Consider the following 72,089-nt stretch of genomic DNA (forward strand, 5'->3'; position numbering starts at 1 on the left):
GGGTGGCAGGTTTCAGAAATGTCTCCCATCATGCTGCTTGGTTGGACCTGCAATAATTAAACCCTTTCTTTGATGCAATACCTGCTGTTCTCAGTGCATTGGCTTTTCTGGGCAGCAGGCAGGATTAACCTGTCGGGCTGCTACAAATTAGACATAAGTTTTGAGAGCCAAGCATAGAATTCTGTGGTTTAAATGTTGAAATTTGTTCTCCAATGTGGCAGCTTGTATCAAAAGGCATAATTACAACAAATTTAATTTAAATTTGGCTTCATTAGCAATTCTAGAATCAGACAATACTTAATTCCACAAAATAGAATATGTGTTCCAGTGAGCTGAACAGAAGAATTTTCGATTTAATAGACAATGATGGGCTGAAGAAAACAGAAGCAAAGAGTCATGAGTCTATTAGTTACTTTTCAAAGTTACTTTTCCTTCTAAGGCAGTGCCAGGGAGAAAAACAAGCAAACAAATAAAAAATAGCTGATTAATTAACATCATGTTACCTCAGGCTACTTTTATTTGTGTATGGGTTAATGTAGAGAGTTCCTGCTCACTGAAAATTTAAACTGGCCTGTTTGGGAAATAACTGTGATCTCTTTATTCTGAATTCTGAGATGATCTGATGACAATATAGTTTAGGTTTGGTGATATGGAACTTTAGCATGGGTTACTCTATTTTGATTTTTAGTGTGGTCTGTTGGGGCTTAATGAAAAACAATGACCTCCCATAATTTTTACAATTCCCCACTTTGGTTAGGCTGTCCCCTAAGTGAGATTGTCACCAAAACCTTGGGTATCAGTGCTACTCTCAGTTAGCATCATTTCAGGTTTCTAGTCTCAGAATGACATTTAACCATTCTGACATCATCATCATTATCATACATTTATTTGAGTTTTTGTTGTTTTAGCTGGAGAAAGACCATTTGACAGATGGCCATATGGAAATATTTAAAATGTTTTGAGAGAACACAGCACACCAGCAAGACTACTATTCTGACTATCAGGATGATAATATGAAGAGTTTGGAGTATACTCCTTAGCCAGGATTCCCATGATCAAACTAACTAAAATCTAACAGCTAGGCAAAGAGCCTATCCATTTTAACCAAGTGAATGGATCTACAAACCAACATATTTATCTATGTGCGTCAAGAAGTATCATCAACTGCACATATTCCTCCCTCTTTAATTAGTAGGTAATCTAGCATCCCAAGACTGGGTCAACTTAATGCAGGTAATGCAAGTTATCCTCTGAAGCTTTTGTAAAAACTTAACTACAGTACTATCCTGCCAAGCGCAAGAGGTAGGCACAAGTAAGGAAAAAGAAAGAGGGGTAAGAATCTTATTATGGTAGGGAGTTTTATTCTGAGAATCTTGGAAATAGCTTTTCACAGCATGAAGTTGGCAACTTCTTGTCCTAGTTTGCAGTTATAATGTCTCTAGTTGTGGCATGGGGTGTTCTGGTAAACTCTTTATGTAGCTCACACATCAGTACTGAGACTTGTCCCTTGAAATTTACATTGAGTTGTTCAGCTTTGGCTTATAGCGCTTCAAGAACAGAGGAGAGCTGGAGAGCTGTAGCTAGATATTAAAAAAAAACTAGAATTCAGAATCTGGTCCAGTCTGTAGGCAGACAATAAAAAGTCAAAAACAATGAACAGGGCTACAATTTAATAACAGCCACACTATAGTTTTCTTTTGAAATTAAATTTTTCTCTCTATAGTAACCCCCATTTCTATCAAAAAAAATTATAGTAAGACCAATTAGACTGATATTTTTATAAATGTAGTAAGTATAAACATATAGGCTTCTTTTAAATTTGCTCTGCTGGAAATTTTATCAAGGAATCCCAAATCAGACTTTTGAAAATATCTCCTAATGCTAGGAAGGCAAAGCAAGGCAGACATTAAATTTTGCCTGCTCTATTTAATATCTTGAGGTTCCTAGACCTGCCAAAAAGTGACAACTTTTTAATTACCCACTATAAAGCTGAGAAACATTGAAACCAGACATTCTATGAACATTTTCAAATATGACATTCCAGTCAAAGCCTTGGTAATATAACCACTGTTCCTAAAATGTATCTTGTTAAAGAGAACAGATTATTATTGAATTTATGCAAATAACTATATTGCTATAAAAAGTAAAAATACTCAAATTCTGGAGGGATCAGAGAGACAGGAAAAGCAAATGTTCTTATTTTTGTTTAGAAATGTGTGCTTTACCAAATTTTTGTAAGCTATATATAGCTTAAAGGAAAAAAATGTTTTCTTAAATCTGGAAATCAAAACATTGAGAAAACCAGCAATGTCTCAAGTAAAGTTTGAAATAAAGTTTCAAATGTTTCAAATAAAGTGGTGAAATAAAGAAATGTTTCAAATAAAGTTGTAAAGAATCTCATAATTATTTTTCCATAGTTCATTCAGTCTCAAGTAAGTAATTCTTGCTCTCATCTTGGTTAGCAGTTTTACAAACACATCAGTTTCTTATGAGTTTTGGAAATTTAGTCCAATGTTATGAACTCAAAGTTATTAGAAACCTGTCCTTGTCAGAGTTATTTTATTCTTTCCATGAACCTCCCTGAAGACATAACACTTTAGGCTTATAAATTTCTTGCCAGAAGCCTTCAGAAAGGCATCAGAATAAAGCAACTAACTAGAGAACAAGACCTAAAATGGCCATGGTTAAATATTGTTATAGAACTAAGCTGAGGTCCACTCACCTGGTGCAATAAGACCAGATACCCACACCAAGGTTTTGCAGAGGTAGAAAGGAAGGCATTTATTTGTGGGGCAGCAAGCGAGGAAGACCAGGAAGCTAATGCTCAAATCCTGACCTCCCTGATTTACAGGTAAGGATTTTAAAGACAGGGGTAAATTTTGGGAAAGCAGAAGTTACAGACAAAATTATGTCAATACATGGAGTGTATACATTGGCTTTGGCTAAAAATGGGTGGATACCTTGAAGTGATGGCGGACAGGTCATAAGTAGATTCAAAGATTTTCTGATTAGCAATTGGTTAAGAAACGGAAAGTTTCTTTAAAAAATTAGAATCTGCGGAAAACAATGTTGTGTCTGGCTTGTGGGTGTGACTCCCCCGTCGTCCCTCAGGAAGAAATATAGGACAAAGAATGGTGGTCAGAGTTCAGCCTTCACATGTCCTTCATCTGAGATCTTTGTGCCAGCAGATCCTTTCAGGAGGGGTCTGGATTTCTGAATCAATTCAGGGTCGTATTTTTGGATGCTATCTTTGCCTCTACGGCGAACCAAACATCTCCTAACTCTAACTTCCTTGACTATTGTTTTAGGCTACTATTATCTTCTTGCTTATGGAGTTGTTAGTTTACTTCTCAGGGATAGCTAAGTACCTGGAATTTCCCTTGAAGGAACTGAAGAGTTTTATTCATTGTTATGCTTGGGGACTTGCAGGTCTCTAAGAGTGAGTCCCTGATCTGTCACAAGAGCTGACAAGTTCATAATAATGATTCAACTGACAAAGAAATTTGTTGATTTTTGGTGGCCTCCAATGGTTTTACATAATAGCCATTATTATTACTGATAATGTATACTAAGACATATTAGATTTTTAGGAATCTTATAAAATTTTGGAACACATGTTAACAACATACTAATACAAATATAATTAACAGAAGATTAAATATTTTTTATTTGACAATACTTCCCATAAAATTTATCATGTTAAATAAGGGTAATATTTCTTTTCTGGACTTCCAAGAACTTATCTTCGATGTTCAAAGGTTAGTTTCAGGTACAAAAGACTTAATTTTGATTTTGAGAAGTTTGTCAAGAATGGAAGATTTAAAACACCTGATCAAAATAGAATCACAGGTCACAATGACATAAAACTGAAGTGTCAAAAGGTTTCAAAAGCAAAAAGCACAATAAATTATCTTGACAAAACATGGAATCTCTGTTTTGTAGGCCAGTTACCTAAAAAGTAAATAAAATGTTGTCACGATTTTATATTGAAGAGCGGATTAAGGCTCTCAAAAAACCTGGTTGTTCCAACACAGGGGTCCAAACTCTAACCTTACATCAGTGTATTTATGAAATTAATGTTCACTTTTTAGAAAAACTTACAAATATTTCTCTTCAAATTTTAGTCTACTTGATCACACATAAATTTTTTTCAGGTGATATATTTTTCATAAACATTCAGTTTTGTCTTTTCTTTTCTTTTTTTTTTTTTTTTAATATTGGCATTCTGGGTTAGGATAAAAAATTACTTTCCTTTTCCCCTTACTATTTTGACCACACAATGTTCTACCTCACGCAAAAATAAAACAAAAATAAATTTAAAAATTGCTCTTTTTTATTTTTTATTCCCCCAAATACAGCCTCATACTTATAATTTCTTATTTTTTACATCTCTTCTACTTACTGTTTCCTTTCTGTCTTGTTTCTGTTACCTTCACAATCTGTATTTTGAAACAACCTTTAAATAACCTTCAAATTAGATGAAATTACTGTTTTTTAAAGAAGATAGCCTGATATCTTTTTATAATTTTTCTCGTCAAAAACACATCTTACTTTCCTTGTATACTTTACATGCAGAATTGTTTTCCTTAGAAAGTTGCATTTTGAGGATCATTTAGTTTGGCAGGTAGTCTTTTCACCTTTGCCTGTTTCATAATTATATTACCATCTTCAGAAAAGAGCCCTTTAAGGAACAGGGCAAAAAATAATTTGTAAAAACTTATGAGAACTTCCCCTGGGAGGCTATTGGTCTTAATAATTAACACGGACATTATTATCAGAGGGTGAACAGCCAGTTTTTAGGTGTCTTCAAATCTTTGGGGAAATCCCTTTCTCAATGTCCTGGTTATTTCCACAAACAGCAACCAATTTTTGGAAACTGCTGTTTCAGGGGTCACTTATTAGAGAACTGTCCTGGAGTAAGCCTAAAGGTCATTCTAGGTGTTTGGTAGCCATGGAGCTGAAACACTTTGGGAATGATTTTCAAAAGGTCATTTGCAATCTTTTGGGCTCCTCTTGGAAATAAAAGTAGACCAGGTGAAGCTTGTTGAATTGTTGATACCATTCTCAGGGGAATATCATTCTGCCTCTTTTATCCATTTATCCCCAGGTCCTACCAACATGTGTATTACTTAGTAGAAGTCAGGTATTCTGAGGTCATAAGTCATAATTAAAAAATAAATTCTAAGGCTCTCAAGCAACTGAACAGATTCCCTTTTGGTCAACAGGACCCCAAGGAAACCCTGGAAGCTGAGTTCCTGTCCATGACAGGCTCAGAGGTATGACATGCCTTGTTAAAACCCCTCCCTCACTAACCACCATTAGCCTTTCTTCCTAAAGAGATAAACAGAAACCATTCCTTTCAAAAGACTTCGGTGCTGACTTCAGCCAATAGCCTGACTGTGGCCCCTCCCTTTAGTCATTCACAACAACTGAGTAGCATATCTTCCTGATAAGAGACAACCAACCACTAAGTGGTTCTGGCCAGTCTATGGAGACTGCTCAGTGAGGGTTTTTGTATTCTCTGCTTTACTTTTTGACATCAGAGCGTGTCCAGACTGAACCAGGAGTTGAGCTGCTTATTCTCACAGCCCAATAACAAGATGCAGATGAACTGGGAAAGAAGAGAGTTTATTTATGTAATCAGGTACAGGGAGAAGGCTGGGAAAATATTGCCAGACCAACTCAAATTTGCAAAGTTTTCCAGAGCTTATACATGTTCTAAACTATATATCTATGTGTAAGTGTGGATTCATCTAATGACGTAAATGATTAACTTCTAATCTATAGCTAAGGCCTGAGACCTGAAGACTTTCTTCTGGAGCCTCAGTAAATTTACCTAATCTAGATGGGTCCAGCTGCTAGCGGTGATTACCCTTATCTTGTCTCCTGCTAAGTCATGAAACTTTGAGGAGTTTCTTCAGACCCCTAGTAAAACATGTCTGTGGACATCTGGGGAGTACCTCAATGGTTTATGGTGCTTACTGATATAGTTAGGATCTGTTCCGGATATGATAGTTACTGACAATTACTGATAGAAGAGTATTAAAATCTCCAACTCTAATATCAGTTTTTCCATTTCTCCTTACAATTCTATTACTTTTTGTCTCACTTGTTTAGCTGCTCAACTTTTAAGTACATACATATGAATATTTGCTGAGTATTGGAGTACCCTTCTATTATGTAATTCTATCCCTTGTCCCTGACAGTGAAGAGACATTTAGGCATTCTTCATTTTCCCCAATATTATGAAAATTACAGAATTAGAGTTCCTTCAAGATGCTCTTTGGAATTTTAACTAATGTTGATAACTCAGGGATCCACTCTGCCATGAGGGAACTTGAACTGTTTCAGATCAGAATTAATGTTGTTTGTCATACAGTCATATTAAATAAGAGAAAGAAGAACCCAAGGGTGTGGAACAGTTTTCAGTGGGTGAATAAATTGCTCAGCAAGTGTAACTGAGATGTAGACTAAAATGATCATTGCAACCTTGATGTAATCACACTATTGATAAGATAATTAAACAATAACTTTGAAAGGAGATATAAACTATCTGAAAGAACTCTTCTCATCTACTCCATATTTACACAATTATTGAGTTGATGTTTATGGGCAAGTATTCTGGTATTACATAGGAATACCTTGTACTCTCATAAAGGTTTTACATCATGTGATGCAGAGACCATAAAATTTGAAAGAAATATTAATTAAAAACCAATGCTAAGTTTATTATAAGTTACAAAATGGTTCATGACCTTAAGCATATTATTTGTTACTCAAAGAGTCAAACGTGCAACAAATAATGTTAACACCATGATAGATGCCACAATGAAATTATAAACTTATTTTTACTTCCAGAAAAGAGTAATAAGGAACCTCTCCCTGTGGACATTAGGCCAGGTTTTACAATAGGAGAGATAAATGAGCTGATTCTTGAATGTCCAAATGAGAAATAACATTTTAAGTACAAAGAAAATAGCAACAATCATTTGTATATGACTCATAGGCTTTTTAATCAATCAATTGAATTTGAGAATGTGTAGGGTTTCTCAAACCAAAGTTATTTTTGATTATTTTTTGAGGATAGGAATTCCATATGCCCTGAGTTTATATGCACATTATACTAACACGTGAATGTTAGCCAATTTAAAATTATCTGTTTTATAGGTGCTATACATACCATGGGTTGGTTGTTTACCTATACTTTAATATTCACTTGTGGTTACTGATATTCAAAGCACATGGTTAAATAAATATATATACACATATGTTTAACAATATATTACTATATTAATATATTTAATTTATATTTTAATTATATGTACTAATATTAATTATTCAGTATAATACTGATATGTTATTGTAATTATAAATATATAAAAATGTATACATGTACAATATATTCAGAGAATATTTTCTGTTTGTAAATCGTCATCTTTTAGTAAGAGGTGTGGTTTTGGCTTACATTTGGATGAAAAACAATTTTCTTTTTGTTGATAGTCTTCATAAATAATTTTGACTCTAAAAGAATTGGAAAATATTTTGAACACCATTAAAATGGTCTAATTTTTTCTTTTTTAAAGGCATATCACTTTTATCTAGTGCAGATTTGTTAGCAAATGTCTTAATCTTGACGTGCTTTATTCTAAGAGTCGGCAAACTTCTCTTGACTATTTGAGTCATTGAAGAATGTATAAACTCTGTAGAAATCACTAAACTCTGTTTCTGTAGCACAAAAATAGCCATAGATAATACACAAATGAGTGGGCTGGCTGTGTCCCAATGAAACTTTATTTACTACAATAGATGACTGCAGGCAGGCTATAGTTTGCCAATCTTTGCTTTAGTCTATTTAATTTTTTTCCTCCCTAAATGTGACAGATGCTAATGTATAATGTAGAAAAAAATGTGAAGCTCAATCAATCCTTCAGGCAAGGAACATTATTAAAAATATTTGAAACTGTATAAGAGAAATATCATGATGTGTTTGAATGTGCATTCAGGATGATGTATTCTAGACTTTAAGCACTGAAAAAGCTGAAAATATATATTTTGTAATTCTAAGTGTGTGAAGGTATTACACAGGAATGTAAGATACTTTCAACTAAAGTCATAAAATAATGTCATTTACCAAATATAACATTTAGAAGAAATATTAATTGAAAATCAATGCTAAGTTTATTACAAACAAAGTTCATCCAAAACCTATAACTTTCCCTTTTAACTTACTTTATCAGAACCTTACTTTGAATATTTGACTATATATATTATTTGAGGATGCTGAAAGAGGGAAAAAAAAGAGAAATAGGAAAAAGAAATTACTTTAGCTTCAATAACAGTAGCTCACATCAATTCTAAGAAATTGTTACATCAACTTTTCTGGCAAGACTCCACTGGTGGTGTTTATTTTTCATTAAATTCTGATTCTTGACAGAAGAGCTTACTGGCAGTAAAAGTAAAAAAATAGTAAAATGTAATACAAAAAAAAAATAACCTTGAGTCATCCTAGGAAGAACCATTTCTGTTAGAAAGATTAAAAATATACTTTCAAATCTTTTTTCTAGTATTAAATAGTTGCTATCTAACAATGATTTTGAAAATCATATAGAATGCAAAAATTTTGAATGTGAGTCAACATTGTTAATGCTTAGGTCACTGCCACATTAGTTTTAAATTACTAAAATTTGAACCAAGATGACAATAATAATGATAAAATATTTGAAGGTGAAAACAAAAGAAAAAGTAACCAACAATGCAATATTTACTCTAATAATAGGTGAATATGATAGAAATTAAGTTGATTATGAATATTTCCATGTCAACTCTACATCTGTATAGGCAGATGTTGATAAAGACAGATGGTATGGTGAGTTAAAATTGCTAATGTAAAATATGTGATATGGAGTGAAGTAGTCGAAAGAATTCATCTGGGCCAGATCAAGATAATAATAACACATATATTACAGACTGTCAGGAATAAGTGTCATTTATTTCTTTCTTTTCTAAAATAAGGCATACTTACAAACATCCTTTTTGTGTTGAGCTGTCTTCCCCAAGAAATAGTTGATGTCAGTTTCAAGTAAACCATTCACACTGCAATCAAAGCCTATAATATCTGAGAGGTTTTCTTATGTACTGTGAAGTAGATGAAGAATCAAAATATCAGGGAAGGAAGAGAGGAATGAGAAAGTTTAAAAAAAAGGAGAGAAAAATATAATTAAAAAGAAAGAAAGGAAGCTCTGCCCTATGCTTTTGGTTTTTTCCCCCTTAGAAGCTGGAGAACTAAATACAGAAATTTCTAAAAGTAGTAGGAAATATATTTGATGATTGTGGTTGGATATTATATTTTAAGATTTTTTTGGCCATATTCAGATGCTATGTTGAGAGGCATAGCAATGACACTTGTGAAGACTTTATATATATGTAGTTTTTCACACCTATCAGGAGATTGCCCATCTATTTCAGGAACAAGACATGAAACAGTCTTCACTTAGCCTAAGTAAGATTATATCCGTGCAGATTATCTTCTTAATATGGCAAAAGTAATGAACTGAAATGTTGTTAGGAATTCAGGCAATTATTTTCCATGGGATAAGGGTGTCTGGTACTCTTCTATTTAGACTGAAAACTTTTTGTTCTCATACAGGCTAAGAGAAAAACATGACAATGCATTCTGGCATTAGAGAATCTTTTGTTCCATGATGGATGTGCTCCTTCTAGGAGGGGGAGGACGCTACTGGACCTCACTGATTAAGTCGATGTAATGGTGGCATGAACTGTCATCCACAGAGATTTTCAATTGAATGTTACTCCACCAATTACTTCCTCACAGCCTAACGGAGTGCCCATGACATTAGAGACTAATAAATTGTCCAGAGCCAATTAAAAAAAGATACTTTCCCTCTAAGCTATTTAGCTACAATAATCTCTCTTACTAGATTAGGTTCTATAAATCTGACAAGTATGATGAAAGTTTATTTGTAAAATTCTTCAATTGAATTTTTGAAACTACATAGGCTTCTGGGTTTCCACCCTGGGTCCAATGTCAGGAAGGACACTTATTAATGTCATTGAAAGACATTCTAAGTAGATATTGCAACAGAAATATGGAAGGATTCAAACGTTTTGAGTAAAAATAAACTAATTGTGAAGAAAAATGCACCCATTCATTTATCAATCATGTATTGATAACTCAAACTTCTTATGGACCTGCTTAGTACATGATACAACAGTATAAACTCTGAAGTTATATATTGTCCTCTGCCCTATACCTCCCACCTCTTTCAACTCATCTCAAATTGTTGCGTTTTGCAAAACTAACTTTTTTACCTAGAGAAATATTTTCTACTTTAGTAAGCAGATTTGAATCGTAATGCAGTCTCTGAATGTACATCAGCCTCTGCTTCTGTTAGTTTTTTTGCCAAGCTAATGAATAACAGATTTTAATGTTTTTTTTTTTTTTTTTTTTTTTTACCCCCATTAAAATCTCCTTTGGATTTTGGCATCCAACACATAAGAAGTAATATTTTTGTGACTTTTATCATGGGAGTTATGTAATGAATATAGCCAGTTTTCTTGCTTGAGAAGTAGCGTGTCATACTGCTTAAAAGCCTGGTGCCCGAGTTTGAATCTCATTTTCGCTATTCACTAGTCATATGATCTTGGGCAAGTCATTTGCTATTCTATGTTTCTGTGCCCTTCTAATAATATTACTATAAGTTTTAAATATAAATTATATTAAAAATTTAGAAACGTGACAAGCACATTATTAGCATTCGATGTATACACTTACATCAAATACCAAAAAACCCCACCTCTTTTGAAACAAAGTAAATCTAAATTTAATCATTATTTCATTTAAAAAGCATTTGGTATACCCAGCCAAAGGTTAGTATTACAGATATATAGATGAATAAAAAATGCAAATGCTTGCCACGAATTTAGGGATGGCTCAGAAGACAGACGCATATATGTAATGAAATAAGTCAATCACAAAAAATATTAATGGGTACTAACATTATAAGGTTAAAACAAATCCAGAATTGTATTGTTTACTCCTTGGAAATTTTAGATTAAAAATACAGCTCTCTATAATCTATATCTCTTTCTGTAGATTCTATTGCTCAGGTCACTGATACCTTTGCCTGAGTGGATCTAACTAAAGAAAACACATGGAGAAAGCATTTATTAACTTTGCCTAGGGAGCAAGTTTCAGTGTAGGGCACTGTGTTCTCTTCAGCTCCTTAATGATGGAGCATCAGTTCAAGCCCTTTTTGGGATACATGGTTTTATTTCGGCATTGAGAAATTCTTTCTCATTTTTGTCTTGTACAAAAATAAAATCAAATTGGCAGTATTTCAGGAGCTTTAATGGACTTTTGATATCAGCCAAAATGAGTATTTGACTTAACTGCATATCCATAAACAATTAAAAATTGCATGAACTATATGAAGAACTAATTTTCAGGTATTAGACTATAGCTAACACAAGGTTGTGATTCTTGAGAGATGGGAAAAACAGCAGAAGAGATCCATAGTCTCTCTCTTTATTGTTTGTTTTTGCCTTCGGACACTTTATAAACAACTGTAATTTCACTGGGCAGAGGAGAATGAGATGACAGTTTTGGGCTTCTGAGGTAGCAGCCTTGTAATGCTTTTAAGGTAACAGAGAGGAGAGAATTGAATAAAGAAAGCACTCTAAAAATCTACATAGGGATCCTCTTTAGTCTTTAACCACATATGTATGTGTGCTCAGAGCCATGAGACCTGGACGAAATCAGGTGCTGGAGAAGGAGAGAGGTTTGTGAGCTGGCAATGGAGTCTAGAGTTCACATGGTATAGGGAGAAATGAAAGAGTAGCCAAAGTCAACAGACTTTGACAAAGAACATATCAGGCATTTAATCAAGACCTCCCTGCATCCTCCCTTCCAAGAAAAAAAGCTACACTTTAGGAATGGGACTACTCTAGAACTACCATAATCCAACCTAAAAACAAGCCCTGACAGGATAAAGCTGATCCTTCAGAAAGCTGACTGCCATCAAGACAAACTGAACACTCAAAAAATCAACAAAAACACATCAAAACATTAAAAAATAATATTCACAGTGCCTAGTATACAGAAAGTGTTACTAAACATGGGGATCAGCAGGAAAAGGTGACTGATAACCAAAGTAATAAGCAATAAATAGAAGCAGAGGCAGAGATGACAAGGACATTGGATTTAGAGAATAAGGAGTTCAAAGCAGCTATGAAACACTAAAAATGTGTTCAATCATCTAAAGGAAAAATATAAAAAACATAATGGGAGAACAATTAGGGTCACAATAGACAGATGGAAAACATGAGAATGAACCTAGTGTAAATGCAAAATCTGGAAAGTGCAAAATCTAACATGATAAATGTAGGGATGGGATTAACAGTCATTGATTATTAATAATTTAAACACTGTAGCAGAGGAAGTCAATGAACTTAAAGGAAAGGCAATATGCATTCTCCAAACTGAAGTTAAAAAAGAACATTAAAATACTGAAAATAAGGCAGAGTGACTAGTGACCTGTGGGGTGATATTTGGAGGTCTGATTTAAGGGCCCATCTCTAAAATGTTATGTCTATGTTAGCTTAATGATAATGATTGTCATAAATAACCTGCTATCTCTGGGTTATTATAAAGTGCCTTGTTCTAAATATGAAAATATAACAAAAAATTACCTTCGTTTCAAGTGATTTGGAAAGCAATTTCAAAAATTCTACCTAGTTTTGAGGCAAAAGGAAGAATTCACTATAGTCATTGGGTAAATAGTTATTTAGGAAGATGAATTATACTGTGCTAGGGTTTTCAAACCAGGAATATGTCATTTCATAAGAACTTATCTCTTGTATAGCTCAACCTATAAATTAATTATTTTTCTACAGAGCAGATGGTAATTCTGCCTCTACATATAAGTTTAGTCTACTCAAGATTTCTTTTTTATGTTTTAAAAATTCAGTTAGTGAATTTAAATTTTTCCATTGCCTATTTAAACAATAAAATACATACAATAATAAATACACAATAAAAATACATTGAATACATAGATAACTCTAGTAATCCCATTACATTTTGGAAGCATCTCTATTTTCTTACATTTTAAAACAAATTATATTTTTTGAAACATCTATCATTTTTGTCAGCTGTCTAAACATTACTGTTTTAAATTTTATAGACTTAAAAAATTTTTTCCTTTACAATTTATTTTGCTTAGCTAAAGGTCATCCGAGAAATGTTATGGTTTTTACGTATTGCCCTTCAACATATATTGATATAATTTGATATTTGATGACTTGATTGAAAATTTGTAACCGGTATAATGCTGAAATTCTAAACATCTCAAGGAAAGGGAGCAACTCTCATTTTTTAAGGCCTATGCCGTGTCAGACACTGTATTCACCCTGGAAGACTGATATTACCAGTATTTTGTGCAAGAGAAATTTCAGGCTAGAATAGATTAACAGAGTCAAGTAACTAATAAGTGACAAAATTAGAATATAAACTCTAAGGATCATACTGTTACCTCTGGGATTCTTTTTCAATAGGGAAGAGGAAAGCCATAGGTGACTTTGCCTCAGGTTTTATGTTGCAGTTACTAAATCATGTTATTTTTGTTACATTCAATAAAACCTTTTTATTGGTTTCTTTTTGTCTACATCATTACCTGGGAGATTGATGTGACTTTTTTTTTTTTCCTCAAACTAATATTTAGATAAATATAAACACTTTACTGCATTTTTTGTTATTCACCTTCTCTACAATGGCTTTTAAAATCTCTAAGCTCAAAGTCATACAGGGCACAGAACCATATAACACTAGATAGTTGCAAACACAGATTTAGTTCAAGCTGATCAAGTCAGTGTTAATTTAGAATTGATATTTAGGTCCAGAATTGTAAAGTTATGTTTGCAAAGTGACAAAGAGTATTTTAGATTAAAGCTACATAAATTATTCAGAAAATTTTCCTGCATATTTCTGTCCCTTTTTTCTTCTTTTTCTTATAATATCTCATGACTCAAACTAAACTTCAAAGGTGTATTTAACAATAATTGTTCTCTATTTGTAGCAATATTAAAAGACGTTATGTGAGAAATAAGTTTAAAGGTAAAAAATTGGGGGTAAATGCTAGCTTTAACAAAATAGAATAGATTTTCTTACTTAGGGACACCACAAGTCTGAAAATATTTCTGTGCATAGTGATTCTCTGAACCATATACAGAAAACAGGTTTCCTAATTTTATTTGATAAATCACTCCTCATAGCAGTTGGTCCTTCAAACTATTATTTCAGGCAACAAATTTGGAAACTGTTTTCTGAATGGATCTGTTGATTTTAACCTCAAAGTCAAGGTCAATTTTCCTTTTAGGAAAGACACTTAAACCATCAGAGAAATTCTATATATTATTTTTATTTTACATACATTATTTGTATTTAATCTGCCCATTTGATTATATAGTATTAGTTTCAATTTTATGGATGTGACATCGGAATAACAAACACTTGTAGTTGCTGAAGGTAAGTTTTTGATGTGGCGAAATGCCTCACTGCCCTTTCCCTGCCATCCCAAAGATAGCATGGACAAGTTCTAAAGCAAAACTAGGTGAAAAGGTATTCAAGCTAAGCCAGAGTCTGAGTTGTGGGTATAAACTATTGACAGCTTCAATACCTGTGTGATACCAGCTTCTGCTGAGAAAAACTTCAGAGAAACAGTGAAATATTTACTGCAACACAGCAAGAGGTCCCAGTAGCAATACATGAGTTTCAGTTCATCCATATCCTTGGCAACACTTAGTAAAATTAGTCCTTTTAATTTTAGACATTGCAGAATATATAATACCTCTTTGTGATTTCAATTTGTATCTCCCTAATTACAATGATGCTCAGAATCTTTTCTTGTACTCTTTCATGTTTCATGCTTTTCATGTTTCATTGCCATTTATGGATCTTCTTTGGTAAAGTGTCTGTTTAAACATTTGGTACATTTTTAAATTAATTTGCTTGTTTTCTTATTATTGAGCCTTGAAAGTTGTTATAATCTGAATACAAACTTATTCTTGGACATATGATTTGTAATTATTTTCTCGCAGTGTGTGGCCTATATTTTCATTCTCTTACAGTGACTCTCAAGGAGCAGAAGATCTTAGTTCAGATAAATCTCAATTTGTATATGTTATTGTCTTGTGGATTGCACTCACAATTTTTGCTTTTCATGTGGAGTGTTTTGACCTTTTGCATTTAGCATAATTATTGATATTACATTATAACAAATCCTTAGCTTTTAAAGTCTAATTGATTCTCCCTTTTTTCTCACTCTTTTGAATATTTATTTATGATCCCATTTTATCTTCTATGTTGGCTTTTAGCTATGTGTGTGTGTGAAAAACGTTTTTATTTTGTCTTTGCTTTTGAAAGATATTTTCAGGGATTATGATATTCTGGTTCAACAGATTTCTCAAGACAAACCTTACAAGGTCTTTAAAAATAAGCCTGCTGTCATTATTTTTACCCCCATATACATTATATCTTTTTATTTCCTGGCAGCTTTTAAGATTTGTTTTTCTTTATGACTCATTTTAGCAATTTTTATAAGGTAGCTTGGTATATTCTTTTTTGTGCTTATTGTATTGATGTTTATTGAGTTTTGTGGGTTTGGCAGTTAATGATTATTGTCAAATTTATTTTTAAAATTCAACTATTATTTCTCCATACTTATTGTGTACTACCCCACATTCTCCCTTCTCCTGTAGGGTCTTTGATTATATATATTATTAATCTGCTTAAAGTTTCACATGGCTCGCTGATGGTTCTCTCATTTTCTTTAGTTTCTTTTCTTTTTTTTCTCTGTGTTTCATTGTGAATAGTTTCTTTGGCTGTGACTTCAAGTTCACTTATCTCTTCTCCAATGTTTAATATCCTGTTAATGTTTCATCACATAAATTGTATTTTCATCTCTAGAAATTTGATTTGAGTCTTTCTAAAATTATCCCATTTCTATTTAGCATGTTTTATCTTCCCTGTACTTTCTCAGACACAGGAGAAATAACAGAGTTATAATAAATTTTTAATGTCCTTGTCTGCTAATTCAATCAGGTGTGTTATTTTACCATATTTCCCTGGATTAAATGTTACTTTCATTATAAATCACATTTTCCTGCTTCTTTGCATTACTGGTAGTTTTTGACTAGATGCTAGTCATTGTATATTTCACCTTATTTGTTTAAATAAAAAAAATATTTCTATTCATATTCTTGAGTTTTGTTCTGGTACACAGTTAAGTTACTTGGAAACAGTTTTTTCCTTTTGAGTCTTGTTTTTTGGTTTTGTTGGGGGACAGAGTAACTTGTAGTCTAGGGGAATTTTTTTTTTTTTTCACTAAATAAGATATAAGAGGCTGAAGAGTCATTCCAATGTTCCATGTGTTAAGAGATTTTCTACCTTGGTTGGTGGTGTAAATCCCCAGCCCTGTGTGAGTTCCCAGCAATTAATCTCTCTGCCTTTTTTGTAGATTCATTTACTGTCTCATTTTCTCATTTAGTTTCCTCATGTATATTTGCTAATCAGTACTCATCTAACTATCATAAGATGCACATTCTGTAGATCTCTGGAATTTTCTTTTTCTATAACTTCTGTTTTTTTTTTTGTTTTTTTTTTTTCCCCCAACATTCTGCCTAGTGAACTGTAGCTACCTTGGTTTCTCTGGACACCCAGGTTTGTTCTCCACAACCAGACACACCCTAGGCAGTAAGTTGGGAGAACTGTTTGGCTCACTTTCTTTGTTTCCCTTCTCTTGGTTATCACTGCCCTCCATTGCCTATTGTTAAAATCCTTAAAGTTATTGTTTTACCATGTTTAGTTCAGGTTTCCAGCCAAGGACTATTCCAGGTTCTATTACTTTGTCTTAGCTGGAAATGGAAGTTCTATCAATGTGTATTTGTTTTTTCACAGAAGTTGTTCTGTGTGTTTTGATGGAAGAAAATTTAGAGATATGGGAACTATTTTACGAACATACTCTTCCCAGAATTTACTCTTATATCTCCCTTTTCTACACAAAGGTAGAAAAGCCTTTGCGTACACTTGTAATCTGTGTACTAGGTTCTTATTTCAGTAAACCATCACAAAGTTCAAAGTTTGACTTACTTTTCTCTTCCATAATTACTTGTAGGATGTCTAGATCTTTACATGGCCCCTCCTGAATTCCTCCCAAGTCTTATCCTTAAATTTTCCCTATGCCTAACTTACGGGGTTATTCCTGATGATGGAGAATTTGCAATTACAAAACCTGGGATTCAGAAAAACGCTATTTATTCAGGAATTAGCAAGAACTTGACACCGTTTTCCACACTTTCCACATTGAAACATACTCTCTGAGTAAATTTTCTTTTTTCATATTTTACTGCTTTTTGCATTATTATTGGCTTGATAACCCTTAAATGCACTGACATATGTAATAGCAAACAACATTTTATGGTCCGTCTCTCTCACTTTTGCTTTTAATTAGGAATGCTATGTGAGCTTTATATATATGAGTATATATAATCTACATATGTAGATTATTTACATGTATATAATATGCATGTAATTTACATAATATATAATGTAAATTATATATATATAAAGCCCATGTGGCATTCTTAATTATAAGCATACATAGATACATGTAATCTACACATATATATTTTTAAAATTTTATGCATATATATATATAACACACACATATATATCTACACACAAAATTTAAAAAATTAGAATCAGTGAATTTTTGTTTTCTACCCATCGGGGAAATATCTTCTGAAAAGCAACAGAGCAACAGCAGTTTTGAATGAATAAGGTAAAAACTAATGACTTCATATGGTCAGGGTGAGTTTCCAAAATAGTTCACCTTCTCTACTGCACAGTTAATTTCAAAGCCATCTCAATTTAGAAATTTATGAGAAGAGTTTCTAAATCAGATTAGCAAAGTCTTGTCACAACTAAAATTGCTAAATGAGGAAAGTATTTGCAGTAGAGACTGTGCTTTTCTGCTGTGGTGACTAAAATTAGCTTCACTTCATAAAATAGCATACTAGAGATTATTACATGCATAATGTGTCCAAAAGCATTTAGATAACTAAAATAAGCTAAATATGGAAACTCTTTTATATTACTCCCCTTATATGAGCTTATGTTCTTATTTAAACAGACTAGCAACACAATAATCTTTATATGCAGGGCATACACATTTAAACAATTTAAATTATGTGTTCTTTTATATTTAACAAAAGCTGTTTATATAAATGCCTAATTTTCTATATTTCTTAAGAACCAGAGTTCAGTTCTCACATTCTAGTAAGCCACTACAAGTTATTTAAACAAATGAATACATAACATACTATCATAATAAAACAGCTAATTAAGAAGAAAAATCTTAGCTTAAATTAATTTGAGGCACATTAAAATTTTTCATGTTCAGTCTGAAAGTGTTTTTTACCTTGGGTTCATACTCCACTTATAAATGCTGGGGCATATACAAACACACATATGCACACATTTACACACACATAAACTCCTAAAATAGGAAGCGAAAATCATAAGTTAAAGTGGCTAGACAGGAACATGTAAAGAGCAACATGATGAATTTAATAATTATGAAGAATGGAAGCCATTAAAAAGCTACCTACAGGGCAGTAACTGCATTAAATCACAGTTTTGGGGAATGTTTACCAATTTGGAATTTACTCAATCACTTCTTGCTAAGGTACATAGTAATTTCATTTCCCTTGATCTGTATAATCCTCCAAAATAGAAAATATAAAGAAGGAAACAATTAAAACCTAAATAATATAACCACATTAAAGGGCCAACAGATCTATATCCACTCTTCATGTTGTATTTAGGCATACATAAGTCATAATGAGTCTTTCGGCCATTCAGTATGTGCTAGTCCCTACACCAAGCACTTTGAATATAGCAATTGTTAAAGAGAAAACTTTTGCTTTTTTGGACCATCCCATCTAACGGAAGTAAGAAGACAGTGAATAAGTAAACATGTAAATTAAAATGATATTTTTAGATATAATATGTGCTACAATTGGATATGGGCAATTAACAACAACTTCAAACCCGAATTATTTTTTGAATATATAAATTATGTAAGTCTTTATATTCTTATAATGGTTCTTTGATTATATCCTGAATGATTCAGCTCTTCATGACAAATTCTTGTTATTGAAAAATTTTCAGTATAAGTTATTAACATGCTATTTTCAATTGAATTAAATGTAAAATAAATGTATATACCCCTTTACCTCACAATATTTTTTACTGTGAAAGGAAAATAAACTATGACAGACGGGTTAAACATTTCTCATTATTTTTTTTTTCTAAAGGCACAGAAAGGATAGTTGGATAAAATGTAGTATCTTTCAGATAGCGAGGGTCCCTCTCTATGGACTGACTTGCAATTTTTGTAAGTATTAATATGGCTATATATGAGTGTATGTGGAAGCCACTGAATCACCTTTTTGTTTATGTTGAATATTTAGGTTACTCTTAAGCCCTTCGTTTTAATGATTCACACCTTTGGTTATAGGGCTGGGAATGGGATTTGGTTTCACTGACCATTGGGTTTGAAGGCCCCTTTTTCCACTCTACTAGGCATTATAAATTATGCTTTTGGGAATCACTTAATTTACGTATTTAGTATGTGGTATTAATGAGGTGAAATCATGGGATTAACACTATTTTATTCAGTTATATTTGCTTAAGAAAAATAAAATAACTTGGCCATATTCTCTGGATTTCCTTATCCAGAGCATGTTCTCAGAATGCTGGTGTTCGCATGTTCTCAGAATGCTGGTGTTCGCATGTTCTCAGTCATAGGTGGGAATTGAACAATGAGATCACTTGGACACAGGAAGGGGAACATCACACACCGGGGCCTATTGTGGGGAGGGGGGAGTGGGGAGGGATAGCATTAAGAGATATACCTAACATAAATGACGACTTCATGGGTGCAGCACACCAACATGGCACACGTATACATATGTAACAAACCTGCATGTTGTGTACATGTACCCTAGAACTTAAAGTATAAAAAAAAAGAATATGCAGGTGTTAACTAACCTCAAGGGAGGAATGCATAATGCAAATATATGATACTGGACAGACTACTGTAAGTGTATGTCCTTCCACCATTGGCTACAGTGTGAAATCCTACAAGAGTTATTTCATAGAGTTTCTGAAAAGAATACCTTTCATTTTGCCAATGCAGGGAGAATAAGTTTCCTTTTAAGCATTAAGGAGTTAACATTCTATCTAGGAATTTCCTCTTCCTTTTAGGTAGAAAAATTATGCTAGACCACCTAGAAAAATGTGACCCTAGAACACTTTCTCATATCAGTAGCAACCTACTGATATTGGTCTTCCATACTCAGAAAAAAACCAGTATTCCTACTGGCTACTGAAATATACCTGCAGACAATCAGCTTTTAATCTTTGTTCCTTTACATTTTTTATTTCCTTTTCCCCTCAACTACTGAGTACATAGTTATATATGTGAAAATGCTTGTAAGCATGTATATACACATATATTTTTCTCTTTATATACATCTTTGATTTGTGGTCTCTATTATGGAAGCCTGCTTCTTGTAGTTTTTCAAACATTAAAATAGTTATTTTTCTTATTTCTCTTGGGTTTTTAAAAATTAATAGTCAAGTTAATTTAGGGAGCATTTATATGGAATATCTCAAAAGTATAAATTTTAAAATTAATTTGTTTCAAACTGACTTTACTTTTAGAAAGTTTTAGCAACACTGATCAAAAGGTACAGAGTTTCTCATATTACCCCTGCCCACACATATGTATAAGCTACACCATTGTCAACATCCCCAATCAGAGTGGTACATTTGCCATAATTTATAAACCTACATCGGCACATCATTACCACCCAAAGTCCATAGTTTACATTGAGGTTCACTCTTGGTGTTGTACATTCAATGGATTTAGACAAATATATAATAACATCTATCCACCATTATAGTGTCATACAGAATAGTTTCACTGCCCTAAAACTCATCTGTGCTCTTTTTACCATCTGCATAGTTTTTGCCTTTTCCAGATGTCATATAGCTGGAATCATACGGTATTTAGTCTTTTAAGATTGGCTTCTTTCATATAATAAAGTGCAGTTAAGTTTCCTCTATGCTTAATAGCTCATTTCTTTTTTGCCTGGAACAATATTCCAGTACCTGGTTGTATTACAGTTTACTTACTCATTCAGCTACTAAAGGACATCTTGGTTGCTTCCAAGGCTTGCCAATTATCAGTAAAACTGTTGAACACATCTGCGTTTTGATTTTTTCATGTACATAAGTCTTAAGTTCATTTGGGCAAATACCAAGGAGTGATATTATTGAATCATATGGTAAGAATATGTTTTATTTTATACAAAACTACTAAATTACTAAATGTTACACACATAAAAAATGTCTATAACATTTTTCATTTCCACCAGCAATAAATGAGAGTTCCTGTTGCTCCCCATTCTCATCAGCATTTGATCTTTTCAGTGTTCTGGATTTGGGGCATTCTAATGGGTATGTAGTGATGTCTCATTGCTGTTTTAATTTACAGTTCCCTAAGGATATGTAAGATGAAGCAACTTTTCACATGCTTATTTGCCACCTGTATATATTCTTTTAAAAAATTGTCAAATAATTCCTGTATTTTTGAGATGTTTAAAATAGACATATAATTGTACATATTCATGGAGTACACATTGATGTTTCTATATATACATAATGTACAGTGATCAGATAGGGTAATTAGCATAGCCATCATCTCAAACATTTATCATTTCTTTGTGCTGGGAACATTGAATATCCTCCTAGTAGTTATGTTAAATAATATCTCTATTACTGTTAACTATAGTCGTCTTACAGCGTGAACTAACACTTGAACTTATTCTTACTATCTAGTTGTAATTTTGTATTATTTAGCAAATCTCTCCCTGTCTATTCTTTCCTTCAATGGATCTTATAGCTTCTGTTCTACTTTCAATGAGATTGAGATTTTTGAGCTTCCACATATGAGTGAGAATATGCAGTGTTTAACTTTTTGTTTCTGGCTTATTACACCTAACATGTCTTCCTGTTCTTTCCAGGTTGCTGCAATGACAAGACTTGATTCTCTTTTATAGCTGAATAGCATCCCATTGTATATATATATACCACATTTTCTTTATCCATTCATCCGCTGTTCAGCACCTTGGCTGTTTCCACATCTTGGTATGGTGAATGGTGTTGCAATAAACATGGGGCCACTAGTCCTATTGCCTCACTGGTTCTCACCAGAACTAATCTTATTGCTCATTTATTTCTAGTATTTCTGGGTTTTATGGGGTTGTAGACAGTGATCCCCTGAGTGGCAATGGTGGCCAACGTGCATTAACTCCTGTTCCAAGTTTTTGATAGGCAAGGGAAAGCTACTCCTAAAAGAAAAGGTGGCTTCCTAGGAAGTTGGGAGTGGTCACAGGATGGGACTCCTTCCCATTCATAACCACAGACAAAGATGACCCCAGTTGGGGCACAAATTGAGGCCCTATGGGGGTGTAATGTCTATTATTTCCTGCCAGATTGGGTCTATAGAGATACTTTTTCCTTGTCCCAATGGAGGTAGTTGAACAGCTCTTGTTTTCCAGAAGGGGGCAGTACTCCTACCTTCCCAGATCAGGCACCATGTAAGGTTTCCTCACTTACAAGTGGGATTTCATTTACCTCACTGTGGCCTTGGGAACTTGGCTACTAGAGTTTGATTAGAGCATTGTAAGGAAACTTCTACTTTTGTGTCATTAGCACAACAATGGATGAAAAACGGGGGAGAATACCTAACAAGTAAGGGTCGGGATACTAAGGGATCACTATGGCTAATTGAGAGGTCCATAGAGTTGGCTGTGAGATTTTCCAGATGTGCCGGAAAATGAAACTCTATCCTGGGGATATTGATGACAACTCCAGCAACCATTAAGATGATTTCCTGCTGCTACAATTTTTGAAATATTTACTATAGAGTTTTGTTTCCATTCACACTGGATTAGGTTAATTGGGAAAGTAAACAGAATTAACAGAGGCAGCCTGGTGGGTTTGGGGTTCTACTGCTCCACTGCTGTCTTTTGTAGCTTCCTTCTAACGTCAGGAGCAGATTGAATAATAAATGCATGCCCAGGAGAACTTGGCCTTACAGGGAGTCAGGGTCTGCATTAGTATGTTTCCCGAGGGCCTCATCCGGGTAGCCCTGAAATAGAGTGGGGTTTTCATCTTCTCCCCAGATTACTTCTCTAATCTTGCTATAATTAACTGGCTTAACCATGCACTTTTTTATACCTTCTATTAAATAAGTTAGCATGTGATCTGTGAGTTCGAGGTCCTGGGAACTTCTCTAGTAGTTCCACTGAGGGTCCAGATCTGAAACTCCCCCTACACAATAAATGGCCTTGGTAACAAGCAGCACTCCAACTGCATATTCATGGGCAATATCTAGAATCTTTTCTTTCTCCTCTATGGTATAGCAAGTGAATAATAATATTTGCATGTCATGCCAAGTTAAATCAAAGGATATGGTCAACTTAACAAATTCCTCTATAAACTTCCCTGGATTCTCTGAAAACTAGCTAAATTTATCCTCACATAAAGCTAAATTGTACATAAAAAAGTGAGATATACTCTGATTGTTCCCCTATCTCTGTCTGTTTCTCACAATGGGCACAGATTTAATTTCGGGAGCTGATATGGTGCCGCATTCCTGGTGGTATTGGTTAGGCTTATTTCTGTAGGCTGCAGGGGTATAGACTAGGCTTAGTTGGATAAGGGAGGGGGGTGCCTGATGACCTTGGAATGAAATCCTGCACTAGAGAACTGGCAGCACTCTCCCTCAGAATTCAGGAACTGCAGAGGCTTCAAGCGGGGCATGAAACTCCTAGCAGGTGCAGCTAAAAGGGGGTCATCTAAGATAACTAGTGCTGCTTTTTGGTCCCTGAAAGTGACATGGGCTAGACACATTTTGCAGCATTCTCTTAGATTCACATCCTGGTAGAGGCCATAAAAGCTGCACATAAGAAACTTCTCCTCATTTTCCTTCCTTCTTTTTTACAGAATAAATCTAGTTGTTAAATAGTATTATAATGTAAAGAACCATGTCTAGGTCAAATCTCTTGGTTCCCCAATTTGTATTGAACCTAAATGGTATTGCAATAGAAAATTATTTTTTTCTCTTTAAATTATCTAACTTGAATTTGCTCCCACTGCCTACATGACACCCCAGCGGCCAGTCCTCTGGGATACTGTCATGTTCACTTTCCAGAAAGGATTCTTATAGAATTTTTTTTTTTTCAGTTTGCCCTAAGTCTAGTGAAAGCTTAGTTACTTTTACTTTCAAATTCCCACATACTGCAGAGAAGATGTAGGTAGAGGTAGTAAAGCTTTACAAAAGTGGATTATGAGATACGAGTGGTGGGCAGTAGAATGCTTTGGGTCTGAATTCCAAAGAGATTGAAGTAAACATTTTAGTTTGAACAAAGAGGGATTAAAAAAAAAAAAAGGTAATTGTAGAAAGGAGGAAGGGTAAGGGTAAATAGTGTTGCTGAAAGGGAGACCTTAGAGGCCCCAAGCCAACAGGTAATCCACCCAGTAAGAGAGACATCGAAGAAAATATTCAAGCATCCACTTGTCTGCAACTGTGGGTAGCTACCCATCAGGTCAGGGGGCCAGGAACCCCCATTCCCTTCACCCAACAGTCCAAGATGGGCTTAAGCAAAGCAGTTTATTGGACAGAAAGGAAGAGAGCACACAGAGAGGGGTCCACAACTGGCTCTTACAGAAAACGATAATTTCCAACTTCAGGGCAGAAAAAAGAGACCAAGAGACCAAGATTTCCCCATGAGTGGGGCTATCACCCACAATCCTAGAGGGAATGTCAATGCTAAAAACCCCTGAGCATCTAGGGGGTGGCCAACTGTGACCTCCAAAAGCCAAGTTGGAAGCACAGAACAACATGACTATGGTGGTCCTGAGTCAACACAATGGGGGATCTGTCACAACCAAGTGTCATGATTTAAATAATTGCCCAAATACAGTTAGCAAGGAGCCAAAGCAAAAATCAAAAACAACTATAAATGAAACATTCATTTCAGAGTGGAAAATAAATGACTGGCAGAAAAAAACATAGGACAATACAGGGGAAAGGACTAAGAGAAAGGGTGACAAGAACATAGTTGGCCAGGCAAGTTTCTTTCATGGCACCAAAATGACAGGGGACTTTGAACTGACCACCTAGCCAGAGGACTTATTTCCTGGTTCACCCAATATTAAAAGGGACCAGAGAGGATGCTCACCCATGTACAGGAGCCAAAATGGTCCCAACTGATCTCTAGCATGGGGTGAGCTGGGTGAAGTCATCCAGGTTACTCTGGCTTGGGTAGGACTTGGCTGCCACAGATGAAGTGTGTGCGGATTTGTGACCTGCCATTTGGAGTGGTGGGTCCCACATGAGGCAGCAGCTCTGCAGTTGTTCACCCATCCACTCAGCTTCACTGCCTCCACCTGTCAAGAAAGATGATGGCTCTGAAAAGAATCTTTAACTACTGTTACAGCTCTGCGATGTTAGCAGCTCTTTAGTGTTACAGACTTAGTGTTGCAGCTCTACAGTTTTGATCACCAATGGCCTTGCTGCTTCACCACTTCTCACCATCTCACTTCTTCACTGCCATCTCTTTCACAATCATTGCCTCTCTGCTTTTTGCCATCTAGCTGCCTCTCCAATCAGTGACTTCTCTTGTCCCACATTGGGCACTAGATAATGCAGTGCAGGTTCTTGGCTTTGCTCAGGAAAAAATTTAAGAACAAGCTGGCAGTGGAAGAAAGGAGCTTCACTGAAGTGGCAATGTTACAGATCAGTGATGGCTCCTTGCAGAGCAGCACTAGCCCATAGGCAGTGCAACAACAGTAGTAACATATGGGCTGTTGACTATAGTATCTTGTTCGTTGTTGACTAAAAGTGAGTATTTATAATCACTTTTAATTACATGCAAATTAATGGGGGATTATTCAGAAATCTCTAGAAAACTGGTGGCAACTTCTGAGCGTTGCTATGGAAAGGGCCAGCAACTTTCTTGTGTTGCCATGGAATTTGTAAACTGTCATAGTGCTGGTGTAAGTGTCTTATGCTGAGTGCAGGGAGGGCAACTAGAGGTTGCTTTTGGAGCCACTTGCTAGTCCTGGATATTTTTTCATCTGGTTCTAGAAGCAAGCCTTATAGGTCTCTTACCTCAAAATGATACCTCATTGTGGTTTTGATTTGCATTTCTCTAATGATTTATGTTGTTATTTTTTAAATACATTTGATGGTAAATTCTGTTTTTTGAGAGACATCTGTTCAAATCATTTGCACATCTTTTAATCACATTGTTTGTGTTTTTGCTGCTGAGATGTTTAAGCTCCTCGTATATTCTGCATATTAATCCCATAGGATGAGAAGTTTGCAAATAATTATTATTTTCATTCTGTAGGTTGCCTTTTCACTCTACTGATTGTTTTCTCTGCTGTGCAGAAGATTTCTGGTTTGATATAATCTCATTTGTTAATTTTTACTGCGGTTACCTGTGCTTTTAAGGTTTTTAAAACAAAACCTTTTTCCACACCAATATTCTGAAGAATTTCCCCTATGTTTCTTTTAGTTGTTTTAAAGTCTGAGGTCTTACATTTAGGTCTTTGATAGAGCTTGAGCTGATTTTCGTATAGGGTGAAGGGTGGGGATCTAGTTTCATTCTTCTGCATATGGCTATCTAGTCTCTTGTATATATTCTTTGGTGAGATGTCTGTTAAGTTCTTTGGCCCAGTTTTAAATCAGGCTTTTTTATTGTTTACTTTTAAGAGTTATTTATATATTTTATACATTTTACCTTTTTATTAAATAAGGTAATGCAGGTAAAAGGAGTTTGTAGTTTGCAGAATGCTATATGAATGTAAGAATAAAAAATAGAAAATTGAATTAACGCCAAAGGCAATTAAGAGGCTATTACATTCTTCATAAAAGAGTTCTTAGCATTATAAGACATCATTTATTATAAGATTCTTATAAATGGTGATCACCTAGATAGTTCTGGGAAAATGATTATATTTTCCATGTTTAATTTATTCCTTTTGAAGAGATACATTATAACATAAAATTATGCAGAAACATTTTTAACTAATCAAACATGGCTAAGATATTTTTCTTCATATCATCTGAACAGAATTTTTGCTATATGTTTTAAAATGTTTTATAATAAAACTACTTTTATAATCTATTAACTTGAATTTTCTGATTAAGGAAACTGGTTAGTTCTAAAGATATTAGTACATATATTATAAAAGATGGCCTTGTTTTTACACAATCTATTTAGTTAGGTCACAGTTTCAGTGTCAAGAAGTTTGATCGTTTTCCCCCCGATATTTTAATGATCTACCCTTACATAGTGAACCAGACTAAATTTTCAGTTGATCTAGTTCTGTCATAACTTTGCCAAAATCACCGACTCAGCCATTTTTCACTTCAGTGCTTTTGGTCACATATTCACAGTTTTAGAGTGCTTCAATTTTTCCAACCGTTAGGTTATAGAGAAGGCCTATTACTGTCTCTAGTCATAACCTAATTCTTCCTGTTCATGACAGGGTCTGTTACCTGTTTTAGACCCTGTCTTTTCATCTGTTCATGTAGGTGTTTCTTATTTGGGAGCTATTTCTGACACTTCTTTTTCCTTTAGGGTATAGTTTTTTAACGAAAGTGATGATTTTTCAAACTTGCCTAAGTGATGCTTGTCGTGTACATGCATAGTGCCATCCAGTTTGTGGTTTACGACATTTCTAGGGAAAAAATGTGATTTGTACAATTCATAAGTTAGCATCTTTCCAGTGCTTTGTACTGGTGGTACAACATAAACTTTAGAGATGATAAAGACTATGGGGAAGGAAATTAATTTCTATTGAGGATCAAATAATATGCTAGGTGTTATGTAAAGCATTTACAAACATTATCACAGGTAAATTCTGAGCTAGAACCTTCAGACGGTAATATTTTCCCATTTAATAAGTGAGGAAACAAAGGCTGTAATTTTTCATGGCTGTATAGCTAATAAATGCTGGAGCTCATATTAACCCCAGGTTTATCAAACTCCCCTCTAACAAATTCTATTACTTTTCTTCATCATAGAAAAATCCAATCATTTTCTAACAGCTTTCCTTGTAATTAACCTACAAATACACTGGATGTATTTGAAGTGTACAATTTGATAAGATTTATAATAGGAATAAAACTATGAAATCACTAACAAAGTCAAGAAAATGAACATATCCATCTCCCCTAAAATTTCCTCATGTCTCTTCTTAGTTCTTCCCTCCATATCTCCTTCCAAACTTCAGATAACTTGTTTTCTATTACTATGTATCCATTTGTATTTTCAATAACTTTATGTAAATGAAATTTAAAAGTATGTGCTATTTTTATACAACTTATTTTATATAGCATAATTCTTTTAAGATTCATTTCATTCATATTGATGTAGATACCAACAATTCATTTCATTACAAAAATATACAACAGATCATTATAAATTCACCTGTTAATGGATATATCCATTGTTTTCAGGTATTGGGTGTTACTAAGAGAACTGCTTAGTGAGAAGCAATTGCTATGAGCAATCATGTAACAAGTGTTTGTAAGCATGTGTGCCTTCATTGGTCAGGTAAAAATACCTGGAAATAATGTTGCTAAATAATATGATAGATGTATGCTAACTTTTATAATTATAAAACATTTCTGAAATGGTTGTATATTTGACATTTCTACTTGAAATGTTTGAGAGTTCCAGTCATTCCTCATCCTTGCCAACACTTCATATGGTTCGTTTCTTTAATTTTATCCAGTCGAATGTGAGTAGTACTAATTTTTTGTAGCATTAATTTTTGTTTCCCTAATGATTAATGATTTGAAAATCTTTTTATATGCTTTTAAAAATTCCTATATCTTTTTGGTCAAGTATCTATTCAAATCAATTTCCCATTTATTTATTGGATTGTTTTCTTACTGATTTTGAGGGTTGTCTATAAGTTTTAGATATAAGTCCAATACAAGATGTATGATCTGAAAATATTTTCTCCCTATCTATGGCTTCACTTGTCATTTTTTATCAGTGTTTTTGATGAGAAGAAATTTTTCATTTTGATTAAATCCAGTTTATTGTTTGATCTATTGTCTATCTTTACATTAATACCAAATTATAGTAACAAAATACCTCTGATTATAGTAATGAAATGTGAAATGCCATGTGAAATTAAGTGAATCTTGGTGAAGCATATTTAAGGAACTAATGTAAGTTTATAATGCTCACAAATGAAGCAGATTTAATTCTTAGGTATTATAAAGAGGTATCAGAGGCATAATTATTAAATAGTCCTAATTTCTACTTCAAATGGGAAGAAAAATAAATGAATTCCCTAGTTTTTAATACTTTTAAGTCAAACACTTGGGTGCACATTTTCTTTATGTTGCATATGACCAGAGCCATGTGATTACAATTAAGAATAAAATAAGTCATATGGTTAAATCTCTTCATTTCACGATGAAAGTAGCCTCTTTAATATTACTTTAATGAAGATTATATTAAGAGTAAATTATTCCAGTGTAGTTGAGTAGCTATTATCATTCACTGCTTTTAGTAATTACCTATAACATAAATGTTCTCTAATAAAGTATTTCACACACCAATGTCTGCCATATTATTTTAGGGCCATAGTAATCTAAAATAATTTTTTATGAGAAGCAGAATTTCAGAAGAGAAAATCAAACTAAAATCTTACTGGATCTTCCAGTGGTACATTTTTCACAAATTTAGATTTATTTTTTTCCTTCAACAACATATACAGAGACTATGAACATTATTTTCTCTTTTCAAATATCTGCTCAATATTTTCTTGAGAGTGCCTGTATGTTTATTTTATATTTATTGCTTATAATTCACATACCAATTTTACTGCTATCCTTTCAAGGCTAAACAGGAAGCATGAACAACCATAGATAAGGTCTTGATTCAAACTAAAGGCCTAGATTAGCTACTATGAATGCAATTCCAAACTTTGCTCAAATGCCTGGAAACACACAGGTCAAGTTGTAGACATTTCTTCTGACTACTTTCTCATCTCCCCACTGAAGAAGAACTGCTTCATAGGAAAAATTGATTTTTTAATATTGACACTGCAGCTTACCTTAATATTCGTCCCTGGAATTATAAGAACTTGTGAGCTTTTACATGAGGACTCCTATAACTCTGAAATTAAACCTGCTAATACACAGAAATAAGCTCTAGTTGCCAGCCTTCAATTTTGTTTACCATTTGACACAAATCTGGTGACTATAGCAACATCTTGGCAAGGCCATACATATGGCAGAGCGCCTGTACTACTGATTATAATTTTCTGTTGATTGACTTTGAATTGGGAAGGCTGGTGACTCTAGGTCAAATTTAAGAGAAAAAAAATGCTTAGGAGAAAAATTTTAGCATCATTTGAGCTAAGCAATGGAACAATTACAACCATAAGCATACCCATTTTTACCAACTTTATTATCCACATCTATAAATTCATAATAATTATGCTCATATAGTAGCTCATGTAATACATCCTTCATTATATGTGCTCACAAACATGTACTGTCAATAAAGTAAATGGGTAAGTATATCTTACACATATGCCACACATGACTTTTATATAAATCCAAGCATTCACATTTAAGATCATTTAGATTTTTTATATTGGTAAAAAAATAATACTACCTCATGCAAATTATAGACTTCACAATTTGCTACAATACAAGCATTTTTTAAGATAACGTCACCTAAAGGCACTGGCAATTTGGCATATAAATCTGAGACAACTAATATGTTCTTGTTAACACTGTACAGTATAAGAAACACATGTCTCATCTTTCTCTAACAAAAATTTTTGTTCATTTGTTATAGCTGGTGACAATAGTCATGAATGGATGCCAATAGGAATGAATGATAATTTAGTTGACTTTAAATAAGGCTTACTAAAGTACAGAAATATTTTAAAAGATGATTACTTAGATTCAATGAATTTGTAATTGAAAAAGATGCTACAATTTTTTGGAAGAAAGTGATAATTTGAAATAATCTGTTTCATCCATTTCATCTTGAATTACCAAATCAAGGGTATAATACAACTCAGTACTAAAACTAATAAAGCCCACGTTACCTTTTTGTGTCCACCTGTAAATTAGGTTGCTTTTTCCAAGACATTCTAATTATAAAATTCATGTTTCAGTTATTCAAGTCAACTGTGAATAAATGGACCTGCTTTAAGTCTGACTTCACCACCTGTATTAATTTCATACCACGTGTCTTCTTTCTTTGGTTTCCTCTATTGATTCTGGAAAAAGAGAATGGTATTTGATTAGAATGAAAGTGTATACTCCGCCAATTTTGATATTTCATTTGCAAGTGACTTCCTGTAATGTCCTTCTCCTTTGATCTAATAATGAAAATGTGTCAGTATATTCTCATTATAACAGTAAGGTAAAGCAGCCCAAGCCTCCTGGGGCCAGAAGGACTACACTTTGTGAATTTAAAATGAGAAAACTATACTTCCAGTGCTTGGCAAGGAGTGTGCTGCAGACCTCTATTTTCTCCCTTCAGCAATTGAACCAACTAAGAATTTAAAAATGGGTGATACAAAAGGGTTCTAATATTGAGTGAGGGGTAGGGGTGGGGAAGAAAAAGGAGAATGAGACTACAAGTAAATAGTGATTGTTGTGTTGACATTTTCTGCTCACATGGGTCTCATATGGATTTGAACTCACGTTGGAAAAAACAGCTTAAAACATTTCCCTCTAAGTTCACATAAAAATAAATTCAAGTTACGTTCACTTCTAAAAGGCTAAAAACAAATAAATATATCTAGATAATAACAAAATATAGTGTAATGGGTGACTGAATTTAATAATTAGATATATCTAACAGAAAATGCACATGCTAAATTTATTTTAATTAAAAAATTCCAGCTGAATTTGTAATTCAGGCATATACCACATATTGATGTGAGGTAGCTAATATCCTTAAGATTAGAGGAACATTTTAACTCTTTCAAGAAAACATAAAATCAATATAATATTTTGTTTCAGCTCTGCCTTAAAAGGAAGACTTGAAAAATATGTGTAATACATATAATTAACATAGTTGTACACCTATATTAAGTAATATGTACATATTATTCCTTAGATACATATATTTACAGTTCAGTAATTTTAGTGGGTTGAACACTGTCCCTCCAAAAGGTATATCTGAGCCCTAATCCCTACTACCTGTGGCAGTACTCTTACTTGGATCTTGGGATGAGGTCATCCTTGATTTAGGGTGGACTCTAAATCCAATGACTGATGTCTTTATGAGAGAAAGAAGCGGGATATCTGAAATGCAAGAGGAAAAGCATGTGAAGACAGAGGTGTGTATTGGAGTGATATGTCTACAAGACAAGGAACTCAAAATATTGCCACAGCCCCTAGAAGCTAGGAATAAGTCATCAAACAGATTCTCCCCCAAAGCCTCCCTAAGGAACCAGTCCTGCTGACACCTTGATTTCAGATTTCTGGCCTATAGAATGGTGGGAGAATAAATTTCTGTTGTGTAAGTCACCAGGTTTGTGGTAACTTGTTAGACCAGCTCTAAGAAATATAATAGAGTGATCTAGCAATAAAGGCAAGCATACCTGGTCACAATTTTAATTGGCCACTTATCATCTCAAAGATAAGGACAATTGCACATAGCGGTAAAATAATCCAACAAGAACCATCTCTCAAAATATGAAATTTCGACTGCAGAAATGACCACAGAGAATCTTTGCTGAGAAAACTCAGAGTTTGCATTTTAGACATTTCAAAAAAAAAAAAAAAAGCAGACATCAAGTTAGGTGGGGACAAAGACAATTCTATAGGCATTCAATGTTCAGAAGGCAAGTTGGTAATTTAATGGATGGTGTTATAAATCTGCCTTTGATCCTTTAGGAGGAAAGAATAGAGAAATTGCTTCTAAAATGAACTCATATCTTCAAAGGAGAAATTCTTAGTGCTTTCAAATAATTTGGAATTCACCCTTTGACCGGATTTTAACTTTTTATTCACCTGTCTTTCTGAAACTTGAGCCTAACACTCCTTACTTAAAAATAAATTCCTGGATTCAGCCCAAAATTCTCATTCAGTAGGGCTAGGGAGATGTGAGTATACTGTATTATTATTAATTATTTGAGTAATTGTGACAAAGGAGGTAGTGGGTGACATTTTGAAGTACACTGCTTAGAAAATGTGTTGTATCCTTATGCCATCATAAAATATACTATGACATTTACTAAAAATACAGTTCCTCCAATTCTTACTCCTGACCCATTGAATTAGAATCTGCAGTTTGTAAGACCTGCTGTGATTATTATGACTAGGCAATTCACAAGACAGTGGCTTAGAACCAAAAATATAACCTTGATTGATTTTGATACATACATTGACATCAACATAAGAAAGCAGGGACTTGAAGAAGAATATAAACCCATTATCTACCATTATATATCACCGTATATATAAGTTTTGGAAAACACAGCAACTTGACCTGGTGGAAAAATTCAAGTTTTTTTCAAAAGTACCTTTGAGGTCAATGTTCATCCTAGTGTCTTTCTCAGCATCTGCAGATTCCCTCAGCCTGCTGCTTGAACAGTTGCTAATGAATGAAGATCATCCCAGCCTTCCCCCCTGCTGTTGCTCATTTGCCCATTAGCATCTGCTTAAGCAGCAGGCTGGGGGAAGCTCTGGTGCCCAATCAATGTAGCTGATGAGAGCTGGGGTAGGGAGGCCTCTGCTGCCAACAGAGCCAGAGCATAAATCAACTCCAATCTTGGCAAAGGTTATTAATCTTTGAAAGGGTGACTTACATATCACAGTGCTGGGATGGAGAAAGCTAGGCTTGACATTTATGGGAAACAAGATAAAGCTGAAACATTATTTGTATGCTAACTTGGGCAAATCCATTGAATGTCCTAAGTCACAGGTTCCTTAACCTGGAAAGTGATTTACAATAAGGTTCAAACCTTATCTGGTGCTAAATACAGGCCCAGAGATACAAAACACCCCAAGAAAGAAAACCACCCTAAGACTTTTCTGGAGTAAATTATCCTATTTTTATTTAAAACACAAGATCACCTTAATCTCAAATTTCTCAGAAAAAGACTAATTCTACTCTCTCAAACTAAATATTTGTTATTCCCAAATTTACAATTTGGAAATTTGAAGACTTAGAGAGGTTAGATATAGATAATAAAAGAAGTTGGCTGGAAACTGAAAAGTAAAGATTCATTCCATCCTGAGCATGGGTACTAGCTTTATCTCCCCATAGAATAGTCTTCTTTAAGTATTCTGAACATAGGCAGAATGCCTGTGAAAACGGATGGATGTAGAATTGCAGGGAGAAGAGAAAGGCTGGCACAGATTAGGGTGAGGCTAGGGGGGTATATTGCCATCAAAACAGACAGGGTTTAAGTTACACAGAACATATGGAATATTAAACAATGATACAGCATCTGAAAGTACTTTGCACATTGAGAAATGCTAAATGTAAACAGGTTAGTCTGTGAATTAGATGTTATTTTTCTCTGGTGTGAGGGATTTTTTTTTTTTTTTTTTTTTTTTGAGACAGAGTCTGGCTCTGTCACCCCGGCTGGAGTGCAGTGGCGCAATCTCGGCTCACTGCAAGCTCCGCCTCCTGGAATCACACCGTTCTCCTGCCTCAGCCTCCCAAGTAGCTGGGACTACAGGCGCCTGTCACCACACCAGGCTAATTTTTTGTATTTTTAGTAGAGATGGGGTTTCACTGTGTTAGCCAGGATGGTCTCGATCTCCTGACCTCATGATCCACCCTCCTCGGCCTCCCAAAGTGCTGGGATTACAAGCGTGAGTCACCGCGCCAGGTCGAGATTTTTAAGTGACATAAAAAGTAGTATTCAAACAGACCCACTGAGGACTGTTAAGTACTTTGCAAGTACAAGGCACTTCATAGAAGAATTGCTGCATTTTCTACAGCTATAATGGACCAAGTACAGTGCTTGGAAATCCCCTTTGAGTATATTAGAAAAATATTAAACAAGATTCCTCTCTCAACAAGATTTTTGGCTATTAAGCAGATGCGATCCATATATGAAAATAAAATCACTACATAATCATATAGCAATATTATTCTATGATATATTGAAATAATAATATAAAAAGTGACAAAATTAGTGATACAAATAGTTTGAATGCAATCACTTTTGACATCTCAGTAGTCTCTTTCTAAATTGGTATGTAATGATTTACTTAATTTCTCCCTCTAATATATTATCCTTTGCTTCAAAAACTTTGCTTTCAGATGCAAAATCTTATAAATGAGCATTAATCTGAATGATATTTAATGGAACAATGCCAATGGTATTATTAATAGTAAAGTAATAATATTAATAATGTGCCTTGTAATAATATACGGTGGATGACAGTTTATCTGATCATTAGCCTAATAAAATGCAAACTCTCCCAAAACAACCAGAATTTTAAGAATTGTAACATCTGGACATCAGTGTCTGCATTTGTCCAATTGTTCAGCAGAAAATCGGCACAAACTGTCACTAACATTTTCAATTACTTTCGGGAATAATTTTCATGAATAGCAATTTCAATTAAAAAACAAAGTATGTGAGTACTCTGAGTATTATTATTATTATTATTTTTTTTTGAGACGGAGTCTCGCTCTGTCGCCCAGGCTGGAGTACAGTGGCCAGATCTCAGCTCACTGCAAGCTCCGCCTCCCGGGTTTACGCCATTCTCCTGCCTCAGCCTCCCGAGTAGCTGGGACTACAGGCGCCCGCCACCTCGCCCGGCTAGTTTTTTGTATTTTTTAGTAGAGACGGGGTTTCACCGTGTTAGCCAGGATGGTTTCGATCTCCTGACCTTGTGATCCGCCCATCTCGGCCTCCCAAAGTGCTGGGATTACAGGCTTGAGCCACCGCGCCCGGCCAAGTATTATTCTTTAGAATATTTCATTGCTTTTCTTTTTGCATTAAGTATAATCTAACCAATCTGTTATTGAGAGTAAAATCATGTACAAACAATTTCAGAAATATGTTATAGTATCCATAAATATCAAAAGACACATCTCAACAAAATAAAAAATAAAATAATGCTTCAGATGTTCTTAAGAGTATGAATAAATGCATTTAAAAGTGTCTTAGAAAGCCACAACAACCATTAAATATAGTCAACTCAAGAGAAGGGTCCTAGGTTTGAACAAGGTCAAAGCTGAATTTCTAATTGTTATTGTCTTTTAGTTTTACGCATGTATGTATGTATTTAGAGACAGGGTCTCACTATGTTACCTAGGCTGGAGTGCAGTGGCTATTTACTGGCATGATTGTAGCACACTACAGCTTCAAACTGCTGGCGCCAAGCAAACCTCCTGCCTCAGCTTCCTGAGGAGCTGGAACTACAGGTATGTGCCACTGTGCCCAGCTCTCCTGATCTTTTGAACAACAGCATTTTCTCTATGTATTCGTTGTGTAATGAGGTGAATATAATTAAATGTGTGGAGCATTGAAAGATAATGTCCGTTAATCAAACTAAATTGTCCAATGACCAAATAAGAATCTTATAATATTCACCAGTATCAAAATAATATTTCTACCTCTAGGCTGGATCTGGATGTCCTAAAGCCAAATACCTAAAGCTGGTATTTTAACTACCTAACTTGATTCTGAGGCATGCCAACATGGAGAACCCAAGATTTATATAACTCATGGATAGGACAGACAGGCCAAGGCTGCTAAAGACCACTGATGAATCCAGGAACATGTGAGCCACTCCCTGTCCCATGAGTTCTCTCAGGATCAACCCAGATGGTTCCTTTTCTTGGGCCACCAATTTGCAGAATTAGCTATTCTTGATCTGAGGGACTTAACAGAAAGTCTTTTAACTGGTCTTTATATTGGGGAGCTGGCCAGGGTGGGAGTAAGAGATGACCATTACCCACAGTGGGTAAAGTTTGAAAAAGTGAGGCTCTGGTTAGTCCAGACCTGAGAGTTACATAGAGAGGTCTGAATCTGGGACACACTTGCTTGGAACTGAGAAGCCTCAGGCTTCCCCATGAAGGTGAAGGTTATGAAAACTTCATCTTTTTGTTTGTTTTAGCCAGGATGGTACCAAGTGAGGAGCTGTCTACACGAGGATTAACCTCTTAGTCCAAAAGGGAATTTAGTCTTAAAAACTTCATCTAAGAGGAAGTGTTTCCTCTTGGTCCAGCCCTTTACCACTAATCAGTGAGTTTATAACCTCTGGAATAGTCCTGGCTTCATTCATTCACTTGACTGACTCTAGAGTCAATGACTCCTTTTCTAGGTCACATCTGGCATCGGTTATCCCAGGACTTCCAGGAGATCTGCTTTAAAACCCTATGAATCCCTGATAGTTACTACTGCATTTTGCTATGCCTTATGTCCCTACAGCTGAAGAGCTTCTACCTCCAGCTCTCACCTTACACAATGTACACATATAGATTGTCACATGGTATAACTTATACAATTTTTATTTGTCAATCATGTATTCCAAAAATAAAAAAACAAAAACTCAGTTACATATATTTTCTCCTATTACGTGTTATACATCTGAAAATCTTTTGCATATCAATGTGAAGTACAAGTACATATGAAACAGATAGATTAAAGATAAATGTAGGAAAAATAGTATCATTTAATGCAAACATATTCAAAAAGCAATATTTCAGGAGTATATTTCTATGCTGGACTAAATTGTGTTTTCCCCAAACTCATAAGTCTAATGCCCAATGTCTCTGTATTTGGTGTTAGGTGTATAAGATATTAATTAAGATTATAAACATGGGTCCCTAATCCAATATATCTGGTGTCCTTGTAAAAAACAGAGACTCCAGGAGTACACCTAGCGGTCACAGAGAAGAAACCATGTGAGAACACAGCGAGAAGGCGGCTGTCTGTAAGCAGGAAGAATGACCTCACCAGAAACTAGTTCTACCAAAAACCTTGATCTTGGACGTCCAACTTCCAGAACTGTGAGAAAATTAATGTCTGCTCTCGAAGCCACCCAACCTGTGGTATTCTGTTCTGACTATCCTAGAAGACTAATACAATTACTTATCGACATAGCCTGTCTTTCAGTAATTAAGTGCAAGATAAATGAAATATAATCATGTGAAAAACCTTATATGTAAAAGTTAATCAGACATTGATTATATGTGTATATTTTAATCACACTCGCAGAATTCAAACTTTAATGTTATCTGAATTTTAAATTGAGAAGAAATTTTAATGATGATTAAAGGACAAAAGATATCGAGAAAATGTGAGTAACTTGAATGTATTACTAGGAAAAATGTTCATTTTTCTCACTGTCCCTTCCTACAGTATATCTTCCTATTGTTATCTTTATTGGTCTCTGAAATGGAAAATATTTTCTTTGTGAACCCACTTTCTATTATGAATACATAGATTTTATTTCACTTAAATGCCACCGAAACAACAAAGGAGTCAACATTAGATGAATTTGAAATAGGTTTTTCAAATTTAAAATAGAAGAATAACACACAGAAAAGCAAAAGCAAGTAGTCTACACTAAGAATTTAGTTAGTAATATTATAGAACTCACAAAAATACACCTAGCATAATAGTAAAAGTGCTATAATTAATACTTTGGGAAAGCAGCCAAAGCTAAATACATAGAAACAGATACACACACAAATCAAAGTTATAATACTCAGTATGGTGTTGTCCTGTTGAAATCTGTTAATTTGCTTCCTTCATAAATCATAATTACATATCTATAGCTACTCACATCACACTTCCAAAAGCATATTAGAATGCTTTTAGTAGTAGTTTAAACCATATTTTAAAAATCACGCCAGAATACTTAAAAACATTTTATATGCATTAGAAAACGCCATTTAATAATTTGAGTCAATGCTGAAAAGCAATACACCAATATACCTACATACCTATTTCTTGTACAATATACAAATTGCTAGTAAGTCGTCCGAATTTAAATACTGATAATTTATTCAGTAGAAATTCTCAGTTAGTCTTAGATATCTTTTCTGTTTAGATATAGGTCAAAAGTAGTCTTAGAAGCTTATCTGGGGGAGGATTTGTTTCAAAGTGATCCAGTTGATCAGTGGTATGGAATTGTGTTTATTATTCTGTTCAGGTTACTAGTTCTCAGTAGTTTTAGAATTAAGATCATACAGGTGAACTATAGAAGAACTGGTGATTGAGACACAGATGGTGGTGTCAGAAGGCTAAATAAATGTAGGAACACGGCTTTTCCAAGGAACAAGACTCAAAAGCCCCTTAAATTTTAAGATAGTAGAGAACAGGAAAATATAGGGCATTTTAGAGTTGTTTTAATTTTGCACTTGGACTGTTTTAATTATTTTGGAGGATGATTGTAAAGATTGGAGTTCCACTTTGGACCACTCTTTGAATAGGGCAATAATCTATGATTAAATTAGATGAACTGTTTTTTACTAAGATTTCTCTTGGATTTCAGAAAATAATTATTTGCATTTTAAAGCATATTTCAAAGAATCTGACTTTTACTAGGGGAATTGAAGGTTATAGAAAACAATGCTAGACTCGTAAAATTATAGCTAAAACTAAATAAGATCAATATAAAATAATTTTTTGACACAAGGCAGATGATCAGGTTATTTTAGCTCTGGATCATAAGAAATACAGTACTGTGGGCCTCTTTGGTAGTCAGTGCACTGACAACATCAGAATAGGTGGGTTACTACAATACCTTCAAATAAAAGTATTAAGACCTTCAAATAAATAATGCATAATAAATACATACATACATAATGAATAAAAATCAAAGGAATATAGTAGGTGCTTAAGACAAATATGTTGAACAGAACAGACTTCAGTGAGGGAAAGGTAAAGTAGACATAACTGCAGTGTTATTTATTTGACATTATATAAAGTCACTTAATGTAAAATGTTTTATAAAATACAATGAAATGAGTATCTTTCTTAATGGCTTAAGAGGGCAATAGACTGTAAATATGTAAAATTAGGATCCTTAATAGCACAAGTTAAGTACTTTAGATGGTTCAAAATTAAAGATTTTAAAAGGTCACTCTTGCTCTTGTGGCAACTCACTCTATAAAGTGCAACTGAGTGCCATGCAATAGGGAAGAGATTAGCAAACATATTTTGTTTACAACATAAGCCCCAAATTGCTTTTTCAATATATGTTCACACTTGTTTTAGGCTGATTCTATCACTCCATCTATTTATAATTAGGATTTAAATATCTCAATATTTTTGCCTCCAGGAACCTACAGTAAATATGCTTCCTGGGGCCTCCTATCACCATAGTGGACTATCCTTTTTCTAGACCACATGTCTCCTCACCCTCTATTCCATAAGCAGTGCTTCTATGGCCTGTGTACCAACCCTGCAAAGAAGAAAAGGGAAATAAATTCTTAAGTTTTATCTACCACAAGGTTTTGAATACATTTTCTAATTTCAGTTAGAAATGACATTTATAAAGAGGGAGGGATTTTTCACTATAGAAAACAAGACACTTCTCAGTTTCAAAATGAGTTGAAAAAAAATCTCAAAAAGTGAGTTTGTTTGATACAAATTTAAGAGAATAAGAGGGCGAGAAGAGAGATCTTTGCCTCCACCTTAGCGTTACAGGTAGTAGATATGGGAGTAATCTATTCAATCATCAAACTGACCAAATGGGAGATGCAATAAAAGTTATCATGTCTACTGTTTTTTTTTTTTAACTTACTATGCTTGTGAATATACATATTAATATATATAATATAGTTAACAATGTTTCATTATTTTATCTAGAAAAATAAAGGTTAAAGACTTTTTCAGTTTCTGTAATTGTCTCAATATTATCTAAAAATGACAATAATATTTTCCAATTAAAGTAATCATCAAATGAATGGTAAACAAACTGGACTATGTATCCTGCTTGAAATCAAGCTATTGAAATACCAAGCTAGCTCTGTCAAGTGTAGATGGCTCTACTATGAACTCAAAATGAGCTAATGATAGATAAGGAAGACAGGTGTATTTGCTGGGTCTGCTACTGTCATGAAGGATTCTTGGATAAGGTACTCTGAGTTATTATCTGTCTTTTTGAGAAAAGACAAATGGATTGTGTATCATGTCAGGAACTTGTCATTTGCATAGGTGTAAAGTATGACAATTACTAATTTAAAATGTCTCAGAGCTTGAGACAGATATAATCTTTCCATAAACTTTCCACATATAATTTGTAAGGAAGACATGAGTCACATTCTTCATGTGTCTGATATTTTCTTAGATGGGATAAACTCCAAGGTTTACATGATGCAGAGAGACATATCTTGAATGTGATATTTTGAGGTTTAAGTAAAGTAGTGATACATTTCTTGATTTTTTAAAGATTGCAATGTGAAAATAGAATCTAACAATGTGTACTCAAGGGCATTTTATAATCTAGAGCTAGCATGTATTTCAACTTTATCTTATTTCTTGATATCTAGTGTATTCTGTATTTTAGTCCTGAGTCTAAATTAATTTTATCTAAAATTATTGAATTTACTTCAACAGCTTTATTGGTCTACTTTTAGCCAGGGTAAAAAGATTTGATATTTTAAAAATCTATCTATTCTATACTTGGACTTTTTCCCGATATAATTTTATAATCATAAAATCAGAAAGATTATGACGATTTTAGTCTAACTAGTTCACCTAGTTTAGCTGCCCAATTAGAATCTTTTTTGCAGCATCCCTGAGAGATGGCCACTTATTCTCTGCTTAAATGCTGCCCATAGAAGGCAATCTATCTCTTTTGACAGTGCTAATACCTAAAAATTCCCATTTGTATTCTTGTCCTATAATTGACAAGTACTCTTTCTAGTACTGCACATTGGATCACAGCAAAACAATCTTATTTTTCTTCTGCATAATAGTTCTTCAAACATATTCTTCACTCATTCCTTCATTTCCAAACATAAAATGAGTACATTCTAGGTACCATAGGCAGAATTAGTTGGAAAAAATGTGTTTTCTACATTCAGGAATTTACATTCTGGAGGAAGTACGTATGTATGACAATGTTTTAAGTGTCCAATTTATGTGAATTACCCAATGAGAACAAAGTGATCTATCATTATGTTGCAATTTTTCTCTCTCATCTTTAGGTAGTATACAAATTCCTGATCTTGAATGTCTACTGCTAAAAGTTTTTGAGCATTCACCCTAATAAATGTTACTTCTTTCTATCTATTATATATTATGAAAGCACAGTAATTTATAACTATAATATGAATTATAAGTTATGCACAAATAGATATTATAAAATAATAAATATAATATATATAGAAATTCTGATATTATCTTTCCAAATCCCAAAGCATCATCTGGCAGAAGCAGAAAATGACATTTCCTAACTTCTCATGCAAGACTGAAATATTTTCATTTGGTTATTTTTTACATATTTGCATGGCAGAAGAGAAGTGAAGGGCATACTTCTGTCATTTTCGGCTGGGAAGTATCATTGTGGTCACGTCTGGTTTGCTGTAGTGGCTTCCTAATCATGACTATTAGCTGATTATGCTAATTTATGAACTGGTTAGTTGAACCCAGGAACGTAGTTTTTTTTTGTGACTCAGTCCTGCAGTATTTCCTGAATGTCTAACGTAAAGTCAGTTTCTTCATTCCTGCCATTGATTTTGTAAGCCATTTAGTACTCAATAGGATAAACTTCTATGTCACAGCTAGCTAGAATAGATTTTATTCCATATGACCATAAAAATACATTAATATGTTGATCTTATTCTTCTCAAATGTGATACCTCTTAAATGTATTAAGTCATTCGAGTAAAAATATGTTTAAAAATATAAATTATTTCATTTAGCCACGATTTATGGAGCATCTGCCAAGTACCTGATGCTGTTGTTGGCACTGGGAATGTATCTATTGACAAATCTAAGACTGTGTAGGATATGATTTCACATATTTACAACCAAGATTGCTTATCTGCATACTTATACAACTTAAAACTTTACAACTATAAACACTATTTTACCTATTTGTAAATTACTTATAAATAAATAGTTCCTCCAAATATCTTACTTAGGCTCTATTATATTGAGACTTATCCTTACCTGTTAGCCCCATTTTGAGGCTAATGTCCCAAAATTATTAATTTGAAGAGACAAAATATAGCTTCTATGACAAACAATGAAAATACATATTCTAATTACATAGCAGTTATTAAATAACTCACTAGTTACATTTTAGGTAAATAAAATGACTTTTTGAATTAAGACAGTATGTAATGTAATATTCTGACTAAAAGTGCTTTAAATCCTTAAAAGTGTATTGAAAATCTCGTGTTGATCAAAGACATATAAAATGATTTGATTAGCACTTCTGGTGCTTATTTTCCTTGGTTTTACTAATTCTGTGTATTTGTAAATGCTTTCTTATAACTGCATGCCCATTTTATAAAGAAGAGTAAGATAAAATGATAAAGAGTTGAGAAATAGGGGTGGAGCAAGATGGTCAAATAGGAACAGCTCCAGTCTCCAGCTCCCAGCGCAAGCGACACAGAAGACAGGTGATTTCTGCATCATCAACTGAGGTACTGGGTTCATCTCACTGGGGAGTGCCAGACAATCGGTGCTGGTCAGCTGTTGCAGCCCGACCAGCGAGAGCTGAAGCAGGGCGAGGCATCGCCTCACCTGGGAAGTGCAAGGAGGAAAGGAATCCCTTTTCCTAGCCAGGGGAACTGAGACACACAACACCTGGAAAATCGGGTAACTCCCACCCCAATACTGCGCTTTAAGCAAACAGGCACACCAGGAGATTATATCCCACACCTGGCCAGGAGAGTCCCACGCCCACGGAGCCTTCCTTACTGCTAGCACAGCAGTCTGCGATCTAACGGCAAGGCAGCAGCGAGGCTGGGGGAGGGGTGCCCGTCATTGCTGAGGCTTAAGTAGGTAAACAAAGCCCTGAGAAGATCGAACTGGGTGGAGCTCACAGCAGTTCAAGGAGGTCTGCCAGTCTCTGTAGACTCCACCTCTGGGGACAGGGCACAGCTAAACAACAACAACAACAAAAAGCAGCAGAAACCTCTGCAGACACTGTCTGACAGCTTTGAAGGGAGCGGTGGATTTCCCAACACCAAGGTTGAGATCTGAGAACGGACAGACTGTCTGCTCAGGTGGGTCCCTGACCCCTGAATAGCCTAAGTGGGAGACATCCTCCATTAGGGGCAGACCGACACCCCACACCTCACACGGTGGAGTACACCCCTGAGAGGAAGCTTCCAAAGCAAGAATCAGACAGGTACACTCACTGTTCAGCAATATTCTATCTTCTGCAGCCTCTGCTTCTGACACCCAGGCAAACAGGGTCTGGAGTGGACCTCAAGCAATCTCCAACAGACCTACAGCTGAGGGTCCTGACTGTTAGAAGGAAAACTAACAAAGAGGAAGGACACCCACACCAAAACCCCATCAGTACGTCACCATCATCAAAGACCAGAGGCAGATAAAACCACAAAGATGGGGAAAAAGCAGAGCAGAAAAGCTGGAAATTCAAAAAATAAGAGCGCATCGCCCCCTCCAAAGGAATGCAGCTCATCGCCAGCAATGAATCAAAGCTGGAAGGAGAATGACTTTGACGAGATGAGAGAAGAAGGATCAGTCCATCAAACTTCTCAGAGCTAAAGGAGGAATTACATACCCAGCAAAAAGAAACTAAAAATCTTGAAAAAAGAGTGGAAGAATTGATAACCAGAATAATTAATGCAGAGAAGGCCATAAACGAACAGGCAGAGATGAAAACCATGACACGAGAAATACATGACAAATGCACAAGCTTCAGTAACCGACTTGATCAACTGGAAGAAAAAGTATCAGCGATTGAGGATCAAATGAATGAAATGAAGCGAGAAGAGAAATCTAAAGAAAAAAGAAGAAAAAGAAATGAACAAAGCCTGCAAGGAGTATGGGATTATGTAAAAAGACCAAATCTACGTCTGATTGGGGTACCTGAAAGTGAGGGGGAAAATGGAACCAAGTTGGAAAACACTCTTCAGGATATCATCCAGGAGAACTTCCCCAACCTAGTAGGGCAGGCCAACATTCAAATCCAGGAAATACAGAGAATGCCACAAAGATACTCCTCAAGAAGAGCAACTCCAAGACACATAATTGCCAGATTCACCAAAGTTGAAATGAAGGAACAAATCTTAAGGGCAGCCAGAGAGAAAGGTTGGGTTACACACAAAGGGAAACCCATCAGACTAATAGCAGATCTCTCGGCAGAAACTCTACAAGCCAGAAGAGAGTGGGGGCCAATATTCAGCATTCTTAAAGAAAAGAATTTTAAAGCCAGAATTTCATATCCAGCCAAACTAAGTTTCATAAGTGAAAGAGAAATAAAATCCTTTACAGAAAAGCAAATGCTTAGGGATTTTGTCAGCACCAGGCCTGCTTTACAAGAGGCCCTGAAGGAAGCACTAAACATGGAAAGGAACAACCAGTACCAGCCATTGCAAAAACATGCAAAATGAAAAGACCATCGAGGCTAGGAAGAAACTGCATCAACTAACGAGCAAAATAACCAGTTAATATCATAATGGCAGGATCAAGTTCACACATAACAATATTAACCTTAAAGGTAAATGGACTAAATGCTTCAATTAAAAGACACAGACTGGCAAACTGGATAAAGAGTCAAGACCCGTCAGTCTGCTGTATTCAGGAGACCCATCTCACATGCAGAGACACATATAGGCTCAAAATAAAGGGATGGAGGAAGATCTACCAGCAAATGGAGAACAAAAAAAAGCAGGGGTTGTAATACTAGTCTCTGATAAAACAGACTTTAAACCATCAAAGATCAAAAGAGACAAAGAAGGCCATTACATAATGGTAAAGGGATCAATTCAACAGGAAGAGCTAACTATCCTAAATATATATGCACCCAATACAGGAACACCCAGATTCATAAAGCAAGTCCTTAGAGACTTACAAAGAGACTTAGACTCCCATACAATAATAATGGGAGACTTCAACACCCCACTGTCAACATTAGACAGATCAACGAGACAGAAAGTTAACAAGGATATCCAGGAATTGAACTAATCTCTGCAGCAAGCAGACCTAATAGACATCTACAGAACTCTCCACCCCAAATCAACAGAATATACATTCTTCTCAGCACCACATCACCCTTATTCCAAAATTGACCACATAATTGGAAGTAAAGCACTCTTCAGCAAAGGAGTACAAATTCTGTACAAGAACAGAAATTATAACAAACTGTCTCTCAGACCACAGTGCAATCAAACTAGAACTCAGGACTAAGAAACTCAATCAAAACCGCTCAACTACATGGAAACTGAATAACCTGCTCCTGAATGACTACTGGGTACCCAACGGAATGAAGGCAGAAATAAAGATGTTCTTTGAAACCAATGAGAACAAAGATACAACATACTAGAATCTCTGGGACACATTTAAAGCAGTGTGTAGAGGTAAATTTATAGCACTAAATGCCCACAAGAGAAAGCTGGAAAGATCTAAAATTGACACTCTAACATCACAAATAAAAGAACTAGAGAAGCAAGAGCAAACACATTCAAAAGCTAGCAGAAGGCAAGAAATAACTAAGATCAGAGCAGAACTGAAGGAGATAGAGACACAAAAAAACTCTCCAAAAAATCAATGAATCCAGGAGTTGGTTTTTTGAAAAGATCAACAAAATTGATAGACAACTAGCAAGATTAATAAAGAAGAAAAGAGAGAAGAATCAAATAGACGCAATAAAAAATGATAAAGGGGATATCACCACCAACCACACAGAAATACAAACTACCATCAGAGAATACTATAAACACCTCTACGCAAATAAACTAGGAAATCTAGAAGAAATGGATAATTTCCTGGACACTTACACTCTTCCAAGACTAAACCAAGAAGAAGCTGAATCCCTGAATAGACCAATAGCAGGCTCTGAAATTGAGGCAATAATTAATAGCCTACCAACCAAAAAAAGTCCAGGATCAGATGATTCACAGCTGAATTCTACCAGAGGTACAAGGAGGAGCTGATACCATTCCTTCTGAAACTATTTCAATCAATAGAAAAAGAGGAAATCCTCCCTAACTCATTTTACGAGGCCAACATCATCCTGATACCAAAGCCTGACAGAGATACAACAAAAAAAGAGAATTTTAGACCAATATCCCTGATGAACATCGATGCAGATGACATGATTGTATATTTAGAAAACCCCATTGTCTCAGCCCAAAATCTCCTTAAGCTGATAAGCAACTTCAGCAAAGTCTCAGGATACAAAATTAATGTGCAAAAATCACAAGCATTCTTATACACCAATAACAGACAAACACAGAGCCAAATCATGAATGAACTTCCATTCACAATTGCTTCAAAGAGAATAAAATACCTAGGAATCCAACTAACAAGGGATGTAAAGGACCTCTTCAAGGAGAACTACAAACCACTGCTCAGTGAAATAAAAGAGGACACAAACAAATGGAAGAACATACCATGCTCATGGATAGGAAGAATCAATATCGTGAAAATGGCCATACTGCCCAAGGTAATTTATAGATTCAATGCCATCCCCATCAAGCTACCAATGAGTTTCTTCACAGAATTGGAAAAAACTGCTTTAAAGTTCATATGGAACCAAAAAAGAGCCCGCATCTCCAAGACAATCCTAAGTCAAAAGAACAAAGCTGGAGGCATCACGCTACCTGACTTCAAACTATACTACAAGGCTACAGTAACCAAAACAGCATGGTACTGGTACCAAAACAGAGATATAGACCAATGGAACAGAACAGAGTCCTCAGAAATAATACCACACATCTACAGCCATCTGATCTTTGATAAACCTGAGAAAAACAAGAAATGGGGAAAGGATTCCCTATTTAATAAATTGTGCTGGGAAAATTGGCTAGCCATAAGTAGAAAGCTGAAACTGGATCCTTTCCTTACTCCCTATATGAAAATTAATTCAAGATGGATTAGAGACTTAAATGTTAGACCTAATACCATAAAAACTCTAGAAGAAAACCTAGGTAATACCATTCAGGACATAGGCATGGGCAAGGACTTCATGGCTAAAACACCAAAAGCAACGGCAACAAAAGCCAAAATTGACACATGGGATCTCATTAAACTAAAAAGCTTCTGCACAGCAAAGGAAACTACCATCAGAGTGAACAGGCAACTTACAGAATGGGAGAAAATTTTTGCAATCTACTCATCAGACAAAGGGCTAATATCCAGAACCTACAAAGAACTCAAGCAAATTTACAAGAAAAAAACAAACAACCCCATCAAAAAGTGGGCAAAGGATATGAACAGACATTTCTCAAAAGAAGACATTCATACAGCCAACAGACACATGAAAAAATGTTCAGCATCACTGGCCATCAGAGAAATGCAAATCAAAACCACAATGAGATACCATCTCACACCAGTTAGAATGGCAATCATTAAAAAGTCAGGAAACAACAGGTGCTGGAGAGGATGTGGAGAAATAGGAACACTTTTACACTGTTGGTGGGATTGTAAACTAGTTCAACCATTGTGGAAAACAGTGTGGCGATTCCTCAAGGATCTAGAACTAGAAGTACCATATGACCTAGCCATCCCATTACTGGGTATATACCCAAAGGATTATAAATCATGCTGCTATAAACACACATGCACACGTATGTTTATTGCAGCACTATTCACAATAGCAAAGACTTGGAATCAACCCAAATGTCCATCAGTGACAGACTGGATTAAGAAAATGTGGCACATATACACCATGGAATACTATGCAGCCATAAAAAAGGATGAGTTTGTGTCCTTTGTAGGGACATGGTTGCAGCTGGAAACCATCATTCTCAGCAAACTATCGCAAGAACAGAAAACCAAACACAGCATGTTCTCACTCATAGGTGGGAACTGAACAATGAGATCACTTGGACTCGGGAAGGGGAACATCACACACCGGGGCCTATCATGGGGAGGAGGGAGGGGGGAGGGATTGCATTGGGAGTTATACCTGATGTAAATGATGAGTTGATGGGTGCAGCACAGCAACATGGCACAAGTATACATATGTAACAAACCTGCACGTTATGCACATATACCCTAGAACTTAAAGTATAATAATAATAAAAAAAGAAGAGTTGAGAAATATTTTCCTCTCAGAAAACGGTATAGCAAAACATGAGTCAATTCCCAGACTCTGAGATTTAGAAAACTCAATTTGAAAATATATGAAATACGAGGAAAATACAAAAATAACATGAATGTTTAAGGATTTTGCAGAACATAAACATTTTTGGATACACAGGCCATCAATTTGAAGTAAAGCCACATTCATTTGACTCAAAAATCAAGTTTCTATGTAATTTTGAGTTAAGTCATGTGGTTTAGTTTCAAGAAGCTCCTTTTGTCCTCAGCTCTATTTTTCTGTTTAGCTTTTTGTAGATTTTCTGTTGGCCAATAAGATAATTAAAATCATGCTCATTCTTATCCAAAGTATTTGGATTAGAAGAGTTTCTAGTGGAAAAAGCCTTGGTAATACAATCTGAAAACATTAAAATTTTAGTGTTTAATCAGTGCCCTCATTAGTTGGAGTTAGTGTGTGATACATAAAATGCCTTTTTACAAATAGTTTGATGATACATGAGATAAAGGCACATATAAATCTACTTAATAGTTCTATCTGTTTAATAGTATTAATATTTTCTCCATATAAGCTTAATGTGTTTATATTTCATTAACTACCATGTAAACAATAACTTTGATTCTAGAAATCCTAGAAATTTATAGATGGTTTGAATTGAGAACTTCAGTATTTTTATTCTTTTTGAGAAATAATTCCATTCAGTATTGAAGGCACTTTTCCCCAGTTATATTGATTACTTTTCAGTATCTATTCACATAGCATCAGTCTTAATTCTGGTATGTGTCAGAAATGCATGAAACTATACTGTAAAATTTGTATTTCAAAAATTGGAATATTCTACAGTGGTAAATTAGTAGATACAATTATTGTTAATATTATAATTTAATAGAACCTCAACTGCTACCAAATGATCTAAGAAAATCTCAGAAAATACTAAATAACTCTATGTTCATATCAACAAAATATTATAATTTTACAAGTACAATAATATTCAGTAGTTTTCATGAGTTAGATAGTTGAAGTTCAGTATTGTAAAATGGCTTGAAAACTTTTGCCAATGCTGATCATTCTTAAAACTAAATGACCAGATGTAAGCTGAATCCTAACTATGAATTTCACTAATAGATTTTAGTGCTGGACAGCCACATATGCTAGAATTATAATATAATTACAGCTGGACTCTAAAGGTCACAGATATAAAATATTAAACCTTGAATGCAAAACATTATACAGGTTTTAATATTCAGGTTTCAAAAGTAAATTATAAGAACTGGAATATCAAAATTAGCATTGCCAGTTATACATATCTGCAAATATTTGAATTTATTACACATATGTCTTACTTTCTTTTTGTTTCCTATAGAATATTTATTCTTAAAAGAAATCTATACAATTTTCAGCTTGATGTTCCTTTCTGTTTAGTAAATAGTTTTCTTCTATTAAGTAAACTATTACATTTTAAAAATCCTTACATCATCTCCATCTGTATCACCAACAAGAGTTAAATTTATAACCAGGACAACTTTCCATAAATAGTCATCGTTTCATTTTTTTTCTCTTGCTTATTTTGTTTTCTTTTTTGTCAGTTCTCCAAAGATAGTGTTACATGATATCTATAAGAAAATGGTAACACAGGCCAATGTGTCAATGGTGTAAAAATACTCCAATACACCAACTCAGCAGTAAACACGTTGAATACGTTTTAGTAAATTTGAAAGCAGTATCTCTAAACTTTTATAATCTCTGCAAATTGAGTGTCTTATCTTCCTCATGAGGCATTAAGTTTGAAATCTGTTCACATGGTGATGCACTTTTATAGTTTCTTTAAGCCTGTTTTTTTTTTCTCATTTGTAGGATGAACGAATATGATTATTTTCTTGTCAAAAGTAATATCAGATGATAATAAACATAAAAATATGTGGCTAATAGCAATCACTTAAAAATACGGTTATTGTTTGTGGGTTTATTTTTTGCTGTTGCTACTTTCCAAAAATTGTTATTTCTAAAAATTATTATTATTATTATTGTAAATTAACTTTTGGTTGTGTTTCCAAAAGTTTCTAAGCAAGTACTATTCAGGAAACCATTAACTATCCTTAAAGAAATTTTGATTTCTTCTACCCTGAAGCACATTTTATTAATATATAGTTGCCCAGATTCAGGTAGACTGAAAAATCAACATGCACAATTCAAAACTTCCATGTTTCTCACATTTGATTTATAATTTATGTTTGCAAACTCTGTTTCCTGACTCTGGTCATAGTATCTTCATATTGTGTACCTGTCTCTTCTGATGTGTGGCCAAAGGAACTTCTTAGAATACATCATTTTCAGCACTCTGGAAGTTGACTATTTATGACCCTGAAGTACCTGCCAGGATTACACCCTAAGAATTATGAAAGCATTCCTTTTTCCCATAATCTCAAATTAAATTAAAAACAAACATCCAATCTTATCAAAACATAATGGTATCTACATCTAATTTGTGTCTATATCTATCTATATTATTTATTCATATTAGAGACTTCATTTTGGAAATTGTATAGAAATGATAGGTTGAGTGGAATTTCTGCTCCCAGTTCCAAATCTCTTAAAGTCATAGAAAATATAAATGATAATATTCACATGGGAAACAAGAAGCATCATTGCAAACTATGAGTTGTGAGAAATCTCTAGAAAGTATAATTTGATAGAAACACATCAAAAAAATCAAAGTAAATCACAACCAAGAACACACACACACACACATATTTATATATATATATATATTTATATATTTAAGTTCTCTAATTGGTTCAGGAAAATTGAGTCTAAAACAAGCATATAGGAAATTATGGAAAAAAATATCAGGTAATTTATTAAGAAACTTCATTTTTAAGAATTTAGCCAATTTGTTCTTCATTTAATCCTGTTGATGAAGCCAAGAATATGAATGATCCAAATCATGAAGTATACTCTAAGATAAAATGAACTTTCAGCCTAATGAAAGGCTCCTAGTGGAAGCAGTATAGGACCCCAAGAGCCAAGCAAAATCGGTGACTGCATTTCCCCACCTCATTGAGGAACTGCAGAGAATGAACCAAGGGAAATAGGGGGCTGAAGGAAAAGTTATTAAGAGAAGAGAATCATATGAAAGCATCTTTCACTGGAGCACAGACTATTAGTCTCTTCTCACACTGCTAATAAAGACATGCTCAAGACTGGGTAATTTATAAAGGAAAGAGGTTTAATTGACTCATAGTTTCACATGGCTGAGAAGGCCTCACCATCATGGCAGAAGGTGAAGGAGGAGTAAAGTCATGTCTTACATGGTGACAGGCTAAGAGAGAACGTGCAGGGGAACTCCCCTTTACAAAACAATCGGATCTCACCAGACGTATTCACTATCATGAGAACAGCATGAGAAAAACCCATCCCCATGATTCAATTACCTGCCACTGGGTCCCTCCCATGACATGTGGGAATTATGGGAGCTACAAGTCGATTCGTGATTTGGGTGGGGACACAGCCAAACCTTATCACATACCCATGACTATTTTGTCAATTTATGGACTAGGAGGTACAAATTAGCAATAAATACATTTATATATAATAAACATGATATAAGAAATGCATCAAATAAATTATTGATAAAATATTTTTCACTTATCAGATTGGCCATAATTGTGAAGATGGAGGACAAAATCATAGAGTAACTTCATGCTCTTTTTTTTTTTTTTTTTTTTGAGACGGAGTCTCACCGTCTCCCAGGCTGGAGTGCAATGGCGCGATCTCGGCTCACTGCAAGCTCTGCCTCCCAGATTCACACCATTCTCCTGACTCAGCCTCCTGAGTAGCTATTTTTTTGTATTTTTTGTAGATACAGGGTTTCACTGTGTTAGCCAGGATGTTCTTGATCTCCTGACCTCGTGATCCACCGGCCTCGGCCTCCGAAAGTGCTGGGATTACAGGCATGAGCTACTGCGCCCAGCCTAACTTCATATTCTTTTGAGGAAAAATGCTCAAAACCGACACAGCAGTTTGGCTTCTGGTTATCTGTTCTTGAGAAATATGTTCATAGGCTTATACAATGATATGCACATGATTATTAGTTGTATTATTGCTTATAATAACAAAATAATTAGAAAAAAAACTAAATGAATCCATAAGGTTAAGTAATATGTGTTACATTTCCATGTATCCATTAAAATACTGAGGCAGGATGGGCGCGGTGGCTCACACCTGTAATCCCAGCACTTTGGGAGGCTGAGGCGGGCGGATCGTCTGAGGTCAAGAGTTTGAGACCAGCCTGGTCAACATGGCGAAACCCCGTCTCTACTGAAAATACAAAAAAGAAATTAGCAGGGCATGATAGCGGTCGCTGTAATCCCAGCTGCTGAGGAGGCTGAGGCAAGAGAATCGCTTGAACCTGGGAGTCGGAGGTTGCCTTGAGCCAAGATGGTGCCACTGCACTCCAGCCTGGGGGACAGAGTGGGACTCCGTCTCAAAAAAAGTAAATAAATAAAAATAAAAAAATAAAGAAAATACTGAGGCAAAGATATGCACATACATAGAAAACATGCAAAACATTGTTAAATAAAATAAAACAGTATCATAACAATATGCATTGTAAGGTAGAATATACCATTTAGAGACTCTGCTTTATTCAAATCTATGTTACTGTACCTTGAATAGCTTATAATGAAGGTGTATATTATTTCTAACAAAAATAATTTCTTATTTTTGATTAATATTTCCTATGAAGTAATACAATCATTGCATTCTTCTAGAATTTTTAAAAGGAGCAGTATTTAATTATTTAAATAAAATGTTGAATTATGATAAAGTCTCTGATATAAACCATCTCTTCTATTTTAGTATGTGATGACTTCATAAGATAAAAGTAAATACTCCTTCAAAATTTTTTAAATTTATATTTTTATGGGCACATTGTAGTTGTGTATCTATTTATAGGATACAAGAGATATTTTGATACAGACATACAATATATAATAATCACATCAGGATAAATGTATCAGGTATACATCACTTCAAGAATTCATAATTTCTTTGTTTTATGAACATTCCAATTATACTCCCTCAGTTACTCTAAAATGTACAACTAATTATTGTTACCCTGTTGTGCTATCAAATCATAGATCTTATTTATTGTATCTAAGTACAAAGCGTAGTTAATATTAACAAATGCAATACAAATCCAAAACATTAACTACCTTTATTTTCCCCTTCCTCCCCACTACCCTTCCCAGACCTTGGTAACCATCATTCTACTTTCTACCTCTATAAGTTCAATTGTTTAAATTTTTAGTTCCCACAAATGAGGGAGAACATAAGTTTGCCTTTCCATATCTGGTTATTTCATTTAACATAATGTTTTCTAGTTCCATCCAGTTATTGCAAATGATGGGACCTCATTTTTTTATGGCTGAATAGTACTCCATTGTGTATAGATACCACAGTTTCTTTACCCATCCATCCGTTAACTAACACTCAGGTGGCTTTCAGACTTTGACTATTGTGAATAGTGCTGCAATAAGCATAGAAGTACAGATATCCCTTCGATATATTGATTTATTTTCTTTTGTATATATGCTTGGCAGTGAGATTGCTGGATTATCTGGTAGTTTTATTTTTAGTATTTTGAGGATCTTTCATACTGTTATTCATAGTGGCTGTACTAACTTACATTCCCATCAACAGTGTATGAAGCTTACTTTTTCTCCATATCCTCACTAGCATTCATTATTGGCTGACATTTGGATAAAAGCTCTTTTAATTGGGGTGGAATTATATTAATATTTCATTGGAGTTTCTATTTGCACTGCTCTGATGATCAATGATGTTGAGCACCTTTTTCTATACCTGTTTGCCCTTTGAATGTCTTCTTTTGAGAAATATTTTTTCAGATCTCTGCCTATTTTTAAATTGAATTATTAGGTTTTTTGTTTTTTTTTTTTTCTCCTGTAGAGTTGTTTGAACTCCTTACATATTCTGGTTATCTATTCCTCATTAGACAAGTAGGTTGCAAATATTTTTTTCCCATTCTATGGATTTTCTCTTCAGTTTGTTGATTGTTTCTTTTGCTGTGCAGAAGCTTTTAACTTGATGTAATTCCATTTGTCCATTTTTAGTTTGGTTGCCTGTGCTTGTGGGGTATTACTCAAGAAATCTTTGCCTAGTTCAATATCCTAGATAGTTTCCCTAGTGTTGTTTTTTATTTGTTTCATAGTTTCACATTCTTCAAAGAAAGAGAAAAGAAATCCTAAAATTTATATGGATCTACAAAAGACCCAGAATAGCCAAAGCCGTCCTGAGCAAACAGAACACAACTGGAAAAATCACATTACCTGACTTCAAATTTTACTACAAAGCTATGGTAACCAAAACATCTTAGTACTGGCATAAAAACATGCAGACCAATGGACCAGAATAGATAATTCAGAACTCAATCTATATACCTCTAGTGAACTTATTTTTCACAAAGTTGCCAACAACATACATTAGGGAAAGAACTCTCTTCAATAAATGGTGCTGGGAAAACTGGATATCCATATGCAGAAGAAGGAATTTAGATCCCTATGTCTCATCACACACAAAAATCAAATCAAAATGCATTAAACACTTAAATCTGACCTGAAAGTGAATACTCTTATGAATACTTTCTTCATTATATTTACATTCAGCAAATATTTAGCATCTATTCTGTATCAGACACTGCAATAGATCTGAATACAGCAATGAAGAAAACCGTATCTTACACATCTTATAATACAGTGTGAGGAGAAGTGTTTATCTGATAATACTCCAGGCAACATATTTCTCACCTTATCCTATTGGTGCACTTGGTAGTAGGAATTGGGAATGCCTGGCTTAGTTCTTCTAACCACCAATCCTTCCCATCGTACTTCCATCTGTGAGACATTACTTTCTAGTGAGTAAGTAGTAAGCTTAGCTTGGCAGGCCAGAGCTTATGGGATTAACCTGCTATTTTGTGTAGTAATTCTAATTCAAGGCAAATGCAAGAAATAAGCAAGCCCCTTCATGAACGTGTAGCCACATCAGTTATAAAAATAACATTCTGATATTTATGTCTTGTTTTTCTTTTTATTCATCATTTGCTACTAAATGTAGATGGAAAACAAAGGTGCATTCATTGATTGCCCTTGGAAAAAGTGATTATATTTGCCAGCAAAACCTCCTTCCCACATTTTCAATCCACAAATTACTACATAAACGTCTATGCCTGACCACCCTCTGGATTGTCTAACCAGTTCTATAGAGCCTCATAGAAAGTCAGAAAAACAACTGAGAATAGAATAGGGGGAAAGATGCACTACTTTCCCATAATTTCTGTGAATCAACTAGCTTAGTTTACTTACTAGGCAATATATTGACTTAAAAAAGGAATTTGGTTGTGAATAAGTAAATGAAGAAAGGATAGTTGTTATTACTAATTTGTGAAAAATGAATTATGATTGATTTAATTTCTGTAGCATATTAGAACATGGAAATAAGACAAAAGTAGAATTCTCATTAGGGTTTAACTAACGTTGCAAATTAAATCTTTATAGAAAGAAGACATTAATTTACACCATTTATATTGTAGATAAGAAGTCTGGGAAATCAATTTATATGAAAGGTCACGTTATTTACTCTATATAACAGCATAATAACCTCTAATTACATCTGATCAACACAAGCATATATTCTGTCTGGGATGAAGAAACAAATATGAATGTACATATTTTTGTGTTTGCACACATAAAAAGCTAGATTTAGGTTAGGTGATAAAGGATTTGCCTCATAGTAACACCAAAAGTAAACATCTTCCTGAAAAATATTCACTGATGGATTTCACTGCCCAACGTGCAGGAGACTGGTGACATTGTGGATTCGCAATACATGCTTGGTAAATTGAATTTTCTCCCTAGACATTTAAAAATAAACAGTAGATGTTTAACAGAGATTCGATAAAGGCTGACTCAATAATTTTGTTTCTGTGAATGTTTTAGTGGGAAAGTGCAGGCTTTGAAGTATAGTAGACGAAAATGAATCCTACCTCTGCTCTCTTTATCACATGCAATCTTGTGTTTCAGCTTCCTTATGTAAAACAAGGATGTTAATAAAGGTACCCAGTTACACATTTGGTTCTTCACCAATATGTTTGTAAAAATTAGAGTTAGTCATATACAATATCTAACTATACACTATGTGATAATGTAGGTTTAATAAAATTCCATTTTGTGGTTATTATTATTATTTTCTATCCCTCAGCATGCCTGGGAAACACAGAGAGTAACAGCAAATGCCTGTTGTAGAGATCTAGCCAGTATGACCTGGCAGTGATTTTCTTGATGTTATTTCCAAATGAAGGTTTAATCACCAGTAATGAATTTAATATGCAAATCACTGCTTCATCACAGCTGAATAATTTCCCACATTTTACCCAAAGAAAGAGCATAGGAAAAAGATAAAATAGGAAATAGCGAACATAAGAAATAAAGGACTAACTTCTTTTCACTCTCCTAAGAGTTTGTCAAGTGCTATACAAAGAAAAGTGATATTGTAAAGGATGTGGAGACACAACACTGGACAATACTCTGTGAAGTCCTTTGCTGCTCCACAACCTCTGCAGTGTGACACTTACTTGGCTAGTTGAAGGATAAAAGCAAAGGCATTTAATAGAAGAAACTGAAACAATGGCTCCATCTTTGACTTTCAAGGACCACGAATTATTGTGTCTAGTAAAAACGGATAACTCACCTGCCACTAGGAATTTCTAATTTCCTATGCTAGAATTGAGCTGGCATTAACAATAATGATGTCATAATGGAACAACATTTTTTGTCAATAACTATCTGTATTTTCTAAAAGAGCCTCGAATATGAGGCCAAGGATTTTGCAAATTTTATTTTAAGTGGCTAGCTGCTTTTCTGAGCTTTTTATGGAGGCTGAAATTTATTTAAAAATAGATTTGTATGTTCTTTTATCATTTTGAGCCAAAAATCTCACTTCTAAATATCTACAAGCATAGCTTTTATGACACAACAGAGGAGGAGCAGACTTAGCACTATGGGGTGCTCTGAAGGGGCTTGGCTTGTTGACCCCTCTGCTCTGTAATCCAAATTACTCCAGTAACCCACCGAGTGATAATAGAAAAATTAGTTATCTTCTTAGTTTAGTGTCTTCAATTCTAAAGGAAAAAAGTAAAATTCTGTGATCTTTAAGGTCTGCTTCATACCTGTCTCTAGTGGATAAATACAAATTGCTGAGACATATACTTGCTCTCTAGGGAAAGTTAAAAAAGACTCTGTTAAAAAAAAAAATGCTATCTGTGTTCATTATCCCTTCTGGTTTGAAATATTTCTTCAGGATTTTTGCTATGCTATGCAGCTAAATATCATTAGAATGTTTTCAGTTTTAAAATATACAATATTTAGTGTAATGCTTTGTTTATTCTCTTTTGTATACAAACTGTCACAAGAAGTATAATAAAACTAAACCCCTTAAAGCTTTGAGAAACTGTTCATGCAAAGTATATGCCACGATAGAGACAACACTGTCAAAGAGCAGCTGTTATTTATGGAAAAGATTTCAATTCTTAGTGTTTTTTTGGATTTCATTCATAATTTTAAAAAGTTTTGGAGATTTTTATTCTGGAATATAATCCAAAAGGGAAAAATCCCATACATACTGAAACCTTCAATATATACAGTTTCTTGCATTTTCCGGTTTATTTATTTATTTTTTAAATTAGATTTTGTGAGGTAGACAGGAAAAGTACTGACGTTTTTATATTAAAAATAAATACATTTGAAATTTAGAGTCACATAGCCGAAAAGGGACAAGCTTGAGACTTTTACCAAAGTGTTCTAAGACCACAAAATACGTATACGTTAAATAAATATTGCAAATCAATTTCAAAAATAAAATAAAATTGATTCTCAAAATTTACTTTTTGTGCCTATAAAGATACATTTTCTTCTCTTGTGAGTTTACCTCTCTTTTACTCTTTTTCTTTTTCTGAAAAGAGAAATTTTGAATTAACAATGTGAATAAATTTTAATCAGGGGTTCCAAAAGAGGATGGAAGTATGGAAAAAGAGGTAAGTGGCAAGGCATCTTTCTTTTCTGTTTGTTTTACATATTGTTACATAATTATCCAGTACACATACAAACAAGGACCAACAAAAAGAAAGATAATATATTTCCTTAACTCAAAAACATTCATTTCCATCTAAAGAAGATGCCAAGTTTTAATTCACCATTTCTATATTGTGGGATATATAAATTTTTTCTACTAGCATAAAATGTATCTCTTGTTTTTAATTTACATTCATCTCTATATAGGTTGAGATGACATTTCTCAAAATGATGCCAGAACGCTATGAAATCATAACATTATACTGTAAATTCATTTTTGATAAAGTATTATTCTAAATTTCAATAAAGCATTACACTAAATTTTGTTTTTTAGACAAAATTATGTGAAAAAATCTCACAACTGATTGTTATGCATTAACTCAACTTTATCAACTAATTGCCAAGAGACAGAGACTCCATTCCTTCATTTTTCATAGCCTGCACCTAATTTTCATCCACCTGTAGAAGAAATTACCAAAGGATAATCAATGTATGTCCTTGTCGAAGTTAAAGATAGAAAACTGAGATTATTAGGCAGAGTAGGGTGGGGAAGAGGTAAAAAAAAAAAAAAAAAAAAAGAAAACAAAGATAATATCAAAAATTCTATACTGAATATTAAGTCACATCTGCTGTCTCGCCTTCACAATTCCATGAGTCACAATTTTAGCATGCAGGTAAACTATTTGAGGAAATTCTTGAAGAAATGAGCCACTCCACAGCAATGGTCTTGAGATACCGATATTTGGAGATCATGTACACATTATTTGGAATCTCAGTAGTAATGGAGAGTAAGCATAAAATGAAACAAAGGGCCCAAAATGCTGCGGCAAACGAGTTGTCCCAGAATATACTTTCGTTGCATTATATACAAAGTTAAACACCCATCAGTTGTACGGAGGCAGTAAAAATATTTTCAGGCTTTTACGACTAGACCAATTTACCTTTCAGTCTCATGGTCTTAGAATTAACTATAATAAATGCTTCAGTAAACAAGAAAGTGTGGCCGGGCGCGGTGGCTCAAGCCTGTAATCCCAGCACTTTGGGAGGCCGAGACGGGCGGATCACGAGGTCAGGAGATCGAGACCATCCTGGCTAACACGGTGAAACCCCATCTCTACTAAAAAATACAAAAAACTAGCCGGGCGAGGTGGCGGGCGCCTATAGTCCCAGCTACTCGGGAGCCTGAGGCAGGGAGCCTGAGGCAGGAGAATGGCGTAAACCCAGGAGGCGGAGCTTGCAGTGAGCTGAGATCCGGCCACTGCACTCCAGCCTGGGCGACAGAGCGAGACTCCGTCTCCAAAAAAAAAAAAAAAAAACAAGAAAGTGGACAACATAAGATTTAGGAACCAGGAACTTCAGTTGAGGAGAAGAGTGATGGGTGGTTCCTGGTTAACAGCTGTACGCTTTGCGTAAAGAGCAATACATCTAGATTTCAGCAGAGGACAGAAAAAGATTAAATCTCTTCAAGAAAAAAATAATATAATTGAGAGCAAATTTGGAAGACTTTCTATTTGGAAACAATATTTATAAATATGCCACAGTTCGGTTTATACTTTTGAATAATAGAGAACTAGATGTATAAAAAACTTAACAAATGAAAAAAGCAGTTAAATAATTTTTTAACTCCAGGAAATAGACAAATTTCTACAAGAGAGGAATTGTAATTGTACTATACTACCAGTCTCAAAAGTGAGGTTATTTTACATTAATTGTATCAAGTTTCACAAAAAATTTAATGTTAATGGCATTAAGAGGTACAGATTTGAATAATCTGATGTAGGGAAGGGAACAAAGTAAAACCATTAACTATGATAAGCGATCACAAGACATGGTAATGTGATACTTGTATTGGGTAATAAGCTTTATTCAAACATTAATATCACTAGATTTAAACAGAAGTTCTTGAAACATCTAAAACAAATTAATAAAAGGTTTTCAATGGAATACATCACTTAAAGATTACATCACTTAAAGGTTTGCCAATGCCATCTTGAATGTTTCTTGGGTTCTACCCTGAGGCAAGTCAATGAACATACAAAGTAACTAAGTATTGGGCTGAGCACTTCCTTCATCCTCTAATTAGAATGAGGAGTTTTTCTAATCTTTGATCCAACCAATCATTGCATCTGAATTTTCACCTGCAGTACAAAAGCATTAGTTTAAAGTTGCATGTTACTCTCTTTTACATTATTTTTATATGTATTTATACAAATGTAGTAAATCACCAGGCATGGTGGCTCATGCCTGTAATTCCAGCACTTTGAGAGGCTGAGGCAGGCAGATCACTTGAGGTCAGGAGTTTGAGACCAGCTTGACCAACATGGTGAAACCTCCCCTCTACTGAAAATACAAAACTTAGATGAGCATGGTGGTGGGCACCTGTAATCTGAGCTACTTGGGAGGCTGAAGTAGGAGAATTGCTTGAATTCTGGAGGTGGAGGTTGCAGTGAGCTGATATTGTGCCATTGCACTCCAGCCTGGGCAGCAAAGTGAGACTTCATCTCAAAAAAATGAACAAATAAAAATTTTTTAAAACGTAGTAAATATAATCAGATTTTTTGGAACAAGAAAGTACTTTATAGTTAGTAAGTAATGAGAAAAATGTTACTAAATATATGGATAAAACTGTAATTATAAAAGTAGAAATAACGACTATAAAAGAAACATTTTGGTTTATTACACAAACAGTGAGAAGGAAAGCCTTGATTTTAAAAAGTTACCTTAAAAAACAGTTAAGCTTCTTATAACTAATAAAATATAATTAATAGAAAGCATAAAATATATGCTATGGATATGCATACCAAAATATTACAAAGTATTTCCTTATAATGATGGCTCTCTATTTTGTAAAATTTCATTAGTCTGTATATGTGTCAGCTAAATAATTTGCATACTTAGAAGTCCCTGAGTACTCATAAACATGATCAACTGTAATGCCTGAAATGATTCTAAAAGCCAAACCATATTAAGAGAATATTGTGAACCTGGCCCAAAACTCACAAGAGGGACTCTATCCTATACTGTTGCTGAGCCTCATCCTTCAAAGAGTTTGCAACCTCACATTACAAATGAAAACATTGTTTATTTGAAACTGGGCTAATTAAATATGGATTTCAACTTTGCAGAGACAGTGTGTTTCTCACATGTTAACACCATTCCATGTGTTACAGAGAGTACAACAGAGGAGGAAGGAGGGAAACAGAGAGAAAGTGTCAAAAATGTCTCATAAAATTTTAATAGAAAGATTTCTTTATCCTTCTATAGGTTCAGCTTAATATGCATTTTATATTTGGATGAATTCCCAGAACTTGAAATTAGAATAGTGAAGCTTAAGCGTATGTGTGCTTCGTTAGAAGACTAAAGGAAATCACCTAATCAAGACTGTTCTAGACAATTTGATGCTTAACATTTTCCTGAATTGTGAGAAATTTATTAGTAATGCATTGCTGTAAATAGAGAACTTGAAATTGAATGGATAATCAGAATTAAAAATAAAATATTCAAGCTCAGTTGGATGATTACTTCTGCATTTACATATTTATTAAGCATTTATTATGTACTAGGAGTGTTATTGGCCCTTTGGTAAGTGTAGTGAGCAAAATCAGTACAATTCCTGACCTCGTAGAACCTGTAGTCAATCAGGCAAATAGTCCACAGTATCAAAGCAGTAGCAGCTACATTACATACGAATGGTAATCACTGACAAATATTTTGAAAGTAAATCAGTAAACCTCAGACAAATGCAGGTTGCCCATTCTAAGGTAAAATTATTAAATCTGTATTTGTTACCTGAACCAAGTAATAAGATATGAACTATTAATATCTCATCTTACATGAATTTTAATCTTAACTATGCGATACATAATCAACTACTTAAAAATTAGTGAGGAAATTGTAAATATCCTTTGTATTCCTTTAGTGAGATTTAGGTAATTAAGCATAACCATATTTTCTTTGTCATCAAAAAATATTAATAAATTTATTTAGTTTCAGAAATCATAATAGTCAAGATTCTGAATGTAATTTTTCTACTAATAATTTTGTTAATTATTAATACTAAATTGGACAAGGAGAACAAAAGAAAATATAATAAATCAATATAAAAATATTACATCTAACTGTATTTAAATCTTTTCAAAAGTGAATTAAAAGAATTGCTGTGTTTTCAGATAGTATTTTTTTCAAACACAAGAAAATCTTCTTAAATAATACCACCAACGTAGTGGTTCTTAGGGGAGGGGAGATTTGACTCCCAGGGTACATTTGAAAATATCTAGAGACTTTTTAGTTGCCACACCAAGAATGGGATGGGAGACACTACTACGGTCCAGTGGGTGGAGGCCAGAGATGCTGCTAAACATTCTACAATGAAGAGGACAGTTCACCAAGGAATTACCTGGTCCAAAATGTTAGTAGTGCTAAGGTTGAGAAACTGCGTATTAAGGTCATAAAAAGTTTTAAATTAGGCAAATAATTATAGGTGCATATGTAAACTTTAAATAACATCTTAATGATATAAAATATAAAGAGATTAGCATTTTATCACATTCTTATACTCCTCAATTTTAAATTATATAATTTTCTTATTTTATATAATAGTTAATTTTAGTATGTGATTAAATTTTAATTAAAATATTTATATTGTAATGTCCCCCAAATTGTTCAATCATGGTTCTCTATCTAACTAGATTGAAAGTTTACTCTCTCTCTCTGTAATATGATGTAGTCTTACTGAGTTACTTAACTTGATCCTTTTTAAATACATGGATAGTATAATCAATTTTTTTTTTTTTTTCCCAGTCACTGTGAGAACCTCAAGAATATTTTTTTGGACATTTCAATCACTTTTATTCTGATAGAAGATTTTATCCCAGTATAATCTTGGAACAAAATTTTCCTGAGATATGAAATAATGTTTTTTTGTCTTAAATTAAATGTTGCCTGAGCAAAGCAAATTATCAGTCAGTTATATTCTGTCTGCATGCCTTGAAAAATTATTTCTTGACCTATAAATTTTAATGATACAGTCAGGCTTAAGATTTTTGCTTTTATTGCCCTGTAATCAATTGTTTTCAGTGGTTTTTCCTTCTATCTACAAAATTGGCTGTTCTCTTATGACAAAGAACCTTTTCTCTATTAAATATTTGAGTAAACTATTTCTCCTTCTGTTGAATTTTCTACTTTCAGAACAGAAGTTATTGTTTTAATTTGATAATCCATCTTCTACTCCTTTAACTGCTCTCTAATTTCTTAGCTATGTTTGCACTTTTCCTCTTGTATCTAGTCTTTCCTATTAGCAAGTTAATTTTCTGTCTTATCGATCTTTTCCTTGTGACTCACAAATTATTGTGTGAAAACGCTAGTTTGATTTTCATTTATTTAGCTCTATAATGTATAATTTAATGTCATTTGGTATTTTTATTATTTGGCTTTTAACTTATTTATATTAAATACATGAACATATGTATTTTAATATGAGTAATACATTCTTTCTACTACTTATTTTCCCCCATTGCATATCCTGCCCAATGTTTGGTGTTCCATATCTCTATTGATGTAATATTACTCTTTTTTAGAGTAGAGTTTCATAATTGTGAAGCTATTTAAAGTATTTTTTTATTATAAATACTCTAACCTCATTAGGTCTAGGAAGGCCAGTGCTTATCAAACTGGTTACGTTAGAGACCAGTATGTATTTTTTACTTTTTGTTTATAATCCATTGTGAGCTAATACCTGGTACTTCTGTGCATGCTTGTTAACAGACCATGCCCCAAGTGATAAACTATTCATATTTAACATCAATTGAACTGATATACATCTTACTAAATGGAATGAGTCCACTAACAAAGACTTTGGATACCTCAATAATGTCAAATGTCTACCAAAGTTTCTAAATACTTCTTCTGAATTTTGATACCTTTCTCACAGTGGGTCAGTGACATATATTTCATGGACTATATTTTGAGTAATACTATGTAGATAATATCTAGACTTTTTCTAATTCTATGTTAGATTGGTTTATTTTTATTACTAGGATACATGAATTTTGAAGTCTACATATATCATGTTCTTTCCACTTTCATGTAGCCTATGGGTAAACTGTAAAGAGATTTCAGGAGGGTTCATATGACACTAGGCATAGTCCTACTTAGTTCTATGTTTTGAGATTGTCTTATTAGTTTATATGAGACTTTATTCAATTTATTACCAGAGTAGCTGTCCGATGGGGCTATTAGTAGCATGCATTTACTGGACTGTTGATATTCTCTCCAATTTAATACAGAAGAAATCTTCATTTCCATTTGAGAGCAATAGTCTTCAGTTTTAAATGCCTCTCCCAGTTAGCCATTCTACTATTGCCCAGCAATTGAGAGAAAATACAAGGATTTCTCATGAATTTATATTTTTTGGTATTTTTGAAGGTGTGGTGACAATTATCAGGTCCTCTATCACTTAATGTAGTTTCTATGAGATACAGTTTGTAAACCCTGAAACTTTGAGACAAGTCTCAATTAATTTAGAAAGTTTATTTTGCCAAGGTTGAGGATACACATCCATGACACACCTTCAGGAAGTCCTGAGAACACGTGCCCAAGGTGGTCAAGGCACAGCTTAGTTTTATATATTATAGGGAGACATAAGACATCAATCGATATACATAAGTAGTACATTTGTTTGGTCGTTTGGTCTGGAAAGGTGGGACAACTTGAAGCAAAGGCAGGAAGACTTAAAGCAGGGAGGGGCTTTCCAGGTTACAGATAGGTGAGACACAAATGGTTACATTCTTTTGAGTTTCTGATTAGCCCTTCCAAAGGAGGCAATCAGCTATGCATCTATCTCAGTGAGTAGAGGGATGACTTTGAACAGAATGGGAGGTAGATTTGCCCTGAGCAGTTCCCAACTTGAAGGGGCCAAGATATTTTTCCTTCACAAGTTGATATCAGGAGCCTGTCTCAATATAAACCTGGATTTTCTAATTTTTCCTTTAGCTACCATTTTTTGAAGTTTATACCATTTGAAGTCTTTGCTTTTATTTTTATTATTTGTTGTTCTTATTTTTAAACTTATTTTCTATTATGTAAGTATTGAGGAAAACATTATCTTACTTAAAAAAAACTTTTAAAAGTAATTTCAACTTACATTTTAGATTCAGGGGGTGCATGTGCAGGTTGGTTACCTGGTTATATTGCATAATGCTGAGGTTGGGGAATGAATGATCCCATCATCCAGGGAGTAAGCATAATATTAATAGTTTTTCAACCCATGCCCTCCTTTCTCCCTCACCTCTCTAGAAGTCCCCAGTTTCTACTGTTGCCATCTTTGTGTTTAGTGCCTGGTCACTCATGAAATGGGAAGAAAGGTGATAGACAGTGTAAGAGTTAAAGAAAGAGGAAATAAATACAAAAAGTGGCTCAACAATCAAAGACAGGTTTATTTTGTAGAATAAACCTGAGAGGGGATTCTGGCTGATTTCAGTCAGGAGCACTCTCTCTTACAGACTAAGGTATTTTAGGGCTCAGAGTGAGAGAACTTATTACAGGCTTGGAATGTTTCTGTGTGGAGGAGAAGTCTACTGAGGAGTTGGAATGTCTCTGGTCAGAGGGGAGGTTATCTTGGAGTTGACATCTCTCTGGCCAGAAGGGAGGTTATCTCGGGGCTGGCATGTCTCTGGCTGGGGAGGGATTTATCTTACGGTTGGAATGTTTCTGGTCGAGATGTCATTGTGGTTTATAATCATGCTGACCTTAACCATTAGGCTGAAGCCCTTTGGATTTAGGTGGCTTTCAATCAAGGGGAACTTTAAAATAGCAATGCTTGTCCAAGATGGCAATGCTCCTGCTCTGTCAATGCAGACCATATACTTATAAAAAGGACGAGGGGTGGTGTGTTCCTGCTGATGAGGGGATGGAGAGTTTTCTGGTCTCAGATTGACTATAAGAGTAATGCCATCTGTAGATGTTTTGGGGTAGTTGTCTGTGAAACGGCCATGATCCTGTCAGTTAATAATCTTTGAAAAAGGTTAATTAGGAATGGTAAGACCATTAGCCTAGGCATATTATTAGAAGAGGGCCCAGGAATGGGACGACCCACGCTATGATTTTGTTCCCAAACAAATAATCTATTTCATTGTTTTGGTATTCCTTTAGCCTCATAGCCCTTTTGAGTCTTTCAGCAGTGTCTCTAACTAGCATGATTGGTTGAGATAGAAACAACATTCCTTACCCAATGAGAGGCAGATACACATGTTTGGAAAGGCTTGTGTGTTATTTTCTGTTAGTAACCATTATTCCTGCTATGAAGAAAATAATTAAGCAAAATATTACAGTAATTGAGATTGTCTGTCCAATATTCCACCCTGAGGGTACTATAGTACATAGTCCTCCTGCAAATAGCAGAGTGAGTAAAACAATTCCCACAAGGATGGCTGAGTAAATAATCTCCATTAAAAAGTTTTAATATTTAGCTTGAAAGGAGAGGTACGAATGACAAAAAGTATTTGGTGAGGTAGGGATGAGACTGAGTAACAAGAGTAGTTCTCTCTCAGTTACTTATTTTTTATGATTTTCAGCTTCATTATATTGCTATTTAGGATGTTCCTTTGGGCTGTCCGGGGCTGCGTCCTCAGCTTTCCAGGCTTTGACTTGAGTGTGATGTATCACAGAGTTGATACCTGTAACAGGTACTGTCTCAATTACCCTGGGTTCTGTGGACTCACTAGATGTGGGGGAAAAAGACTCTGGACACCCTCAGTTATTAGTTGTCAGTGTCAGCAGTGAAGAGATTTTCTCCTGTGATGGTCGGGGGGCTTGGAGGCAGCACTTGCTGAAACATCTAGTTTTCAGTTCATAGGGCTTTAAGAAAACAAAGCTTATTTTGGAAAAGTATAGCCAGAAAAATTAGAATTTAATTTAAACTATAGAAAATAATAAAAATTGAAAACCAATAGGCAAGACTAGAATTTAACAACAGGTATGTTACAGTTTTTGAAAACAATTTTCTCACTCCAGTGTCCCATTTTTATTAAAAGACAAATCATGGTAGGTCCGGTTTGCTTTATTATACTTGGCTTAATAATTTTCATATAGTGCAGCAAGAGTAATTATTTGTTATATAGGCCTTTTAAATAGGCATTGATAGAACTTTGTTCCTCAGAAGGAATCTGAGATAAGACTTTTTAAAGCTGAGCCCAGTCATGGAATTGTACCATTAAATATCTATGAGTTTCCTCTTGAGGTTCCAAGATAACTTGGGGTTTCTGCCCTCTCAGAAGGTGACATTCTTTACTTACCACAAATCAGAAAGCCTGTACACGGACTGTGTACACAAAATATGAGACCACTTTTCCAAGGGCTTTATTGACTCCATAAGTCAAGTTAGATTCCTTAAAGGAGAGCGCACCATTCCAGTCAAAGCCTTGGTAAGATAACCAGTTTTTCCAGTTGTGTCCTGTTACAAAAGAAAACAGATTATTACGGCATGTATGCAAATAACTATATTGCCATAACTTAAGAATACGCATAGATATTTTCTAAACTCTGGAGAAAATCAGGTAGAGAGAAACAAGCATGCTCCAAATTTTGTTCATAGGAGTATACTAAATTGTTAAAAGCTGTCAATAGCTCAAAAGAAAAGTTTCTTTGACTTTTGAAAAGCAAAACAAGGGATCAGCAATATTTTAAGCAAAATGTCAAAAGGATCACTCCAGTCTCCTATCAGTTTAGCTCATGCAATTAATTCCTGTCCCACTTGATATTAATGAACATTTTAGCTCTTCGAGAGTCCTGAATGTTTTTCCTCTATTCTGATGTCACAATCTCCAAAGTTATCAGAAATCTGCATTAAAGAGCACCTGTTAGAGCTTTATAGCTGATTATAAAACTACCTTCTAAAGAGAACCAAAACAACACAACAATTGTTTCTGGATGACAAAAAGTTTTAGGGTAGCCATAAAGTCACAACTGACAAGGATCTGTGGTACCTTTGTGGCACACAATAATTTTAGCATAACAATTGTAATTATCACTGATAATGCACACTAAGATATATCAGGATTATAGGAGTCTCCCATAACTCTGGAACACATACCATTAACACATTTATACAAATATAGCCCAAAGAAAGCCAAATGCCATTTTATATTTGGCAAGGCTTTCTATATGACTTTATACCAAATAAGCCAAATTTTACCTTTATATTAGTGTGCTATTAATGTTCAACTAAATTTTTAATAAAACCCTGTGGACACATTTACCCAATTTTAATGTTTGACCATAAGGTAAGTTTATATAGACCCTTTTTAACTCTTTATAATTTTTGTTAAAGAGTAGGTTAGTGCTTTAAGAGAAACCTGTTGTGCTTTTATTTTAATGGGCAATTTACAGAAAAATTGGATAATACCCCTTCAATTTTAGCTAATATGTTTACCCACAGAATTTCCTTTACAATTAAGCTTCCCAAACTTTCTTAAACCTTCTATTTTATTTTATTTAGCTTAAAAACAATTATGTAACCTTTTAATCTAGGTAAAAATCCACATTCTCATGCCTCCTTATAATCCTTTTACCAAGAATATATGTAAACTGTTTATTCAATAGTCCTAAATAGATATTACCCTGTTAACTTTTAGCAGCCTTTACTGTTGTTGGTATGTTTGGGATTTTAATTATCTACTAGGTGTAGAGCCTAGGACCTAGAGAGAAGCGCAGAGAAGGTCTGACTTATTCCAGTATTAACTCCATGTTTTCTAGGTGCTACCTAGCTGCAAAGCAGGCAGGTTGCACAGCTCAGAGTTAAAGTGGCATTTTATAAAGCATTCAGGAGGCCTAATCATTTTTAGATTGTATAAATTCCCCTTTATAAAATTTTTCATGACTTTCACAATCTCTGACATGTCTCAACTTTCTGACTTGTAAACATCCCTGTCTTTAAACAACCAGTTACTCTTCTTTAGGACAAGAATTTACCATATAAAATTATTTTTATATAAATTATGTTTTCTTTAATATCAAATATGATAAACAGTCCTTTCCCAAAACAAACTTCCTTCATGCCTAAACAAACTTCTTTCATGCCTAAAGACTAGACTGTCTAAGGTGACGAGATTAGAAGTTAGAGTATTTCACTAAATAGTTCAAGATATAGCTATCTTTATTAAACCAATATTAATGTTTTTCATTTATTAAAAAATTACACCACAAAGATTATTCTCTTTGGGCTAGGTTATAGTTTCGTAGCCACTATGCCAAATTTTGACACCTTATAGTATTTGGCAGAGATATTATGAAATTTCTTGATAAATAAATGCAGACAAAAATGTATGCTTGCAAGTCTTAAGACATTTCTAATCTTACTGTAACCATCAGTTTTAAAGATTAAAGTCATGTGAACTGAAAGGTCCCACAGCTTTTACTTTTCCCTTAAAAATATTTTGATTCAAGTGCTTATTTTTCTTTGGCCAATTTAATAGAGCTTTTTTATAGACATTGCACACGTAACACATATATAGCCACACAGACAACAACAAGAAGATCCAGTAGTTATACGATTTTTTTATTTGCTAATTTCCCAATTGGATTATTGGCCTTCGGGTGAGACTCTTTAAGAACAAGGCTAGGTAAACAACTTCCAAGGCCTAATAAACAAGCACAGCTGGAAGACAAAGACAGAGTTTGAGAGTTATTCACCTCTCACTCCAGGGCTTCCATAAGGAAAACAGATATTTTTCCCAAAATGGGATTTGTAGCACCCTATCTGTTTTCCCAAGGAGTCCTAGGCCACCAGAAGTCATTTCTTTCTTTTGTCTGATTTCTCTGACTAGAAATTCCAGGCCAAATTGAACTGGAGAGGAGAAAGTGGGCATACTTTTCCTGTTCTAGTCCTCTAGGGGAATGCTTCCAGCTTTTGCCCATGCAGTATGAGGTTGGCTGTGGGCTTGCCATAGATGGCTATTATTATTTTCAGATATGTTCATTCAGTGTCTAGTCTATTGAGCACTTTTATCATGAAGAGATAATGGATTTTAATGAAAGTTTTTTCTACATCTATTGAGATGGTCATATGGTTTTTGCTTTTAATTCTGTTTATGTGGTATATCACATTGATTTGCATGTGTTGAATCAACCTTGAATCTGAGGAATGAAGCCCACTCGGTCATGGTGAAGTAACTCTTTGTTGTGCTGCTGATTCACTTTGCCAGTGAATATTTTACTGAGGATTTTTAAGTTTATGTTAATCAGGGATGTTGGCCTGAAGTTTCCTTTTTGGATCATATCTCTGCCGGATTTTGGTTTCAGGGTGATGCTAGCTTTGTGGAATGATTTAAGAAGGAGCACCTACTCTCAATTTCTTGGAATAGTTTCAGTAGGACTGGTTCCTCTTTGTAAATCTGGTTCAGGTTGTCTGTGAATCCATCTAGTCCAAGGGTTTTTTTTTGTTTGTTTTGTTTTTTTGGTTTTTTGGTTGTTATAGACTTTGTATTACTGATTCAATTTCAGAGTTTGTTATTGGTCTATTCAGATTTTCACTGTTTTCCTGTATTAATCTTGGAAAGTGTTGTGTTCC

The 72,089-nt window shown here is 34.4% G+C and overlaps 1 long non-coding RNA gene across 2 annotated transcripts; it reads right to left on the reverse strand.

Annotated features, from left to right (window-relative positions):
- Positions 1 to 8,509: 8,509 nt before the first annotated feature.
- LOC103878336 lies at positions 8,510 to 59,283 on the reverse strand. 2 transcript variants are annotated; one of them, XR_002517602.2, is made up of 4 exons: positions 58,033 to 59,283; positions 32,430 to 32,516; positions 31,307 to 31,480; positions 8,510 to 9,135 (listed from the first exon to the last, which is right to left on the reverse strand). It is a non-coding gene; the product is annotated as an uncharacterized LOC103878336 (long non-coding RNA). The 2 variants fall into 2 exon arrangements; XR_002517601.2 differs by having other exon boundaries at positions 31,307 to 32,516.
- Between the last annotated feature and the right edge of the window lie 12,806 nt (positions 59,284 to 72,089).

This window comes from Papio anubis, chromosome 13 (assembly GCF_008728515.1).
Source record: "Papio anubis isolate 15944 chromosome 13, Panubis1.0, whole genome shotgun sequence".
NCBI classification, from domain to species: domain Eukaryota; kingdom Metazoa; phylum Chordata; class Mammalia; order Primates; family Cercopithecidae; genus Papio; species Papio anubis.